This window comes from Lytechinus pictus, chromosome 9 (assembly GCF_037042905.1).
Source record: "Lytechinus pictus isolate F3 Inbred chromosome 9, Lp3.0, whole genome shotgun sequence".
Classification (NCBI taxonomy): Eukaryota; Metazoa; Echinodermata; class Echinoidea; order Temnopleuroida; family Toxopneustidae; genus Lytechinus; species Lytechinus pictus.
Genome location: NC_087253.1, coordinates 15,646,023 through 15,718,111, shown reverse-complemented (window position 1 = coordinate 15,718,111; position 72,089 = coordinate 15,646,023). Strand labels below are relative to the sequence as shown.

The window sequence follows — 72,089 nt, the reverse complement described above, 5'->3', positions numbered from 1 at the left end:
ATTACATTTTTGCAATTTTTTTGTAGATATTTGTTAGAAATGTAATATTTGATACTCCAACAAAAAATTAGCATTCTACTAGCTATATAAATTGAGTTAAAGGCAAAAACATACAAAAAAATAGGGGCAAATTTAATACGCTTATTGCATAATTAATTAATTAAAAATATTTTTTTTTACCATACAGTCTTGTAGTTTACATCCGGCTCTACGCGCGTGCAAATTTTCGCGGCGATCGCGCGATCAGCGGCCGAGATCTGAGGGGGGGGGGGGTCAATTTACCCCCCCCCCCCCAGTATATACTGGTCTGAAATAGCCCAGTTAAGAAAGGGTTAAGAGGAAATTTCATGTATTTGGTCCTGAAAATTGAACATTCTGAGCAATGATTGTGATCGTGAACAAGATGTGTATGTATCTAAATAATTACTGCGAGCGCGAATCGTGAGCAGAATATTCAATACACGTTCTGGCCTGATGAAAAGCAGACCGTAAGGACAGTTTGCACTTACCCATGAAAACAATAAATATTTCAACAATCAAAAAATGCGAGCGCGAAGCGCGAGCTGAAAATTTATGACATTTTTACCTAAAAATTGGACATTCCAAGCACTTTGCGTAATCATATACAGAATAGGTATATAGGTATGTGGAGTGTTGTGGCCCAGTGGATTAGTCTTCTGACTTTCAAACAGAGAGTAGTGGGTTCGCATCCTAGCCATGGCGTAATTTCCTTCAGCAAGAAAATTATCCACACTGTGCTGCACTCAACCCAGGTGAGGTGAATGGGTACCCGGTAGGAAGAAATTTCTTGAATGCTTTGAACGCCTAGGCAGCCCAGCTAAAGCCGGGGTAATAATAATAACAGGGCCTGCTGGGAAAAATGAAGTGGCTTCCCTGGGTAAATATACCTATATTATTATTATTATTGTTATTATTATTATATATATAAACATTTCATGCGAGCGCGATGCGCAAGCGGAAAAAAATGAGATTTAGACCTGAAAACGGGACACACTATTCATGTTTTATAAATCACAAAAGGATGACCAATTGGATATCTTCCTACATTAATAACGCGAGCGCGAAGAGCGAGAAGAAAATTTTTGATATTCTGATATGAGACTGGATAATTCAAGCACGTTTTGAATAAAAAACAAACTGCGTGTTTTGAGATTTAGACCTAGAATTTGTGCATTCTAGATACATTTCTTTTATTATAAAAATCAATACAGCGCAAGCGTGAGCTGAAAAAAATTTATGGCGATCTGAAGAGGGTCAATTTAAGCACTACTTCAAGCATCGTAGGAAAATTGTGAAGTGGATATGGATCGTACTTCACAAATGATGCGAACGCGAAGCGCGAGCCGATTAAAAAATATATATTATTTAGACCAAGCACCCGGGGAAATTGTAAGGACATTTTGTCATCAAATGAGAATGATTTTTTTCCTATTCCTCTTCCTAAGCGCGAGATGAAACTTGTCGATATCGATATTCCATTCTGAAAAAGGGACAATTTCATTATTAGGAATTCATGAAACTGTTACCTTATTTATCTATATAATATGAATAAGAGCTCGAAATCTGTTGATATTAAGGCCTGAAGACCGGACATTTTCCGGCCTACTTATGCACATATGGTAATCCTCCTATGCAGAGCTTATCGGCCGTTGATGGAGTGCAGGAGACCCATGTGCAGGAGAATGTCTTGATGCGCGCGCAGTTGCGGTAGCGTGGTTTACATGTGAACTACGTTGTGACATAATCGGTGCTATTCTAGGACATCTACCCCCTGGACATCTACCCCCGGACATCCACCCCCCGGACATCCACCCCCTTAGGACAAGTACCCCCTAGTACAAGTACCCCGTAATTACAAAACATGAAAAGAGTGTCCTTGAATAGCACAGATTATGTCACAAATGTAGTTCACATGTAAACCATTTTCCCCTGTCACTTTAATTTAATTTTATTTTAACCCAAGTACAAACCATAAACAGAACACAGTGCGCTTAGAAACACCAGTAGTAAGCGCCTTATAAATGTTATGTATTATTATTATCATTATTTTTAGGTCTGAATCTGTTTTTTTTCCTCTCGCGCTTCGCGCTCGCAACAATTGTTTAGTTATATACCTATCCTGTTCGCGATTACAAAAGTGCTTAGAATTTCCATTTTTTAGGTAGAAATGTAAAAAAAAGTTCAGCCTGCACTTCGCGCTCGCATTACGTAATTGTTGAAATATGTAGCGTCTTCATGGCTAATTGCAAGTAGTCCTTAAGCATGTTAACAGGTACCATTTCGATCAGTTACAAAAAAACGTATATTAAGAATTCCTGCTTTCGCTTCGCGCTCGCAGTAAGTATTTAGTTGCATACACATCTTGTTCAGGATCAAAAACATTGCCAAGAATGTTCAAATTCTAGGACAAAAACATGAAGTAAAATTAAAATTAGCTCTTGCTTCGCGCTCGTACTATTTAAATAAGGATTATAAGACTATTGTATATTTATGTTGATTTATAAGTATAAAAAAAAAGTGAAGTGACTTTTAGGACTACCCCGAAGAAACAAACAAAAACTACTCCGATCGGGGAAAATATGACTGCAAAAAAATGTCCGCCCCCCTCCTATTGGCGAAGGCTGGATCCGCCCCTGCACCTTAGGGTCGAACAAAGTAATGCATTTGTATTTAATGAATAAAGTTAATGGAATTAATTGTACTTTATATATAATGTACCTTTATGATAATTCTGGAGTTATTTGCATTGACATAGTAAGTTTATTTTTTATGAATACTTTCTTTTAAAATTGATCAATTCCATTTGATAGATTTCCATTATGATTAACTCCACATAAATATTTCAGGATAGGTGAAAAATACTCTAATAATAAGTTTTGTATAAAAAAGATAGTTATATACAGGGATTCCATTCGTCCTCAGAGTGTTTGTGTCCAATTTTAGAGGTGTTTGGGTTCATCATATGCATATGAAGAGCTTTCTTGCAAAAGGAGTTAGGTCCATTTTTCATCAAATTTGATTTGTATGTTTTGATATATAGATTTTTAGTAGCTCTATAAGATTATTCGAAAGAAAAGATGAAATTCCCATTAAAAAGTGAACTAAATGGCAAAGAGAATTCCCTTTTTTTTTTAAAGGGGTTAGGTCCATTTCAGTTTGGTTGCAAAAGGGGTTAGGTCCACAAAGAATTTTTTTAGAAAAGAATATCTTAAAAAATATGAAGACAGGTAGATTTCTTCTATACCCAATTTTATGTTCTCATGGTAAGGTATCATGAAAATTAAATTTCGCATAAGAATATTGCAATATGGGAGAATTAAAAAAAATGATTGGAGTTGACCTAACCTCTTTTTCAACTCTTCTGAAGAACTCATTTGTCAAAAGGGGTTAGGTCCATTTTTCGTTAATTATATTGTTTTCTGTCTCTAAACCTCTAAATTTTTAGTCGCTCTAATGATTCCAAAGAAAATTTGAAATTCAAATGAAAATGTCAATGAAAGTGGTAAAGAAAAATCATCTTTTTAATCAAAAGAGATTGGCTTAATTTCAGTCTGCTTGCATGCACCATGTTCATGCTCACTAAAAAGTGCTGACAATAAAAAATCTTTATCCAGTGCATGATTTTATTAGCTCAGATGCACATTCGGGGGTAAATTGTCCGGGGGTGGATGTCCGGGGGGTAGATGTACGGGGGTGGATGTCCGGGGGGTGGATGTCCGGGGAGTAGATGTTCCATGGGGTACTTGTCCTAAGGGGTACTTGTCCTAAGGGGGTGGATGTCCGGGGGTGGATGTCCAGGGGGTAGATGTCCTAATACGTATATAAACAACTATAGACTTAGAACTTTAAAACATAATTTGTCATTGTGATCTTTGTATTTTAAAGATCCATTCGAGGGAACTGAATCTTTGGGAGAAAAATTATTTTGCGCTGCCTTTTCACGCCTAATGACTTTTAAAATCATGATGGGCAAGACAATATGTCTTGGTCTCTAGATAAAAAGAGAAAATAACAAGCCCCAAAGAAGGGCGATCACTCCAAAATGGAAATATTGGGGGGGGGGTCTTCTTTCTTCTTCGCTTTTGTTTGTAGCAATTTTAGGGGATGCGCCAGCAACCGCCCCCACATCCGCGCTTGTTATTTTGTTTTATGTTTTGTTATAAAAATTGATACCAAGACGACTGGACCAAAGCTATTGAAAAAAGATACCTTAGACACACACACACACCCACACCCTCCCCCACCCACACACACCACACACGCAATAGGCCTACACAGGCTAAGGAAAACTGTCAGGGTTTGAAAGACATAAGGGGAGAAATTGGCCACTAAATTCCACTCGGACAAAATGTTGATGTCTGATTAAAATTAATATTGATTAATATTGAGATGGTCACGTGATCACCTGATTGTCATTTCGATGGGAGGTGCACAATGGGAACTGCTCACAGCAGAGGAAGCAGAACATAATTAGAATACATCCATTAGGATAGAAGTCAGTTCCATCCAGACTTCAGTAAAGGTCGACAGTTGATCCGCAGAATAGAAACGCGAAGGATTGGTAATTCAAGTTGTCGTAATTGTATATCGTTCCATGACATAAGCCATTTTGAGCGAACAGAATCGTTATGTAAATCATACTAGACTATTTTGATATTGAGTTGATATGTCATTTATATTTAGGTGGTCTGTCAACGACAGATCACCTATTGATTTCGCCAGAATTTTCTTTCTTTATTTATTTATTTATTTATTTATTTTTATTTCTTCCGTACACTTTTTTGTACACACGTTCACTCGAAATCGACATGGTCAATTTCCTTCAAATTTCTGCCAGTCATCAAGCCCTATGATTTCAAGTAAAATCAACTTTTTCAAGGTCATTAGGTCATCGTGACGTCATCCAGGCGCCATTTTGTAAAAATCAGGTCATTATCATATCTCGATAACGAGTCATCAAAAATCAACTATATTTGGTATACATCAATTTCAGGTCAACGGTCAACAAAAAATTTCATCAAATTCCGCGCGCGCACCTCGACGCGCACGTACGCGCGCATTAACATTTTAAAATGCTCAAATTTGTTCCAAATTAATTTTCCATACGTTTCAGGCCATTTTAAGCATTTTGCAAAAAAACGCGCGCACGCACATGCGCGCGCGTTTTCGCGCGGAATTGCATCTTCCAACATAGAATCGCCAAATTTTTTTATATCAATGCACCGATAATAAAATTCTGAACAATTTGATACCTTGATCAACCTTCTACGACAAGTAATAACGAAATTATCACCCGTTAAACTTTGCAGCACGTGTGCGCGCGAGCTCTCACTACAGGCCATATATGGGCAAAAACATGTCTATTGAAAATTCACTGTAGCTCTTTAAATAGTGCGTTGACCCCCATTTTTTTTTCATACATCGATAGAGTATGAGTTGTAGATTTGATTTCATGTCACCATTGTCCCTCAATTTGATCATGACGTCATCAAAATTTGGCCTAAACTGAAAATTTCATTTTTTCAAAAATGACGTCATCAAATTTATGCAAATTTGATCATAATTCCGTGAATATTGATCATTTTTCGCCCAGATTTCGATATGTTTTAGTTTAGAATGTACTCTTTCTCGTACATAAACATGAATTTTCATTTTGAAAAACGCATCATGGTCTAAAATTACGATGAAAAGAGGCATGTCATTTTTCCTCATTTTACGTGTAATCTCTATGGGACATGACTTTTTCTCAAAACTAGATTCTACATTCCTCTATTTCGTGAGCTGTATCTCCATTTTTTCTTGTTAGTTATCCCCGAGCTTTTGGTATGATGTAGCTGAGATTCTAAGCTTTCGGAAGTGTGCCCTCTATTTTTCGATCAGATGCCAGGATCATGCCCGTTTTTCGCTTGCAAAATTGGATTTGTAATTCTCAAAGTTGCTTACGTGTAATCTCTATGGGAACGTGTAATCTCTATGGGGAATATCGTGGCTCAATGGATAACGCACTTGACTTGAGTTCTCGGGGGCGCAGGTTCGAGTCCTGGGGGTGAACAAGATGATTTTTTTTTTCATTTTTATTTTCTTTTTACCACCTCGTACATGATCCATTATGATAAGTAAAAGGTATGAAAGTTAAAATTTAGCAAGATTAAACAGATTATAATTACTTTTTTCATATCACATGTATTTTCATATATCAAAGAGACCCTTTTCACAGTGCTTTATCATCTCCCGTCTTTCACAAGTATTCCATCCATAATGAACATTCCATTGTCATCATGAAGATCATATTGATCTGCTTGAACATGGTAATAGTGATCATGATGGCGAGAATAAGGACAGACCACCTAATTCGTCCGCATGACGAATTAAAATCTAGTTAGGTGATCTGTCAATCGACAGATCACCTCTTAATTTCGTACGAATTTTCTTTTTTATTTATTTTTATTTATTTTTCTTTTTCCACCCTTTTCTTGTTCCACCAAAATCAGAAAAAGTGCTCGATCAATTTTCATCAAAATATTATCAATTATGCACAGTTATCATGCGATGTGTACGAAACAAGTTCAACGTCAAATGGTCATCGTGACGTCATCTACGCGCCATTTTGTAAAATCACATTATCAACAATATCTTCATCATCAATCATCAAAAATGAACAATATTAACATCAAATTAACTTCAGATCAAGGGTCAACTGTCCATGTCATCAAAGGTCATGAACAGGTCACGACGCGCATGTACGCGCGCGTCAAAATTTTAAAATGCTCAAAATCACTTTTTGATCAAAGTAGAGTACGAATCAGGTCATTTGAAGCATTTCAAGAATTTGCGCGCTCACACGTTTTCGCGCGCATTCACGCGCGTAGCGTTGTTACGCAATGTAGAATCTCACTTTCTTTTACGTCAATGCATTTGTTATTAAATTTCTAATAATTTGATACCTTGATCAACCTTCTACGACCAGTAGTAAAGGAATTAGCTTCCATCAAAGTTTGAATCACGCGCGCACGCGCGCGTTCACAATAGGTCAAATATGTGCAAAAACATGCCTTTACAAAATTCAATATAACTCTTCAGATAGTCCGTTGACCCCTAAATTTTCTTTTATATTCGGATAGAGTATGGATTATAGATGTGATTTTATGTCACATTTGACCCTAAATTTTATCATGACGTCATCAAAATGGCGTCGGAACTAAAATTTTCTTTTTTTGTTTAATGACGTTTGAATAATTTTGCAAATATGACTATAACTCCGTTATTCTTGATCATTTTTCGCCCAGATTTCGACATATTGTAGCTGAGTATATACTCTTACTAAATATTGCATAACATTTTCACTTATATTAATTATTCATCCTCAAAACTGAGAATTTATAGAGGCTTATCACAATGCCAATTTTCACTGTCATAAGTCAATTTAAGATAATATTCCTTCTTTGAACTATGAGAGTACGGGACGCTGTGTAGTCTAATGGATAGCACACCTGCCTTGCAATGCAAAGGTCCTTGGTTCGAAACTCACTTGACAATGTTCTTTTTTTGGTCATGTATTTGTGTATAACGTCTATCAAATACTGACTTTTCTCAAAATTTGATTCTACATTCATGGATTTCGGCAACATTATTTTAACTATTTCGTGTAGTCACTTGCGAAAGTGCATTTGGCATTCTCTAATACAACAAGATCGTTTACACAACCTAATATTTTGTCTTTCAGCTGCTGTATTTAATATGTTCTTTTGTTAATAAAAGTCTGTTTTTAATGATGATGATTATATTGATCTGCATTGCCATGGTTATAATGATCAAATATTAGATCGTGATCATGAGAATGACAGACAGATCACCTAATTCGTCCTCAAGACGAATTAAAATTCTAGTTTATTTTTATTTCTTCCGTACACTTTTTTGTACACACGTTCACTCGAAATCGACATGGTCAATTTCCTTCAAATTTCTGTCAGTCATCAAGCCCTATGATTTCAAGTTAAATCAACTTTTTCAAGGTCATTAGGTCATCGTGACGTCATCCAGGCGCCATTTTGTAAAAATCAGGTCATTATCATATCTCGATAACGAGTCATCAAAAATCAACTATATTTGGTATACATCAATTTCAGGTCAACGGTCAACGAAAAATTTCATCAAATTCCGCGCGCGCACCTCGACGCGCACGTACGCGCGCATTAAAATTTTAAAATGCTCAAATTCGTTCCAAATTAATTTTCCATACGTTTCAGGCCATTTTAAGCATTTTGCAAAAAAACGCGCGCACGCACATGCGCGCGCGTTTTCGCGCGTAATTGCATCTTCCAACATAGAATCGCCAAATTTTTTCTGTCATCATATTTGGCACATTTTTTCAAGCATTTTGATACCTTGATCAACCTTCTACGACAAGTAATAACGAAATTATCACCCGTTAAACTTTGCAGCACGTGTGCGCGCGAGCTCTCACTACAGGCCATATATGGGCAAAAACATGTCTATTGAAAATTCACTCTAGCTCTTTAAATAGTCCGTTGATCCCCATTTTTTTTTCATATATCGATAGAGTATGAGTTGTAGATATGATATCATGTCACCATTGTCCCTCAATTTGATCATGACGTCATCAAAATTGCGCCTAAACTGAAAATTTCATTTTTTCAAAAATGACGTCATCAAATTTATGCAAATTTGATCATAACTCCGTGAATATTGATCATTTTTCGCCCAGATTTCGATATGTTGTAGTTTAGAATGTACTCTTTTTCGTCAGTCGCATGAATTTTCATTTTGAAAAACGCATCATGGTGTAAAATTGCGATGAAAAGAGGCATGTCATTTTTCCTCATTTTACGTGTAATCTCTATGGGACATGACTTTTTCTCAAAACTAGATTCTACATTCCTCTATTTCGTGAGCTATATCTCCATTTTTTCTTGTTAGTTATCCCTGAGCTTTTGGTATGATGTAGCTGAGATTCTAAGCTTTCGGAAGTGTGCCCTCCATTTTTCGATCAGATGCCAGGATCATGCCCGTTTTTCGCTTGCAAAATTGGATTTGTAATTCTCAAATTTGCTTACGTGTAATCTCTATGGGAACGTGTAATCTCTATGGGGAATATCGTGGCTCAATGGATAACGCACTTGACTTGAGTTCTCGGGGGCGCAGGTTCGAGTCCTGGGGGTGAACAAGATGATTTTTTTTTTCATTAGGTGGTCTGTCGATGACAGATCACCTATTGATTTCGCCAGAATTTTCTTTCTTTATTTATTCTTTATTAGGTGGTCTGTCAACGACAGATCACCTATTGATTTCGCTAGAATTTTCTTTCTTTATTTATTTATTAGGTGGTCTGTCAACGACAGATCACCTATTGATTTCGCCAGAATTTTCTTTCTTTATTTATTTATTTATTTATTTATTAGGTGGTCTGTCTATGACAGATCACCTATTGATTTTGCCAGAATTTTCTTTCTTTATTTATTTATTTCTTTATTCTTTATTAGGTGGTCTGTCAACGACAGATCACCTATTGATTTCGCCAGAATTTTCTTTCTTTATTATTCTTTATTAGGTGGTCTGTCTATGACAGATCACCTATTGATTTCGCCAGAATTTTCTTTCTTTATTATTCTTTATTCTTTATTAGGTGGTCTGTCAACGACAGATCACCTATTGATTTCGCCAGAATTTTCTTTCTTTATTCTTTATTTCTTTATTAGGTGGTCTGTCTATGACAGATCACCTATTGATTTCGCCAGAATTTTCTTTCTTTATTTATTTATTTATTAGGTGGTCTGTCAACGACAGATCACCTATTGATTTCGCCAGAATTTTCTTTCTTTATTTATTTATTTATTTATTTATTTTTATTTCTTCCGTACACTTTTTTGTACACACGTTCACTCGAAATCGACATGGTCAATTTCCTTCAAATTTCTGTCATTTATCAAGCCGTATGATTTCAAGTAAAATCAACTTTTTCAAGGTCATCAGGTCATGATGACGTCATCCAGGCGCCATTTTGTAAAATCACATTGTCGATCATATCTCCATTATCAATTATCAAAAATCGATCAAATTAACATCACATCAACTTCAGGTCAAGGGTCAACAGGTCATGTCATCAAAGGTCACCTGGAGGTCACGACGCGCGCGTACGCGCTCGTCAAATTTTTAAAATGCTCAAAATCACTTTTTGACCAAAGTAAAGTACGTTTTAGGTCATTTTAAGCATTTCAAAAATTTGCGCACGCACAGGTATGCGCGCGCGTTTCCGCGCGTAACGCCTTCAAAGCAACGCAGAAACGCCGTTTTTTTTATATCGTTGCATTGATAATATAATTCTGAGCAATTTGATACCTTGATCAACCTTCTACGACCATTAATAACGAAATTAACACCCGTTAAACTTTGCAGCACGTGTGCGCGCGAGCTCTTACTATAGGCCATATACGGGCAAAAACATGCCTATTAAAAATTCACTGTAGCTCTTTAAATAGTCCGTTGACCCCCAATTTTTTTTCATATATCGATAGAGTATGAGTTGTAAATTTGATTTCATGTCACCATTGTCCCTCAATTTGATCATGACGTCATCAAAATTGCGCCTAAACTGAAAATTTCATTTTTTCAAAAATGACGTCATCAAATTTATGCAAATTTGATCATAACTCCGTGAATATTGATCATTTGTCGCCCAGATTTCGATATGTTGTAGTTTAGAATGTACTCTTTCTCGTCAGTATACATGAATTTTCATTTTGAAAAACGCATCATGGTGTAAAATTGCGATGAAAAGAGGCATGTCATTTTTCCTCATTTTACGTGTAATCTCTATGGGACATGACTTTTTCTCAAAACTAGATTCTACATTCCTCTATTTCGTGAGCTATATCTCCATTTGTTCTTGTTAGTTATCCCTGAGCTTTTGGTATGATGTAGCTGAGATTCTAAGCTTTCGGAAGTGTGCCCTCCATTTTTCGATCAGATGTCAGGATCATGCCCGTTTTTCGCTTGCAAAATTGGATTTGTAATTCTCAAATTTGCTTACGTGTAATCTCTATGGGAACGTGTAATCTCTATGGGGAATATCGTGGCTCAATGGATAACGCACTTGACTTGAGTTCTCGGGGGCGCAGGTTCGAGTCCTGGGGGTGAACAAGACGATTTTTTTTTTCATTTTTTTTTTCTTTTTACCACCTCGTACATGATCCTTTATGATAATTAAAAGGTATGAAAGTTAAAATTTAGCAAGATTAAACAGATTATAATAACTTTTTTCATATCACATGTATTTTCATATATCAAAGAGACCCTTTTCACAGTGCTTTATCATCTCCCGTCTTTCACAAGTATTCCATCCATAATGAACATTCCGTTGTCATCATGAAGATCATATTGATCTGCTTGAACATGGTAATAGTGATCATGATGGCGAGAATAAGGACAGACCACCTAATTCGTCCGCATGACGAATTAAAATCTAGTTTATTTTTATTTCTTCCGTACACTTTTTTGTACACACGTTCACTCGAAATCGACATGGTCAATTTCCTTCAAATTTCTGTCAGTCATCAAGCCGTATGATTTCAAGTAAAATCAACTTTTTCAAGGTCATCAGGTCATGATGACGTCATCCAGGCGCAATTTTGTAAAATCACATTGTCGATCATATCTCCATTATCAATTATCAAAAATCAATCAAATTAACATCACATCAACTTCAGGTCAAAGGTCAACAGGTCATGTCATCAAAGGTCACCTGGAGGTCACGACGCGCGCGTACGCGCTCGTCAAATTTTTAAAATGCTCAAAATTACTTTTTGACCAAAGTTAAGTACGTTTAAGGTCATTTTATGCATTTTAAAAATTTGCGCGCGCACAGGTGTGCGCGCGCGTTTCCGCGCGTAACGCCTTCAACGCAACGCAGAAACGCCGTTTTTTTTTATATCGTTGCATTGATAATATAATTCTGAGCAATTTGATACCTTGATCAACCTTCTACGACCATTAATAACGAAATGAACACCCGTTAAACTTTGCAGCACGTGTGCGCGCGAGCTCTTACTATAGGCCATATATGGGCAAAAACATGCCTATTAAAAATTCACTGTAGCTCTTTAAATAGTCCGTTGAACCCCAATTTTTTTTCATATATCGATAGAGTATGAGTTGTAGATTTGATTTCATGTCACCATTGTCCCTCAAATTGATCATGACGTCATCATAATTGCGCCTAAACTGAAAATGTCATTTTTTCAAAAATGACGTCATCAAATTTATGCAAATTTGATCATAACTCCGTTAATATTGATCATTTGTCGCCCAGATTTCGATATGTTGTAGTTTAGAATGTACTCTTTCTTGTCAGTAAGCATAAATTTTCATTTTGAAAAACGCATCATGGTGTAAAATTGCGATGAAAAGAGGCATGTCATTTTTCCTCATTTTACGTGTAATCTCTATGGGACATGACTTTTTCTCAAAACTAGATTCTACATTCCTCTATTTCGTGAGCTATATCTCCATTTTTTCTTGTTAGTTATCCCTGAGCTTTTGGTATGATGTAGCTGAGATTCTAAGCTTTCGGGAGTGTGCCCTCCATTTTTCGATCAGATGCCAGGATCATGCCCGTTTTTCGCTTGCAAAATTGGATTTGTAATTCTCAAATTTGCTTACGTGTAATCTCTATGGGAACGTGTAATCTCTATGGGGAATATCGTGGCTCAATGGATAACGCACTTGACTTGCGTTCTCGGGGGCGCAGGTTCGAGTCCTGGGGTAAACAAGATGATTTTTTTCTTCTTTTTTTTTTCTTTTTTACCACCTCGTACATGATCCTTTATGATAATTAAAAGGTATAAAAGTTAAAATTTAGCAAGATAAAACAGACTATAATTACTTTTTTCATATCACATGTATTGTCATATATCAAAGAGACCATTTTCACAGTGCTTTATCATCTCCCGTCTTTCACAAGTATTCCATCCATAATGAACATTCCGTTGTCATCATGAAGATCATATTGATCTGCTGGAACATGGTAATGTTGATCATGATGGCGAGAATAAGGACAGACCACCTAATTCGTCCGCATGACGAATTAAAATCTAGTTTATTTTTATTTCTTCCGTACACTTTTTTGTACACACGTTCACTCGAAATCGACATGGTCAATTTCCTTCAAATTTCTGTCAGTCATCAAGCCGTATGATTTCAAGTAAAATCAACTTTTTCAAGGTCATCAGGTCATGATGACGTCATCCAGGCGCCATTTTGTAAAATCACATTGTCGATCATATCTCCATTATCAATTATCAAAAATCAATCAAATTAACATCACATCAACTTCAGGTCAAGGGTCAACAGGTCATGTCATCAAAGGTCACCTGGAGGTCACGACGCGCGCGTACGCGCTCGTCAAAATTTTAAAATGCTCAAAATCACTTTTTGACCAAAGTAAAGTACGTTTTAGGTCATTTTAAGCATTTCAAAAATTTGCGCACGCAGAGGTATGCGCGCGCGTTTCCGCGCGTAACGCCTTCAAAGCAAAGCAGAAACGCCGTTTTTTTTATATCGTTGCATTGATAATATAATTCTGAGCAATTTGATACCTTGATCAACCTTCTACGACCATTAATAACGAAATTAACACCCGTTAAACTTTGCAGCACGTGTGCGCGCGAGCTCTTACTATAGGCCATATATGGGCAAAAACATGCCTATTAAAAATTCACTGTAGTTCTTTAAATTGTAAGTTGACCCCCATTTTTTTTCATATATCGATAGAGTATGAGTTGTAGATTTGATTTCATGTCACCATTGTCCCTCAATTTGATCATGACGTCATCAAAATTGCGCCTAAACTGAAAATTTCATTTTTTCAAAAATGACGTCATCAAATTTATGCAAATTTGATCATAACTCCGTGAATATTGATTATTTGTCGCCCAGATTTCGATATGTTGTAGTTTAGAATGTACTCTTTCTCGTCAGTTAACATAAATTTTCATTTTGAAAAGCGCATCATGGTGTAAAATTGCGATGAAAAGAGGCATGTCATTTTTCCTCATTTTACGTGTAATCTCTATGGGACATGACTTTTTCTCAAAACTAGATTCTACATTCCTCTATTTCGTGAGCTATATCTCCATTTTTTCTTGTTCGTTATCCCTGAGCTTTTGGTATGATGTAGCTGAGATTCTCAGCTTTCGGAAATGTGCCCTCCATTTTTCGATCAGATGTCAGGATCATGCCCGTTTTTCGCTTGCAAAATTTGATTTGTAATTCTCAAATTTGCTTACGTGTAATCTCTATGGGAACGTGTAATCTCTATGGGGAATATCGTGGCTCAATGGATAACGCACTTGACTTGAGTTCTCGGGGGCGCAGGTTCGAGTCCTGGGGTAGAACAAGACGATTTTTTTTTTCATTTTTTTTTTCTTTTTACCACCTCGTACATGATCCTTTATGATAATTAAAAGGTATGAAAGTTAAAATTTAGCAAGATTAAACAGATTATAATAACTTTTTTCATATCACATGTATTTTCATATATCAAAGAGACCCTTTTCACAGTGCTTTATCATCTCCCGTCTTTCACAAGTATTCCATCCATAATGAACATTCCGTTGTCATCATGAAGATCATATTGATCTGCTTGAACATGGTAATAGTGATCATGATGGCGAGAATAAGGACAGACCACCTAATTCGTCCGCATGACGAATTAAAATCTAGTTAGGTGGTCTGTCAACGACAGATCACCTATTGATTTCGCCAGAATTTTCTTTCTTTATTTATTTATTTATTTATTTATTTTTATTTCTTCCGTACACTTTTTTGTACACACGTTCACTCGAAATCGACATGGTCAATTTCCTTCAAATTTCTGTCAGTCATCAAGCCGTATGATTTCAAGTAAAATCAACTTTTTCAAGGTCATCAGGTCATGATGACGTCATCCAGGCGCCATTTTGTAAAATCACATTGTCGATCATATCTCCATTATCAATTATCAAAAATCGATCAAATTAACATCACATCAACTTCAGGTCAAGGGTCAACAGGTCATGTCATCAAAGGTCACCTGGAGGTCACGACGCGCGCGTACGCGCTCGTCAAATTTTTAAAATGCTCAAAATCACTTTTTGACCAAAGTAAAGTACGTTTCAGGTCATTTCAAGCATTTCAAAAATTTGCGCGCGCACACGTATGCGCGCGCGTTTCCGCGCGTAACGCCTTCAACGCAACGCAGAAACGCAGTTTTTTTTATATCATTGCATTTATAATATAATTCTGAACAATTTGATACCTTGATCAACCTTCTACGACAAGTAATAACGAAATTATCACCCGTTAAACTTTGCAGCACGTGTGCGCGCGAGCTCTCACTACAGGCCATATATGGGCAAAAACATGTCTATTGAAAATTCACTGTAGCTCTTTAAAATGTCCGTTGACCCCAATTTTTTTTTCATATATCGATAGAGTATAAGTTGTAGATTTGATTTCATGTCACCATTGTCCCTCAATTTGATCATGACGTCATCAAAATTGCGCCTAAACTTAAAATTTCATTTTTTCAAAAATGACGTCATCAAATTTATGCAAATTTGATCATAACTCCGTGAATATTGATCATTTTTCGCCCAGATTTCGATATGTTGTAGTTTAGAATGTACATTTTCTCGTCAGTAAACATAAATTTTCATTTTGAAAATCGCATCATGGTGTAAAATTGCGATGAAAAGAGGCATGTCATTTTTCCTCATTTTACGTGTAATCTCTATGGGACATGACTTTTTCTCAAAACTAGATTCTACATTCCTCTATTTCGTGAGCTATATCTCCATTTTTTCTTGTTAGTTATCCCTGAGCTTTTGGTATGATGTAGCTGAGATTCTAAGCTTTCGGAAGTGTGCCCTCCATTTTTCGATCAGATGTCAGGATCATGCCCGTTTTTCGCTTGCAAAATTGGATTTGTAATTCTCAAATTTGCTTACGTGTAATCTCTATGGGAACGTGTAATCTCTATGGGGAATATCGTGGCTCAATGGATAACGCACTTGACTTGAGTTCTCGGGGGCGTAGGTTCGAGTCCTGGGGGTGAACAAGGTGATTTTTTTTTTCATTTTTTTTCTTTGTACCACCTCGTACATGATCCTTTATGGTATTTAAAAGGTATGAAAGTTAAAATTTAGCAAGATTAAACAGATTATAATTACTATTTTCATATCACATGTATTTTCATATATCAAATAGACCCTTGTCACAGTTCTTTATCATCTCCCGACTTTCACAAGTATTCCATCCATAATGAACATTCCGTTGTCATCATGAAGATCATATTGATCTGCTTGAACATGGTAATAGTGATCATGATGGCGAGAATAAGGACAGACCACCTAATTCGTCCGCATGACGAATTAAAATCTAGTTTATTTTTATTTCTTCCGTACACTTTTTTGTACACACGTTCATTCGAAATTGACATGATCAATTTCCTTCAAATTTCTGTCAGTCATCAAGCCGTATGATTTCTAGTAAAATCTACTTTTTCAAGGTCATCAGGTCATGATGACGTCATCAAGGCGCCATTTTGTAAAATCACATTGTCCATCATATCTCCATTATCAATTATCAAAAATTAATCAAATTAACATCACATCAACTTCAGGTCAAGAGTCAACAGTTCATGTCATCAGAGGTCACCTGAAGGTCACGACGCGCGCGTACGCGCTCGTCAAATTTTTAAAATGCTCAAAATCACTTTTTGACCAAAGTAAAGTACGTTTCAGGTCATTTCAAGCATTTCAAAAATTTGCGCGCGCACACGTATGCGCGCGCGTTTCCGCGCGTAAGGCCTTCAACGCAACGCAGAAACGCAGTTTTTTTTATATCGTTGCATTGATAATATAATTCTGAGCAATTTGATACCTTGATCAACCTTCTACGACATATAATAACGAAATTATCACCCGTTAAACTTTGCAGCACGTGTGCGCGCGAGCTCTCACTACAGGCCATATATGGGCAAAAACATGTCTATTGAAAATTCACTGTAGCTCTTTAAAAAGTCCGTTGACCCCAATTTTTTTTTCATATATCGATAGAGTATAAGTTGTAGATTTAATTTCACGTCACCATTGTCCCTCAATTTGATCATGACGTCATCAAAATTGCGCCTAAACTGAAAATTTCATTTTTTCAAAAATGACGTCATCAAATTTATGCAAATTTGATCATAACTCCGTGAATATTGATCATTTTTCGCCCAGATTTCGATATGTTGTAGTTTAGAATGTACTCTTTCTCGTCAGTTAACATGAATTTTCATTTTGAAAAACGCATCATGGTGTAAAATTGCGATGAAAAGAGGCATGTCATTTTTCCTCATTTTACGTGTAATCTCTATGGGACATGACTTTTTCTCAAAACTAGATTCTACATTCCTCTATTTCGTGAGCTATATCTCCATTTTTTCTTGTTAGTTATCCCTGAGCTTTTGGTATGATATAGCAGAGATTCTAAGCTTTCGGAAGTGTGCCCTCCATTTTTCGATCAGATGCCAGGATCATGCCCGTTTTTCGCTTGCAAAATTGCATTTGTAATTCTCAAATTTGCTTCCGTGTAATCTCTATGGGAACGTGTAATCTCTATGGGGAATATCGTGGCTCAATGGATAACGCACTTGACTTGAGTTCTCGGGGGCGCAGGTTCGAGTCCTGGGGGTGAACAAGATGTTTTTTTTTTTCTTTTTTTTTCTTTTTACCACCTCGTACATGATCCTTTATGATAATTAAAAGGTATGAAAGTTAAAATTTAGCAAGATTAAACAGATTATAATTACTATTTTCATATCACATGTATTTTCATCAAAGAGACACTTTTCACAGTGCTTTATCATCTCCGTCTTTCACAAGTATTCCATCCATAATGAACATTCCGTTGTCATCATGAAGATCATATTGATCTGCATGAACATGGTATTAGTGATCATGATGGCGAGAATAAGGACAGACCACCTAATTCGTCCGCATGACGAATTAAAATCTAGTTTATTTTTATTTCTTCCGTACACTTTTTTGTACACACGTTCACTCGAAATCAACATAGTCAATTTCTTTCAAATTTCTGTCAGTCATCAAGCTTTATGATTTCTAGTAAAATTAACTTTTTCAAGGTCATCAGGTCATGATGACGTCATCCAGGCGCCATTTTGTAAAATCACATTGTCGATCATATCTCCATTATCAATTATCAAAAATCAATCAAATTAACATCACATCAATTTCAGGTCAAGTGTCAACAGGTCATGTCATCAAAGGTCACCTGGAGGTCACGACGCGCGCGTACGCGCTCGTCAAATTTTTAAAATGCTCAAAATCACTTTTTGACCAAAGTAAAGTACGTTTCAGGTCATTTTAAGCATTTCAAAAATTTGCGCGCGCACACGTATGCGCGCGCGTTTCCGCGCGTAACGCCTTCAACGCAACGCAGAAACGCCGTTTTTTCTATATCATTGCATTGATAATATAATTCTGAGCAATTTGATACCTTGATCAACCTTCTACGACCATTAATAACGAAATTAACACCCGTTAAAGTTTGCAGCATGTGTGCGCGCGAGCTCTTACTATAGGCCATATATGGGAAAAAACATGCCTATTAAAAATTCACTGTAGCTCTTTAAATAGTCCGTTGACCCCCAATTTTTTTTTCATATATCGATAGAGTATGAGTTGTAGATTTGATTTCATGTCACCATTGTCCCTCAATTTGATCATGACGTCATCAAAATTGCGCGTAAACTGAAAATTTCATTTTTTCAAAAATGACGTCATCAAATTTATGCAAATTTGATCATAACTCTGTGAATATTGATCATTTTTCGCCCAGATTTCGATATGTTGTAGTTTAGAATGTATTTTTTCTCGTCAGTTAACATAAATTTTCATTTTGAAAAACGCATCATGGTCTAAAATTGCGATGAAAAGAGGCATGTCATTTTTCCTCATTTTACGTGTAATCTCTATGGGACATGACTTTTTCTCAAAACTAGATTCTACATTCCTCTATTTCGTGAGCTATATCTCCATTTTTTCTTGTTAGTTATCCCTGAGCTTTTGGTATGATGTAGCTGAGATTCTAAGCTTTCAGAAGTGTGCCCTCCTTTTTTCAAGGTCATTAGGTCATCGTGACTTCATCCAGGCGCCATTTTGTAAAAATCAGGTCATTATCATATCTCGATAACGAGTCATCAAAAATCAACTATATTTGGTATACATCAACTTCAGGTCAACGGTCAACTAAAAATTTCATCAAATTCCGCGCGCGCACCTCGACGCGCACGTACGCGCGCATTAAAATTTTAAAATGCTCAAATTCGTTCCAAATTAATTTTCCATACGTTTCAGGCCATTTTAAGCATTTTGCAAAAAAACGCGCGCACGCACATGCGCGCGCGTTTTCGCGCGTAATTGCATCTTCCAACATAGAATCGCCAATTTTTTTATATCAATGCACCGATAATATAATTCTGAACAATTTGATACATTGATCAACCTTCTACGACAAGTAATAACGAAATTATCACCTGTTAAACTTTGCAGCACGTGTGCGCGCGAGCTCTCACTACAGGCCATATATGGCCAAAAAAAAGGGGCAATTGAAAATTCACTATACCTCTTTAAATAGTCCGTTGACCCCAATTTTTTTTCATATATCGATAGAGTAGGACTTGTAGATTTGATTTCATGTCACCATTGTCCCTCAATTTGATCATGACGTCATCAAAATTGCGCCTAAACTGAAAATTTCATTTTTTCAAAAATGACGTCATCTTAATTTATGCAAATTTGATCATAACTCCGTGAATATTGATCATTTTTCGCCCAGATTTCGATATGTTGTAGTTTAGAATGTACTCTTTCTCGACAGTTAACATAAATTTTCATTTTGAAAAACGCATCATGTTGTAAAATTGCGATGAAAAGAGGCATGTCATTTTTCCTCATTTTACGTGTAATCTCTATGGGACATGACTTTTTCTCAAAACTAGATTCTACATTCCTCTATTTCGTGAGCTATATCTCCATTTTTTCTTGTTAGTTATCCCTGAGCTTTTGGTATGATGTAGCTGAGATTCTAAGCTTTCGGAAGTGTGCCCTCCATTTTTCGATCAGATGTCAGGATCATGCCCGTTTTTCGCTTGCAAAATTGGATTTGTAATTCTCAAATTTGCTTACGTGTAATCTCTATGGGAACGTGTAATCTCTATGGGGAATATCGTGGCTCAATGGATAACGCACTTGACTTGAGTTCTCGGGGGCGCAGGTTCGAGTCCTGGGGGTGAATAATGATTTTTTTTTTTTTTTTTTTTTAATACCTCGTACATGATCCTTTATGATAATTAAAAGGTATGAAAGTTAAAATTTAGCCAGATTAAACAGATTATAATTACTTTTTTCATATCACATGTATTTTCATATATCAAAGAGACCCTTTTCACAGTGCTTTATCATCTCCCGTCTTTCATAAGTATTCCATCCATAATGAACATTCCGTTGTCATCATGAAGATCATATTGATCTGCTTGAACATGGTAATAGTGATCATGATGGCGAGAATAAGGACAGACCACCTAATTCGTCCGCATGACGAATTAAAATCTAGTTTATTTTTATTTCTTCCGTACACTTTTTGGTACACACGTTCATTCGAAATTGACATGATCAATTTCCTTCAAATTTCTGTCAGTCATCAAGCCATATGATTTCTAGTAAAATTAACTTTTTCAAGGTCATTAGGTCATCGTGACGTCATCCAGGCGCCATTTTGTAAAAATCAGGTCATTATCATATCTCGATAACGAGTCATCAAAAATCAACTATATTTGGTATACATCAACTTCAGGTCAACGGTCAACTAAAAATTTCATCAAATTCCGCGCGCGCACCTCGACGCGCACGTACGCGCGCATTAAAATTTTAAAATGCTCAAATTCGTTCCAAATTAATTTTCCATACGTTTCAGACCATTTTAAGCATTTTGCAAAAAAACGCGCGCACGCACATGCGCGCGCGTTTTTGCGCGTAATTGCATCTTTCAACATAGAATCGCCAATTTTTTTTATATCAATGCACCGATAATATAATTCTGAACAATTTGATACCTTGATCAACCTTCTACGACAAGTAATAACGAAATTATCACCCGTTATACTTTGCAGCACGTGTGCGCGCGAGCTCTCACTACAGGCCATATATGGGCAAAAACATGTCTATTGAAAATTCACTGTAGCTCTTTAAATAGTCCGTTGACCCGCAATTTTTTTTCATATATCAATAGAGTATGAGTTGTAGATTTAATTTCATGTCACCATTGTCCCTCAATTTGATCATGACGTCATCAAAATTGCGACTAAATTGAAAATTTCATTTTTTCAAAAATGACGTCATCAAATTTATGCAAATTTGATCATAACTCCGTGAATATTTATCGTTTTCCGCCCAGATTTCGATATGTTGTAGTTTAGAATGTACCCTTTCTCGTCAGTTAACATGAATTTTCATTTTGAAAAATGCATCATGGTGTAAAATTGCAATGAAAAGAGGCATGTCATTTTTCCTCATTTTACGTGTAATCTCTATGGGACATGACTTTTTCTCAAAACTAGATTCTACATTCCTCTATTTCGTGAGCTGTATCTCCATTTTTTCTTGTTAGTTATCCCTGAGCTTTTGGTATGATGTAGCTGAGATTCTAAGCTTTCGGAAGTGTGCCCTCCTTTTTTCAAGGTCATTAGGTCATTGTGACGTCATCCAGGCGCCATTATGTAAAAATCAGGTCATTATCATATCTCGATAACGAGTCATCAAAAATCAACTATATTTGGTATACATCAACGAACGTAGAGGGCAGCAACACACAAGCGTGTTGCTCTAAGGAAGGTCAACTCCGCTCGAATTTTGTGACCACTTTAAAAAATAAGGTGGGGTTTTGGGAAATTTGTCGAGTTGATTTTTTTTCATTTGTTAATTTCAAATATTTTTTAATGAACAATTATTAGATCGGTTATTCTGAGTATAAATATTACAAATATTACTTTTATTTTTAAAAAAAATATTTAGCTTAAATAATCATGATTTTGACATTTTTCCTTATTTTGGAATATTAAGCCTGTGACGAGGATACCTCATATCTCTTATTTTATTCTGCTGAATTTCGCTGCACCACTAATAAATGCATAGACAACCACCGTAATAATCGAGGTCATTTTTCTGGCCTGGGTGCGCCGAGTCTGGGCCGGTCGCGCAGCTAGCTAGTGACGTTGATGATGCGCTGGGGCTTCAGACGACTCGTCATAGATCTAGCAACTTAGACAATGACGTCTAATTTGCCTGGCCTGATTTGAAGTGTAATGGCTTCAGGGCTGATGTTTATCAACGATGATTGTTCAAGGTTAGATTTCAAATTTTAAATGTCATTTGACTTTTAAGTCTATAAATCTGAAATAAAGGCGCTGTATCCCCGAAATCCGGGTCTAAATTTCAACTCTGAGTCCGAGACCATGGCATGGACGGCGAAAAAACAACCCATGCATCGGATGCATTGCATTGGCTGCGCGCTGCGCTGCAGCTGCACTGTGATGATGGGTTCAGCGAAGAGCTCAGAGAAAATAAGGTGGTTATATTCAATCCCGAAATGCTTTGCGAGTGGTCACAAAATCGTCTCGACGCAAATCACCTAATACAGCCGTCTGGTGAAATCGCTGATAACAACAATCACCGATTTGGTAATGATTTTAGTTTCCTGAAACTTATATTTGTAAAGTTTTAAATATCAAAGTATGTTTTTATATGTATGTATATTCCTCAACATATTTTTTAATTTATCTTTGATATTGTTGTAGTCATATTCTTTCATATTCGTTTTTTGATCGCTACTAATTTGTTGTTGTATTAGATCGGCATTTGATTTCGTTGGCATGAACAATAAAATACGCGCGCAGCTCAGTTGCATGCGCGTATCGAGTTGACCTTCCTTATAGCAACACGTTTGTGTGTTGCTGCCCTCTACGTTCGTTGGTATACATCAACTTCAGGTCAACGGTCAACTAAAAAATTCATCAAATTCCGCGCGCGCACCTCGACGCGCACGTACGCGCGCATTAAAATTTTAAAATGCTCAAATTCGTTCCAAATTAATTTTCCATACGTTTCAGGCCATTTCAAGCATTTTGCAAAAAAACGCGCGCACGCACATGCGCGCGCGTTTTCGCGCGTAATTGCATCTTCCAACATAGAATCGCCAATTTTTTTATATCAATGCACCGATAATATAATTCTGAACAATTTGATACCTTGATCAACCTTCTACGACAAGTAATAACGAAATTAACACCCGTTAAAGTTTGCAGCACGTGTGCGCGCGAGCTCTCACTACAGGCCATATATGGGCAAAAACATGTCTATTGAAAATTCACTGTAGCTCTTTAAATAGTCCGTTGACCCCAATTTTTTTTTTCATATATCGATAGAGTATGAGTTGTAGATTTGATTTCATGTCACCATTGTCCCTCAATTTGATCATGACGTCATCAAAATTGCGCCTAAACTGAAAATTTCATTTTTTCAAAAATGACGTCATCAAATTTATGCAAATTTGATCATAACTCCGTGAATATTGATCATTTTTTGCCCAAATTTCGATATGTTGTGGTTTAGAATGTACTCTTTCTCGTAAATAGGCATGAATTTTCATTTTGAAAACGCATCATGGTGTAAAATTGCGATGAAAAGAGGCATGTCATTTTTCCTCATTTTACGTGTAATCTCTATGGGACATGACTTTTTCTCAAAACTAGATTCTACATTCCTCTATTTCGTTAGCTATATCTCCATTTTTTCTTGCTAGTTTTCCCCGAGCTTTTGGTATGATGTAGCTGAGATTCTAAGCTTTCGGAAGTATGCCCTCCATTTTTCGATCAGATGCCAGGATCATGCCCGTTTTTCGCTTGCAAAATTGGATTTGTAATTCTCAAAGTTGCTTACGTGTAATCTCTATGGGAACGTGTAATCTCTATGGGGAATATCGTGGCTCAATGGATAACGCACTTGACTTGAGTTCTCGGGGGCGCAGGTTCGAGTCCTGGGGGTGAACAAGATAATTTTTTTTTTTCATTTTTATTTTCTTTTTACCACCTCGTACATGATCCATTATGATAAGTAAAAGGTATGAAAGTTAAAATTTAGCAAGATTAAACAGATTATAATTACTTTTTTCATATCACATGTATTTTCATATATCAAAGAGACCCTTTTCACAGTGCTTTATCATCTCCCGTCTTTCACAAGTATTCCATCCATAATGAACATTCCGTTGTCATCATGAAGATCATATTGATCTGCTTGAACATGGTAATAGTGATCATGATGGCGAGAATAAGGACAGACCACCTAATTCGTCCGCATGACGAATTAAAATCTAGTTTTAAATTATTTTTGAAAGTTATTTCGAAAAAAAAATCGAAACGTGGGACTATACAGTGGAGCAAATCGTGAATCGCCTTGTCACCCGTAAGACCTTGTACCTATAACGAGCAACGTCATCCGACAGCCTAACATATACTTTTTTTAATGAATTTTGTCAAAATTTTATTTTGAATACATATAAACATTGCCTCCTGAGAGCCGATTACATTTCTGAAGTAAAGGCAACATAACACCAACAGTACCACCAATTATATTTTGCTTTTTTTGTCGAATATTGCTGTGGAGTTCTTTCCAGCACTGATAAAAATGGTGAGTCTTTTTTATTTTCTTCTTTTCTTCATTTCAAACTATTATTTTGGTTCGTACATCTTGATATAGACAATGAACATTTAGCAAATTAATATATAATCAAGATTGTCATACAAACGGGTTGGAATGGGGGGGGGGGGGGGGGGGCTGCTAAGAACGGAGCTTTTAGAGTGCAGCATTCTATTACAAAACATTCTTATAATAAATTGAAACCAAGGAGACAAAAGAGGAAGAAAGTTCTTTCCAATAATTTGCCTAAAGTGTTGTTAGATTGAATACATGAATACGAATATGTATTTTAGTTTCTTTACACAAGAAATTTATAATCAAATTAATCATAATGTCTTAGCATCGTTTTCTTCAATATTATCGTTCTCTGCATATTGACAGGTTGTATGATCATGTTGTTATATAATGATTAATTTGAAAAAAAAGAAATGAAGAAATAAAGTAATTGACCTGGCAGGCTTCTTATTAAAACCAAAACCCAGCTAGCAGTTTGCACGCCGAAACTATTAAATTTGTAGACAAAATATCAAGGAACATACGTGAAAACCGACCATACAAATTTAAATTGTTATTCAAAATGTTACAGAAGTTAAAAGTCGATATTGTTTTTAAATATGCTTTATATTGATATTGATAAGAACAGTAGTCTTGTGGTTTAATGAACCATTTGGTCAAATAAATTTATCTTTTATTTGTATATGACTGTCAAGATTTTCCTGGAACATCTCTAAACTCGGCACTTGGTTTGCGCAGTATTCCGATAATAAATGTATACTCAATTAATATTAAATGATAATTCCAAGCCAATAAAAAGTTTATTTGAATAAAACAAAACATATTTTTTGCAAGATCGAAAGTATACTTTATTTTTCTCATTATATTTGTATGGATAAACATTAATAATCATTATCGACGACAATTATATATCTTTTTAATAAGTATGTGACATTGCGAATACACAAACATAGTATTTCCATCTCATATTCAAGGACTCAAATGGGGGGGGGTCTATGAGAGTGGGAAATAGAAGAGATGAGAACAGAGAGAGAAACAGACAGAGAGGGGAAAGAGAAAAAAGAGGGAGAGGGGGAGAGGCGGGAAGGAATAGAAGAGAAAAGGAGAGAGGAAGATGGGGAAAGGAAGAGAAGAAAAAAGAGAGAGGAAGAGAAGAAAAAAGAGAGAGGAAGAGGGGAAAGAAAAAAGAACAAAAAAGAGAGGAGGAGAAGGAGAGAGAGATGGGGGAGGGAGGGGGAGAGGAGAATAACATTTCCAGATGATTCTTTTTTTTCGGGGCTAAGGAGGGGAGAGATAAACACGGTTCATTACCATACTATCTTAAACTATTTGATTTTAATTATTTTCATTTTTTGGTACAGATCAGAAAGGCCAACTTTCTTCAACGATGTTTCATCCATATTTTGCTGACATGTACATGCATGGGTAAATTGAAATCTGATAGAGTATACTATGCCTTGATGCATATAATGTTTTCCAATCAATTTAAAAGCTGAGGTCTTCTTTTGCATGCACTCTTGCCACTGGAAAGCAGTATGGAGAGTTTATATTTGTTATATTTGTGGTTTGATTTGAGTGTATTTGCAGCAGTACCAACTCTCTTATCTATCTCGTTTATATTCGTATATTTAGACGTTATTTGACGCTAAGCAATGACAATGATATGTTTTATAAAATGTTTAATTTGTTCATTCTCATTGGTCAATGCTGTTGATGTACATGGATTATATTTCTTTATTGCTTATCGACTAAAGAGTACCACGCGAAAGGGCTATAAAAAGATGGACTCCCAACTTTATATATTATGAAAAAAAAGTTGAATAATTGACAGTTTACATTTATCACTAAAAAATTAACAGCTTTTGTGTGATGTCCTTCGTACAAGGCCACATAAACCTTTCAAATTCTTCGTTATTATTATCTGTAAAAAAATACTTATTGAATACATAGTTGGATGATTCAAATGACGGTGATAGTTTTTTCACTGATATATAACTTTTCTATTGGAACGTGCAAAATAAAGCTATTCGAAATCAGTGAATCAACAGATAATTACAAATTGAAAATTGAAATATTGTTAGCAAAGTTAATTAAATCATTTGCCTTCACAAGAGCTGATATATTGATAATGTACTGTGATCAGCACTGACTCGATTTCGTGTTCACCTTTTCATTCTGACAGTTGAACTTACTTACTGAGCTATTAATATGGAAAAATATACTACTGTTTTTTATTAATTCATAAACAATGTACGACAACAATATAGTAAGACAATCCTAGAAACCCATAATGGACATAGCCATGATTTGCCACTTATAAATCATTTCTTTTTATCCTTTTCACCTCTGAAAGTTCATTTTGAGAATAATCTTTTTTTATGAAGAAAATATCCCATGTTTTGTCTCACCGATAATAGAAGAACCACTCTGAACCATACTGAAATTGTATACAATGTAATTGTTCAAACAGTGTTGTAAACTCAATACCATTTATGACATGTTGTAACGTATCATCTTTTTATTATTTGTTTAACTTCTTTTATAATGAAATCAGTGCCCAATGTTCTTCAATCAATATCATTTTTATTTTCATTTCTTAGTCTGTACTTAATTATATTGTTTCATACAAGTGTAGAGGGATATGATTGGCTATTTGTTATGTGTTATGTATGTGTATTATGTGTATTATCTACTATTATTATTATTGTTATTATTATCATATATTATCATCATTATTAGTGAATTTATTGAAATTACTATTATCATTATTTATTGTAACATCATCATTATTATTATTATTATTAGTAGTAGTAGTAGTAGTAGTAACAGTAGTAGTAGTAGTAGTAGTAGTAGTAGTAGTAGTATCGTCACCATTATTATCATTATCATTACAATAGGCATTATCAATATCTTTGCATAATACAACTTCATCCCAGGAAATATTAGATAAGTCATTTTTCGGAGAATTTATAGAAGCTGTATCTGTCTTATGTAATGTGGGGGGTAGAATTTTATTGTTATTTTGTTCGCAGTACAGATTACTTATTTGGAATATGGGGAGATGATCAGTAATGTCGCTGTAGAATATCCCTGTCTGAATTTGAGAAGTATGTACATTAGTAATTATGTTGTCGATTAAAGTTGAGGATTGGGTGGTAATCCGGGTGGGCTTATCTATTAAAGTACGAAATGAATTGTTATTGTTGTTGTTATTATTGTTATTATCATTATCACTTTTTATTAGTATTATTGTTATTATTATCCGCAACTTATCTGCCTTGTTAGGTGGGCGTCATTTCACTCACATTAATGCAATTTTTCCTTTTGCTGATAGCGCATAAAGTGGAAATGAAAAGATAAAAATAAACACATTTTAAAGGGTTGTCAATACATCAATGTGTAACAACCTATGTGTTTAAATAAAATCCCACAAAATCAAATGCAATGCAAATAACGTATTTAGGAAAAATCATTAAGAGTAAAAAAAAAAAACGCGCTCTCAATAATTAACTTAATAAGATGTTCATCTATTTGATTCCTTCCAGTTCTTGCGGATTATATAGATAATGACGTCTCTTGCCCTAATATGACGATCTCTTGTCCTACAATTAAAGCACCAGGTTCTGATGATGTCATCCAACTGGTGCAGAAGAGGGTACCACGTGATCATATGGCAATCCGTCGACAGATGAAAGGAATTGATCTGTATATTGTATGCTCCATACCAGGTACCACTAGCTCATGATTATATAGTTGTATATGCAGTCGTATATACATGTTAAACACGCACGCACACACACACACACACACACATATATATATATATATATATATATATATATATATATATATATATATATACAGATGTATATATACATATATATACATGTATATACATATATATAAAGATGTAAATAGGCATTTATATAGCGCCATCTATCTAGAAATATTCTATTCCGAGGCGCGTTATTACCCTGGCTTTAGCTCGAGCTGCCTTTCAGCGCTCATGCATTCAAGGAATTAATCCTGCCGGGTACCCATTCACCTCACCTGGGTTGAGTGCAGCACAATATGGATTAATTTCTAGCTGATTAAAATTACGCCATGGCTGAGATTCGAACCCACGGCCCTCTGTTTCAAAGTCAGAAGACTAATCCACTGGGCCACAACGCTCCACATTATATATATATATATATATATATATATATATATATATATATATATATATATATATATATATATATTAGGGTATGTGTGTGTGTGTGTGTGTGTGTGTGTGAGTTCGGTATGTGTATGTGATTTTTTATTAAAACATTTACATTTTGTATTAATTTCATCTATATCATTCCTTATAGTTAAAATTCAAGTGAAGTTAAGCTGTTCTTTATTAGACGAAAACAAAATATGAGTGGTAACCCATAAAGTAATATTTTTTTCTTACTTTTATTCCTTCTTTCTCCATTTTATCTTGGTGGTGGAAGGGTGGGGGGCGGTGGTTCCGTCTCTCTTACTCCCATACTTATACCACCAGGGTTGTGTGTTATGCTAGAAATAGCAGAGCAGTTATAATGATAATAATAACAATAACATTCAGTTCTTTTATAGCGCATAACACATAGCTACGCATGTCCGTATCCACTTGAAAAGTAAGTAAAGAGTGTTGGGCACTGAATTCAATACATGTTAAACATTTACTCTTTTAGGGAAGTCTTAAACTTATCTAAATCATGAATATTTCTCATATAATTAGGAAGTGCATTCCATAAGACGTTATTGCATTCAATCCACAAAAAACGTTAGATTTTAACAGAACCTCCCATATATTATTGGTATATATTAGAGCAGTAACCTTTGACTATTCCTCCCACAGCTTGCTTGTCTAACCCTTGTCTACACGGAGGTACCTGTAATGAGACCATTGATGGATATGAGTGTCACTGCCTCTTCAGCTTTACTGGCAAACGATGTCAAGGTAATAATGTCAATTAGTAGCATACAAATAATTTCATCCTAAAAATAATTTCACCCTACATTGGGTTTCCCTTAAATGTCAATATGTAAAGAAAAAAATGTAATGTTGATAGATACTCTAAGATTTATTCTATAACACAAAGACACCCCCACCCCCACATACCCTACTGCTGGTGGGGCTTGGGAGTGATGTCCCCCTCCTCCAAATTTCCTTTTTTTTTCTTTTTCGGTGAAAAATCTTGGTTTATTTGTCAAGTTACAAAATGCATGGTGAAGAATACATTGTACGTATTAAAAATCATATTGTACTTAAATAAGAAGATTTAAAACCGAGTAGGTCTGCATGTCCCTGTGTCAGAATTAGATAGCCTACATACCCCCCCCCCCACACACACACACACACACACATACTGTTACTATGCAGATTCAGCCAAGAAATGAGGCGCGCGATCAAAATTCGTCATACAATCCACTGCAAGTCATGACATGGTCTTGTATGAAGACTTGAGGTTATTATTGTTTTTATTTCCTTTACTTGAAGTTGACATGGCACACATATATTTTCAAGATTAAATAACATATTGCCTTATCTTTTATTTTGTTTTTAGACGAGGGTAGTCAGTCATATAACCTACTAAAAGTAATTACATGGTATCGAAAGATCACTTGCAGTCTTTGTTGCTAATAATATATGTTATGGCTAACATTTGGGGTTTCCATGAGGCATTTGATTATATTCTTTCATGAAATCCACCTCAAATCAATACATGATCTCGTAGAATTACTTGAGGTTACTGTTGTTGTTAATTTCTTTACTCTTCGTTGACATGGCTCACTTATTGATTTCCGTAATTAGATGACATATTGCCTTATCTCATTTGTTTCTAATTTTCTTTTGTTTTGTGTTTAGAGGGGGTCAATTGGTACCTTATTTAATTTTGAAAATGAACACAAAACGTTCCCCAGCCGTGTGATGAGAATCCTTGATATAATCAACTACAAATCAGAACACGGCCGGAAGATGACTTGATGTTATTGTTGCTGCTTTAGTATATACTTGAAGTTGTAATATACTTTTGGGTTTTCAATACATAAAAACCTACTTGTAACCTATTCCAACGATCTCCACGATTTATAATTGTGGTTTCATGTTTGGGGGTAGGGTGCAAAAAAAGAAGAAGTTTGCACTTAGAAATAATGCTGTAGAATTATTGTTTGAGATGACCGTCCGCGAAGTATGGACACACGCGAAGTTTGGACTCACTGCCATACTTCGTTAGAATCACAGCAAATTACAAGTTTGAATTTATAGCCTAACGTTAGGTCTACTCAGCTCAGCTCAGGTAGTCAGAGACTGGGATTCTATTCCAACATGGCAAGTTTATCGTGATTAACTCAACTTTTGTTTCAAAATTATTATTAATAATTCAATTTAAAAAGAAATAAGGGAAGTTTGCTGGTATGGATCAACAAACTTAACAAATGAAGTAGAAATAGGGCTTGCAGCCCTGATCGCGAAATGCGAATTTGATAGACCCAATTTCATTTACACATAACATAAATAACATGAAATTCTGTATATGGGACGACAATTAATTAGGGCGCGCTCAACGTTTCCGATGGAAAATTCACCTTTTTGCGAAAGTGAAGTGACGCGATGAGCAATAGCGAAAAATCGAAAAATACTAATTTGCGGAATAATCGTTAAATTTGGAGCAGTTTTTCACAATTTTTGTTATTTTTGAGCCGGAAAGAGATGGGTATCAACATTTTCGCCAGTATCTTAAGTTTCACATGAACTGCTTTTAGCCTGCAGACACATGGCTGTTCTAATACGCGACCACCCTCCCCTACCGTAATCGCTTTAGACGGGAAAATTTCAAACTTGACTTCAGGTCAGGTGACTTGAGGTGTCCTGATTTGAGGTCAACTCTCAGGTGTGCATTTCCATTGCTGCATATATATATATATATATATATAAATATATATACACCTGTTTATAAGTAGATTGGTAACCTTTGCGTCGGAGTGACATGAAACAACTATGGTGTGTTTTTGAGGCTGTGTGTGTGTGTGTGTGGGTGCTTTTTTGTTGTTTGAGCGTGGTCTGGTGAGGTTGATAGGAAGTGGGATGTAGCGGTAGTGGGAAGAGGGAATGGGTTTTTAAGGAAGATTTTACGTATTCCTCTTTTAATTTACTTATTACGAACTGTTGATTTGCAATGGCGTGAATCGAAAGAAGAAGAAGGAAAAAATGTAAATTCGAGTTCATTATTTTCAGTGAATTTCATGAGATGAATTCATTAATGTTGCAATAAATGGTTTCTTATTCTGAGTCGTTGAATACTACAATCATCCGAAAGTGTGCATGTGCGCGCACGCACGTGTGTGTGTGTGTGTGTGTGGGCGGGGGCATTAATGGCGGTGTGTGTGTGAGGTGAATTCTGGAGCCACACATGACTGAATGGCTCAATTTAGTTAACGAAAGTACTTTACTTGTGCATGTTGTGCAAAAAGGTAAATTGTGTCATTAGTTTATTTCAAAACTTTCTTTTAAATTTCACTCTTTGCTTTCCACAATATTCATAAACAAGTTCTGAGTCCATACAATGTATTACATTGGCCAGAAAGAACTGTTTTTATTCTTTAAAAAAATATATATAAAGATGAGAAGTTTTGCCGAGTGAGCTTTTTTTTTATTCATTTTTAGAACTGACATAAACAATGAAGAGCACCACCTTGAGACTAAATGACATCAATACCTGCTCATGAATATTCATATCTCTCGCCTCTGCGCGAGTCTCAAGCATGGGCCCGGAAACGCGTTTCCGTTTAACACCCTGGCGAAGGCAATCTCCGCAAAAATAGCTACAAAGCGACTAGTGAAGAGTCTACACACGTCACTGGGTGTTGTGGCGTGCGCCTGTAATCCAAGCTGTGGGGAAGTTACAAATTGATGCAGAGGTTCGAGGTTCGAGCCCTGGTCACGTCTTTCGGATGGTGACGTTAAAGGTCGGTCCCAGACGTAAATAATCACATCTGATTGATACACGTCTGACAAAACTCAAATACACACACACACACATTCTCCCCCACACCACAACTCTGTGGCAACACGGCCACGGCATTTTCATGCTTTTGCAGTGGCGTTTGTATACACAAGGAGGTGAGAAACCTACAATTCGGGCAATAGCCAAAATTAATTTAGTGTTATTATTCTTGTCTTATCATTATTATTACTGCTTACTAAACTAATTTTTGCTATTGCCCGAATTCTAGGTTTTTCACCTCCTTGTATATACAAACGCCACTGCAAAAGCATGTTCGGATTTAATTCATGACTGCTCTCTGTACATGAAGTGCTGTGGCCGTGTAGCCACTGAACTCTGGAGTTCATTGGATGTGTTGCATGCGATGGTGATGTGTATAGACTCTTCACTAGTCGAAGATTGCCTTCGCCAGGGTGTAAAACGGAAACGCGCTTCCGCGCACCAATATAGCATGCATGACCAGCGGAGCACATTGATGCTTGAGAGTATACCTGTTTTCCTATAGACTTTATATTGTAATAATTTAAGGGAAATCCTTCCTGAAGGAAATGTATTTGCATACTATAAGCAATGCTTAAGCTTACGAATAGAGGTTCTCTAAAGATACATGTACGTCAAGAAATAAACGTACATGTAATTTTCACATGATTTGCGTCTCTGCATTAATCAAAACAGCTCTTCCTTTAGGCCTGTGCCTATTAAGCCCTGAACATTGGCATTGTAAATGAAAATAGATAAATTATTGAATAAATAAGTTAATTAATTATTTAATAATAATAAAAAAATACTTTTTATTATTTATGTTTTTTTCTTGAAAACAAAGCTTGCAGAATATTTTCAATGATAACGGATGCGCGGGCAGTACCATGATATTAGGTGGAATCGTGTTTATGGTGTTTAAGAGCCTTGGGCGGTTGGGTCCCTTTTCCTCGAAGTTTGGTGGGGGAGCTTAACTTAAAACTTTATCATTTCAGTGGCGCACAGATGGCTCCCCCCCCCTCCTCCCCCCCCCCCAAAAAAAAAGAAAGAAATGAAAATCACGAATAAGGAAAAAAAGAGAGAAGTGTGAAATTTATAATTTGAATATTATGTCAACATTTATCACAATATTGTATATTTGTTTTAAAATGTCAAAATCTTTTTCATAAATATACCCAAAAAGTTATAGAGCTCCCTCATTTTTTTTTTCTCATTTCGCCACTGATTTAATTCAATTTATGCGAGGTTTATCGAAAAAAAAATATTTGAGAATTGAAAATAATTAATATTCACAATAAATAATGAAAAAGGGAGATAACATATATGCAGTTTACAGATATAAAATTATTTTTTAAAGTGTATTTGCTTAATAGTACCATGGACCTATTACAACCACCATAGTGCCAGAATTATTTTGACGTTGCCGGAAATTGATTTGAACGTTTTAGTTGGTAAGCTTAATATTTCCTTCATGCGAGAGATACACAAGAAATCGAAATGATTTATGAAACGAGGAGACAGCTCAGAAGGCAGCAGAAATACATAGTCTTATTATGGTGCTGCCACAAAAAGACCAAAGTCTTGACATGAGGCTATGTTCCATGTGCAGAAAGTCGACTTCTCGTGCATCAATTTTCTTCGTTCAAAGTTTGCTTTAATAAATTTCATACTTTAATAATTTTTCTACATGTTTAGTCGAAACATTTTCTGCTTTAGTTGATTTTGTTTGTTAAGTTTGTAATTCACTAGATAACAAGAAAATACTTATTGGATTATTTCTTGATTTAAGCAAAGCTTTTGATACTTTAGATCATTAAATTCTTTTATATAAATTAAATAATTATGGTATACGAGGTGTTCTTTTAGATCTTTTTAAAAGTTATTTGTCAAATCGTATGCAATATGTCTTAGTTAACAATCACAAGTCTGATTTACAGGTCATTGGATGTGGAGTACCCAAGGGATCCATACTTGGCCCGCTTTTGTTTTTAATTCATATGAATGACATTTGTAATTCATCTCGCATTCTTCAATATATACTATTTGCAGATGACACCAGTGTGTTCTTGAGTGATTATAATATCGCAAATCTGACTCTCAATTTTAATAACGAAATCAATAAAATAAATTCATGGCTCATGTCCAATAGATTGGTTTTAAACACTAATAAAACTCATTACATGATTTTTTTCTAACAAGATAATTGATTATAATAATATAGTTGTTTTTATGAATGATAACATTATTAATAGATGTACTTCTTTAAAATTTATGGGTGTGACTATTGATAGTAGGTTATCATTCAATGAGCACATTGATGTCATCTGCATGAAAATTTCGAACAGTATAGGTATCCTGAACAAGTTAAAGTTTTTTCCAAAAAAGATTCTCAAAATGATTTATAATTCCATTATTTCACCGTATTTTCGATATTGTAACATTGCCTGGAGTTCTTGTACTTCATACTCAATGCAACGTTTATACCGACTACAAAAACGAGCAGTGATAATCATTACACGTGCCAATTTTCTTGCCCATACCAAGCCGCTGTTTAGTCAGTTAAATTTGTTAAATGTTTATGATTTCTCTGATTATGAAATTGCAATTTTTATGTATTTATGTTACAAAAGCTATATTCCAAACAATATCTCAGAATTATTTTGTTCATTCTTATCATACGCGAGGATCTGCAGACTTCCACATACCCAAAATACGCACCTCTTTAGCAAAGAATTGTATTTTTTACAAAGGACCCGTTATCTGGAACAAGTTACCATTTTCCGTTAAATCTAGTCCATCATTAAATGTTTTTAAAAGGAGATATAAAACCCAACTTCTCAGTAAATATTCATTTTTTTTAATAGTAATTATCGCTGATATATATATTTATGAATAATGTCATTGTGTTATAATTTGTATTTTCCCCTTTTATGTTCAATGTTTATATCTGGTATTCAGTATTTATTACATCATCATGTATTTTACAATATCATATATATATTCAGTTTCCAGATGTTGTAAAGGTGGCAGCGCTAATAAGGCTTTCCCTTTCTAGTTGCCTCCTCATTCATTTATAAATCATGTACTTTATTCAACTGTTTCCCAGATTTTATCATTGTAATATCTGCAATTTTCCCATGTAATCTATGTAAACTTTGTATGCGCCTTGTATTTGTTTTTATGATGAATGGAATAAATGCTATCGGCTAATCAAAAATAAAAAAAATAAAAAATTACGTAAATGATAAATGGAAGTGGCTAATTTCTGTACTTCACCCAGCCCAATGACCTTCTATTTGTATCAGGCCAGACTTCGAAGTCTACATACAGTTGTTTGTCTAGACCAGCCTGGTGGGAATGTCAGATGAAAAACAATAAACAATGGTGTTGGTGGAAAAATGAACTAAAGTATATGATACATTGATTCATTACATTGTTAATTCATTAACTATGTACTTGCAGAATAGAAAATGCTGGTCATATTGGTCGATGCCAATATCATATCCAATATAATGTATGAATATACAGACTATCTGATTACCTATCTGGGGAATGAGCACCCTTCGTCCGCTCCTAAAATGGGACAAATAAATCGAAATGGTTTCTAGTGATTCAGCAATGGTTTACGACCGTTTTAAAAAAAATGAGAGGAATTGAAGTTCTCTGACCTTCGCCATTGGCTCAACGATGTATGAAAAATCTCGAATTTATCTTATTTTCAAGTAAATTTTATTTTACAACTTCCCCCTTTTACCCCAACGATATAAAAACGAGTGATTTTGGCCAATGAGAAAAGGAATTGAATTGGAGACCTTTCGTGACATTTATGAGTTAAAAACGAGAGAGTCTGGAGAGAAATTGGCCGGTGATCTCATAGTGACAGCCTTGCCACCAAACGACGATTTCCCGCCAGTTATGACGAGCTGAAGAAGCGTCCTGGATCAGATGTGAAACTGTTTTCCATTTCAAACCAGTCAGTCCAGATGATCATATTTATTCCTATTCGTAATCCTCTGAAACCCCGGAGGGGGGGGGGGGGCACTTCCATTGCCGAGTGGATACCATGCGCGACCATGTGGTCTCGAAAAGCACCCTAAAATGTATTTTCCATATTCTGAAAATGCACCCCTTAACAAGTATTGGCGTCTGAAACCCTACCCTTAACAAGTATTGGAAACAAAATGATACTCTTGGCAAGTATTCCCTGAAATGAACCCCTAAACAAGTACAGCGATATTTTATTGTTATGTCACGGGTCCGTCGGTCGTCGGCAGTGGCGTAACTACGGGGGGGGGGGGGAATGTGGGGGCATGTCCCCCCCCCCCCCCCCCCATCGGCTGGCAAAAAAAACGGGGAAAAGGAGAAAAAGAGGGAGTCAGAAAGAGAAACGTAGTGGGAAAGAAGAAATTATTGTTCATTATAATGTTATATTATAATTATGTAATGTTTTATTACATAAGAAACATCTTTTTCAGAACTTTATGAAACATAATTTGCTCAGGGCCTACGTCTTCATTGTTCCTGGTGCTCGCATAGTCTGTTTAACGAGATATATGATCCTGTTGTACTATAAAAACCTCCCGTTTTCAAGTCAATATACACCAAATGTATTTCCTCGCACTTCGAGTTATTGTTTTAATAATGACATGTGGTTATTTGGTTAGTGATATACGTATGGTCTCCTACAAATGCCTCTCTTCAGGTCTGAATGTCCAAAGTTTTCAGCTCGCGCTTCGCAATATTTGATTAGTGAATATGATAATCATGATTACAATGACTACAAAAAGTGCTTCATGTGTTTAGATGTAATTCTTACAAAATCAGCAAGCGCTTGGCACTCGTATTAGATGACTATGGTGAGATATATATACTCTTAATTGATTCCTTAAGAATAGTCCTTGAAATATCCATGTTTGGGGCCAATATATACAAAAATTTTAGCTCGCGCTTCGCGCTCACATCATTTGGTTAGTGAAATACGTATGGTCTTCGCGAGTTCCTACAAACAAGCCTAAAAATGACCCTTTTCAGGTCTGAATTTCCAAACTTTTCAGCTCGCGCTTCGCACTCGCATTATTTAATCAGTGAGATACATAGCACTGTCCTTAAGATGTCTCTATTAGGTCATTAGGTCAGTAGGCCTATACCTGGCAGCTGAGCACGCGAAAAGCGCGCTCACTATAAAGTGACACACAATATTTGCTGGTGCCCCCCCCCCCCCCAAAGCCGTGACCCACGGTACGCCACTGGTCGTCGGTTTTACCTTTACACACCATTTGGTTTAGTACGGCCCCACCTTCCACACCTCTTGCAAATCGGACTCTAAACATGATAAAGTGTTGCGCAAAAAGGACATCCTTTATCAAACATTTTAATTTTGTTTTATCATCCCCGCAAATTTGACCCTAAACACGTAGCTTTCCTAGCGAAATAGATACCCTTTTTTAAATATTTTTGTGTTTTTGACACCCTTATCACGTTACGTACGTAACGTGCCCTATCTTGAAAAAGACATCCTTTTTACGTGTTTTTTGGTCGCGCATGGTATCCACTCGTCAATGTACAGTTAGTGGCCCCCGGGTCTGAAACATCTCATTCCATAACCTCCATATCGTAACTTCTTTACAGCATACACATTAATATAATCTATTAATTATTTTTTTAGTAATAACCACATTTGGGGAAAATTACAAAAAGAATAAAGACAGGCTTTATTATTATTATTTTTATAAAGATATTCTCCCATGTAAGCTTGATCTTCATGGGCACAACTACAAGGGGAACTTGTCCCGGACGCTGTCTGGTCGCATCTGCCAAAATTGGGCATCTGACACTCCGCATCAGCAAAAACATCATCATGTTGGGGATCACAACTATTGCCGGAACCCCGATGAAATGGGAACTGCGTGGTGCTATACCACTGACCCGGAGAAGAAATGGGAGTACTGTGCCGTCGGTTTATTTGACCCAGAATGCGACCCATCACCGAAAGGGGGGAGTAAGTTTTTTTGTAATCTCCCTTTTTTTGGTTGATAATCGCAAAAATTGACATCAGCAACAATATACATCTTTTTAACAACCGAATGAAATTACAAATACATAAACGTGTGTAACAGGGGGGGTAAGTTGATCGAATTCAAAAGAGGCAATCCCAGAACAAGATCGTCTTGGATTCATTTTTGTTCTCATTTTATTTCATTTTGTTTCATTTCCAAATTCCATTAAAGTATACATCCAAATAAAATTCACGAAAGTGATGATTATAGACAAATTATATATGAATGGAAAGGTCTTGTCTTTTAATACACAAATATGTCACTAAAAAGTCTTATTGATGTCGTGGAAATGCAAGAAATGAAATTATTAGAGACCCTTCTCAGCCCCCCAGCCGCCCCTAGACCGACAGTTCACGCAGTGAAAACAGTCGAGAATAATGACGTCACACAATCATCGAGCTCATCATCCCTCTGTGCATAATACACTGAATCACCTTACTGACCTCTTCAATATCTTCCGAATTTACCGTTTTCTTCATGTAATGTGACATCCGAATTCTGTTTTCGACAACTTCAGACTATAAGGGAACCAGAACTGTGTTATTTTGCCCGTTTTTTATTGAATTGTGAACTGGAAAGATCGATTTTGTCCACTCGACAGTCTTCGTTGTGTTGCTCTACTAACTATTGAAAAACTCCAAGCTTCACGGTCCCATTCACTTGCTCCCGATGCATGTTGCAGGCTACGCTGTTTGATCCAGTCAAAAGTCAAGGTAAGCATGTTTGGAAACTGTACTTGTTCTGACGATGCATTCAGGTCAGATGACAGATACAGATCTTATATAAGTTTAGAATCATGCATTTTGGCATAACTACTATTAAAATTAAAAAGTTTTTATTTTAGAAATAATGTTTTTGCACAATTCCACCCAAGGGTTCATTACATGCCGCCACGCACAGAAAAATCAAGCCATAGAAGTCGTGTGTTGTGGACCCAAGAAGTGAGATCCCAGACGCCTCCAGGCTAAGCACGCGCGACCCACTAGTTAGAAATCCACTGCCAAACGCGGTTCGTGGTGCGAGGTTAGTATACTTAATACGTGTGAGTGGCACAATTCCAGCATATTTTTTTCTTCAGATTTCTAAAACTGGTCAGGACTCAGGCAGGCGATTAAATTATTTAGGAGCACTGAGTCTGAGTGGTATGGACCATGGCTGAAAATCTGCTGTTTCAGAGGAATGTTTAAGTTTTTATTATACACAGAATTATATCACCATGATGCCGATGTCATGAAGCCAGACAAATTTTCAGCAGTGATTACCCTGATTCCTGGCCAAAATCACTCACACGTATTGCGAGGTTAGTATTAGTATACTACTAGTACGTATTGCGAGGTTAGTATTAGTATACTAACCACGAACCGCGTTTGGCAGTGGATTTCTAACTAGTGGGTCGCGCGTGCTGGGATCTCACTTCTTGGGTCCACGACTTCTATGGCTTGAATTTTCTGTGCGCGGCGGCATGTAATGAACCCTTGGGTGGGCCAAAATTAGAGTCTGGTGTTTCTTTCTGATTAGAGTGTTGCTGCATATATGTATGCGTAATGCCTTCAACAATGAAGATAAATGCAATCTTTGTAATGACACAGAGACTCAGAGAGCACCGTACCTCAAGTGATGTTCGTGTAGTCTCCACTTCACTACTGGAGTACTGCTACAGCCTACACTACGCTACACACCTACCCGGGTAGGTGTGGCGTACATGTACGGTAGTGTAGCGGTAGTGAAGTGGAGTGGGGCCTACACAAACATCACTTGAGGTAGAGCACCAGTGTTCTGAGTGGAACTTTTCAGGTGTCTAAACCTACTATCATTTGTTGTTGACCGGGAATTACATGCCACCGCACGTCATCAATCATCACGATAATTAAATTCATACTTTGATTTGATTATTTAAACTATTTCTTTTTTTCTCTCTTCTACACACAGATCTGCACACTTGCTGACTCTGGTGACTTCTGGTCTCTGCTTGCTACCTCAATCTGGGAGATTCCATCATGTCCTTTTACTATGATTTGGGTATAGCCATTTTTTTTTTCTTCACTCTTTCCAGGACCTACGGTTTGCAAGTTGTGGACTGATAATGATACAAAAGAAAAATTTTCTTTATCAATCTTGGAAACAATTTTGAGCACAGTTTTGGAGAGAACTAAGAAATTTGACTTGGACAGGAATACAGCTTGTCAAAAATAATAACACACAATTTAAACGAAAGAACAATTTTAATGTTACTAGGGCATTTTGCGAGAAATGTTATACTCAATCACACGTCCCAAATCAAGAGTAAGTCCTTTGATTAAACATGTAGTTGAATTGCGATTGCAACTCGACCTTATTACGCTTGAATTTGAATTTAAGACTTACGCTTGATTTGCAATTGAACATAAGTTTCTTGCAGTGCCCCATAATTATGTTTTGTTATCAGATATTTAACGTGCTGATTTTTCTCGAAAGGTATAATATATTTGTCCTTTTAAACGGTATTTGAATATGGGTACGCCTTTTATTTGTTTTCCACAATATTTATTGCATGTATGAACAGAAGTGAAATATTTATTGTGAAGCACTGTGAATGTTGTGTGATGGTTCATCATTTTTGTTATAAGTCTGAAAGCCTGGTGGATGTGAGGAAGTGGCCTGGATGAAAGAAAAGTGAACATGTGTCCAATTACTGATTTGCATATTCTAAGATAATTTTTTTTCTGGATAAATTTTGCTATGCATTCCCTACATTAAGAGTAAAAGAGAAGTCCACGCAATCAAAAATTCATTTGAATTTAAAGAAAAATAACAAGATATTGCAGGAAATTTCATAAAAACTTTGATTCATATTTATATGATTACTATTTTAACAGTTCCGTAAATATAACCTATTGTGATCAGATGAAGAGTTTCCTATCGTCAAATCTGCAAAGAATAAAAAACAAAATGCCACAAAAAATAGAAACGAATGTGATGTGAGTGACAACTCTAATTTGCATATCATTGTTTTGTGTATATGACTGTTTTGAGTAAAAACAACAAGGGAAATTACTCTATTCAAATAATTTTTAGTTGATGTGGACTTGACTTTTAACTCTACCCCTCCCATCCCAAATAAGAGTAGAAATAATCTAATCAAGAACTTGAAAATCAAAAGCAGCAATTAAGAAGCAAGATTTGATAAATACAGGTCTGAATAGAATTTCACAAGAAAATAAAAAGAGAAAAAAAAGATGGGTAGGGACGGGGAAGGAATAAAAAAAAAATACCCAGAAAAAAAAATCCGAGTTTCGAACCAGGGTCCTCGCACATGACAAAACAATGGCCAACGCATTTGGCCACAGACCATCGCCCTAACGGGAAGGCATTTTTAAGATATATGAAAGAAAGTCCGCTCGCCGCTGTTTCCTAATAATGCTTCGGCAATTCAACTGCAATTTCAGTCATTTCGCGATGGATATTGCCGTGTTTTTTTTGTGTTTTGTGGTTCCTGACTTTGCTACTTAATGAAATTTCATAATTTTTGTTCAGTCATAAAGAAGAATGTCTATGCTTTATATTGACTATAACATTAATGTGACGCAAGTGTGATTTCTACGTGAAAATATGCTTTGTTTATTCACATATATTTCTTGAAAAAAAAAAAAATTCTAAGCTAAATATCGGTTACCAAAATACGTTAAATGTGCACTTTTTTTCACTGTTCAGTAAATTCAAACTTTTATCTATATAACAAGACCAATCTTAAGAGGAATAAACAATTTTAAGAGCAAAAAACGCTGATTGGAAAGATCTTCTCCAATGGGCTGCTGTCAGCTCAGCTGCTCACTGCTCATTGTGTGACGTCACTCAGCTGGAGCTCGCAAGAGGACCGGTGGAAGGCAGAAATATGGCATGAAAATAAATCATTTTTGAGAGCTGATTTCTGCAATCTCTGATCACTATTTTGAAAAGTGAAGTTATATATCTGATTAGTAATACTTCCCCTTTACAATGATGACCACATAAAGTCATTATAAAATACTTTTGATTCTTTGGATGTATACTTTAACAAAAGTATATAATGTATTTTAAAGACGACTCGGCGATTTAAAATGATTTATTAGTCGGTGAACAATGCCAGGTCATGAAGGTATTTGTAATTTTAAAAATGGCGCGGTTGACGAGGTGATACGTCACAATGGCGCGCCAGCCTGTTTGGTTTATGCGCACAATGACAATAATTTGTACTGGGCGCAAGGAGCGCGCATGTTTTGGCGCGCGCGCCTAGGTGTGAAGGCGCGAAAAATCCTTCATTTTAGTCTTGGCTTTCAACGGAGATGAACGTCCAAAATATTCGCTTGTAATTTTCCCACCTCCTCCCCAACAACCACCCATGTAAACGGTACGTTTGGGTCAAACGATGTTGGAATATTGTTTAAACATGCGTTGGAGAAGGTCGAGAATGAAGATACGCTATACGTATCATTCAGAGTTGATTTGTGTTTTATTGGAATGTACAGCTCGTTCAGGATGGAATAACGGGATGTAGAACTGTCGATAATGGACATTTGAATTAGTTTACTTACATGAATATAATATTGATTTATATAACGAAACACGAATTCAAATCCGGAGGCAGTTTGCCTGGTCGCACACCAAAACAATACAAAGATTGTCGTGCATTTAGAAATGTGGGCCGTAAGGGAATTTTATCCTTCTGATCTATTTTGGACTGTACGTGGTCAGGTGGGTTTTCGCCCTTACCCGTTTTTGTGGCTGGGTGTTCGTTATATATTGGTAATTCACATGAATTGTATTGTCATATTATTGACATGGCATATGTTCTTTAATCCACAATGGTCACTTTTGCAAGGTGTTTAAAGCAGTGAATTATATTTTCGCCTCTAGTTATTAGATTTTCCACTTTGATGCCATGTACGTTGATTAATATTTCATATTGAATCGGGTCCTCATTCGGTACCTAGACGAAGGGGATTTATTTATAACTTTACATAGTACTTTAAGAACGCAATTGTAGATTTGAATGTAAGGGTGTCACGCTCGAACTTTCAGTTTAGGCCTCACCTGATCTCATAGGCGGGGAGGCTGGTATTCTGTATACATTTATATTTTATGTAAGGGTGTCACGCTCGAACTTTCAGTTTAGGCCTCACCTGATCTCATAGGCGGGGAGGCTGGTATTCTGTATACATTTATATTTTTCGTGAAATTTAGGCCTCACCCAAGTTCTCATGCGGGAAGGCTGATATATATATATATGTATATTATATGATATAAGTATGACATCTGTAATCCACCGATTTGCCGGTAGCTCATAAATGTAGTTCATAGCTGTGCTGGTATTCCTGTCCGGCTAGCAGAGAACCAGTGGGAAAGCAGCCGCGAAATTTAACGTTGAATTTTCTGGGAGGGGGGCCTTCTAGCCGGGGGTTTAACCCCCCTTCGGGGAGCTAATTCGAGGCTATCGGTTGGTTTCAGATATACATGAATGTAAGTCTCTAATCAGAGGTATTCATATCTATGTTTTATACTTATGTGATTGTGACACCAATTTCGGGAAGCGTTCATCTCTATTGAATAAAGCCACGACATAATCGCATATTATTTTGTTTTGTCATTTTGTTTGCCGAGAATAATGTATAATAATTTATTTTTTTCAGCATAACATAGCAATAAGCAAAAAAAATTAATATCATATTGATACATTAACATTATTCAAAGTAAAATATAACTATACTTGAAAATTTATTGTTTTTAATGTTATTTTTTAAACAAGTAGAAAATACATATATATAAATATATATATATTAATATATATAAATGTACATATATATATATATATATATATATATATAACTTTGCATGTAAGCTACAAAGGATACTGCAACGCCAGTTTTATGCCACTTGCCAGCACAGTATATGATTAAAGTAAAAAAATACCGGGCTTTGAATATATATCCATACTTATATATATATATATTTATTGATATATATCGGCATAATGCATTTTGGAATGTGGAAGACCGCCATATATATACAGCTTGGAGCTTGAAATAGATGGAAAGAAAACCAGAAACAGAGTGTTTTCATATGCTTTTGTCGCACAGTCTTTATCCTGAAACACAGATATTCCGATTTCTAGACCCTATGTCAGGCGAAAGTTCTTCGATCCAGATTAAACAGAGAAAATCTGCCTGTTAAGCTCTTGCCAATTTTGCATGTAGACCTATACTGGGAATTGAATCCAACTCCTTGCCATTGTAAGGGCGAGATTTATCCCATTGCGCGTTGTGCAGTGGCATGGCAAGATAAATGATCTCACCATCTCGATTGTACGTTCTTGTTACGATGTCTGTAGTCAAAATTGTACCCCAACCAACTTTACCCCAACTTTCGTGGGTATTTTTTCAGAGTTAAGATATATCGCGGCATACCTATAGGTTATAACACTGCTACAAGAAACATAACATATTACTCACCAAAATATTTCAGTAATTATTCCAGCTACGTTTGTCTTGAGATCTTGACTTTTCCTTTCCACTTTCTTGCAGACATCTCTTCATGTTGGTATGACTACAAAGGACTGGATTACACGGGGACCTTGTCTCAGACGCTTTATGGTCGTACCTGCCAAAATTGGTCACTCGACTTTCCTCATGACCACATCTACAACTATGTAGGCGATCACAACTATTGTCGCAACCCAGATCATACTGCCACAGCGTGGTGCTATACCACTGATGTAAATGTGACTTGGGAGTACTGTGCCGTCGGTTTATTTGACCCAGAGTGCGACCCATCACCGAAAGGGGGGAGTAAGTTTTTTTAATCTCCCTTTTTGAAAAGTGTTTGGTTGATAATCGCAAAAAATTGACATCAGCATCAATATACATCTTTAACAAGCGAATGAAATTACAAATACATAAACGTGTGTAACGTTTCTATCTCATATGAAACAGGGGGGGGGGGGGAGTAAGTTGATCGAATTCAAAAGAGGCAATCCCAGAACACGATCGTCCTGCATTCATTTTTGTTCTCATTTTATTTCATTTTGTTTCATTTTCACATTCCATTAACAAAAGTATATAATGTATAATAATTTATTTTTTTTCAGCATAACATAGCAATAAGCAAAATAAAATTTTATATCATATGGATACATTAACATTATTCAAAGTAAAATATAACTATACTTGAAAATTTATTGTTTTTAATGTTATTTTTTAAACAAGTAGAAAATACATATATATAAATATATATATATTAATATATATAAATGTACATATACATATATATATATATATATATATATATATATATATATATATATATATATATAAAACTTTGTAAGCTACAAAGGATACTGCAACGCCAGTTTCATGCCACTTGCCAGCACAGTATATGATTACCGTAAAAAAATACCAGGTTTTGAATATATATCCATACTTATATATATATATATATATATATATCGGCATAATGCATTTTGAAATGTGGAAGACCGCCATATATATACAACTTGGAGCTTGAAATTGAAAGAAAACCAGAAACAGAGTGTTTTCATATGCTTTTGTCGCACAGTTTTTATCCTGAAACACAGATATTCCGATTTCTAGACCCTATGTCAGGCGAAAGTTCTTCGATCCAGATTAAACAGAGAAAATCTGCCTGTTAAGCTCTTGCCAATTTTGCATGTAGACCTATACTGGGAATTGAATCCACCTCCTTGCCATTGTAAGGGCGAGATTTATCCCATTGCGCGTTGTGCAGTGGCATGGCAAGATAAATGATCTCACCATCTCGATTGTACGTTCTTGTTACGATGTCTGTAATCAAAATTGTACCCCAACCAACTTTACCCCAACTTTCGTGGGTATTTTTTCAGAGTTAAGATATATCGCGGCATACCTATAGGTTATAACACTGCTACAAGAAACATAACATATTACTCACCAAAATATTTCAGTAATTATTCCAGCTACGTTTGTCTTGAGATCTTGACTTTTCCTTTCCACTTTCTTGCAGACATCTCTTCATGTTGGTATGACTACAAAGGACTGAATTACACGGGGACCTTGTCTCAGACGCTTTATGGTCGTACCTGCCAAAATTGGTCACTCGACTCTCCTCATGACCACATCTACAACCATGTAGGCGATCACAACTATTGTCGCAACCCAGATCATGCTGCCACAGCGTGGTGCTATACTACTGATGTAAATGTGATTTGGGAGTACTGTGCCGTCGGTTTATTTGACCCAGAGTGCGACCCATTACCGAAAGGGGGGAGTAAGTTTTTTTAATCTCCCTTTTTGAAAAGTGTTTGGTTGATAATGGCAAAAAATTGACATCAGCAACAATATAAATCTTTTTAACAAGCGAATGAAATTACAAATACATAAACGTGTGTAACGTTTCTATCTCATATGAAACCGGGGGGGGGGGGGGGTAAATAAGTTGATCGAATTCAAAAGAGGCAATCCCAGAACAAGATCGTCCTGGATTCATTTTTGTTCTCATTTTATTTCATTTTGTTTCATTTTCACATTCCATTAACAAAAGTATATAATGTATAATAATTTTTTTTTTTCAGCATAACATAGCAATAAGCAAACAAAAATTAATATCATATGGATACATTAACATTATTCAAAGTAAAATATAACTATACTTGAAAATTTATTGTTTTTAATTATATTTATTAAACAAGTAGAAATACATATATATAAATATACATATATCAATATATATAAATGTGCATATATATATATATATATATATATATAACGATATTATATATATATATATAACTTTGTAAGCTACAAAGGATACTGCAACGCCAGTATGACCATGCCACTTGCCAGCACAGTATATGATTACCGTAAAAAAAATATCGGGTTTTGAATATATATACATACATATATTCGTTCATGCCGACAAAACCCGGAACATATACATGATGGCCCCCAGGAAATACGAAAAACTATTGAATGAGAACATTACAAGCAAATACAAGTCTGCCAACGAAGAAATAATTGAAGAAATCGACCGTGAATCAGAAATGATTGCAAGAAAATTAGACATCGGTGATAGAATAAACAATACACCGGAAAAAGCAGCGTTCATCACTTTAAAAGACCATAAGGAAAATTTCAAAAACAACCTCCAGGCCAGGTTAATCAACCCTACGAAACCCGAATTAGGCCGGGTTAGCAAGATAATGCTTGATCGCATTAACAAGCAAATAAAAGCAGAAACCAACCCAAACCAGTGGACCAACACAGCCGATGTAATACAATGGTTCAGGAATCATTATCATTTATTGTATTTGACATAATCGACTTCTACCCCTCCATCACAACCGAGCTATTGTCAACCTGCCTAAGCTGGGCCCAGAAATTCACTGCCATCGAAGATGAAGAAATGGAAACGATCATGCATGCAAGGAGAACATTGCTCTTCGACAACAACAACAAAGCGTGGGAAAAAAGAGAAGGCCGAAAGCAATTTGATGTTTCCATGGGTGCCTACGACGGAGCCGAGATTTGCGAGCTCGTAGGATTATATGCTCTGTCACAATTAAACAAAAAAATCAACACCTATAGTGTAGGCCTATACCGCGACGACGGACTAGCGGTACTCCGACGAGCATCAGGGAGCAGGGCGGATAGGGCGCGAAAAGACCTCATAAAGGTCTTCAATGATCTCGGCCTACGCATCACCGTCCAAACTAACCAAAAAATCGTAGATTACTTGGACGTCACCCTCAACCTAGACACAGGCGATTTTCAACCATATAGAAAACCTAATGACACGGTGACCTACGTACATAGGGCATCTAACCATCCACCCCCTATCCTCAACCAAATACCTGCGGCCGTTGAGAAGCGCCTCTCGACACTGTCTTCTAACGAAGACCTATTCAAGAAAGCAGCGCCAGCATACGACGACGCCCTGAAAAGAAGCGGGTATGACAAAACCATCAAATACATCAGACCAGTAGAAGAAGGAAGAAAAAGAAGAAATAGAAGTAGAAAAGTCACCTGGTTTAACCCACCTTACAATTCTGAAGTGAAAACCAACGTAGGAGGGAGATTCATAAAGCTAATAATGAAACACTTCCCCAAGGGACATAAATTGAACCAAATATTCAACAAGAACACAATAAAGGTTAGCTACAGTTGCATGAAAAACATGGATACCATAATAAAAACCCACAACCAAAAAGTTGTTAAGCAATCAAATCCACGAGCGGAAAATAAGCCAAAATGTAACTGTCGGCAAAAAAACCGATGTCCATTACAAGGAAACTGTATGCAGACGGCTCTGGTATACAAGGCGACGATCCGACATGGCAACGAAGAGAAACACTACTTCGGGCTTGCAGGGGGGACATTCAAAGATAGATACAGAAACCACATCAAATCATTTAAGCATGAAAGATACCGGAACGAAACTCAACTCTCAAAATGCACATGGAATCTGAAGGAAAAGAATATCGAATCTACGCTAACATGGGAAATCGAAAAAAAGTCAAACTTAAACCAAAGAAAAAGTGGCTTGTGCAATCTTTGCCTGGAGGAAAAAGTGTCCATAATAACAAACAGAAACTCACTAAACAAAAGGTCGGAACTGATTTCAAAGTGCAGACACCGAACGAGACCAAACCGGAAACCACCGAAGCGTCAAATTGACCCGCCGCACCACACAAATAGCCAATAACGTCAGTCTGCCTGAAGATCGCCTCAAGTCCGGGCGTGAAACCGCCGGTAGCAGACGTTTAACAGGTACGTATATATATATATATATATATATATATATATATAGTAAAGAAATGGATGAAGAGAACAATGGTAGGCGTAGCTTAAATCAAGGTTCCCCAAAGCTATCTACCCTTTGGAAAAATTGGTGATGCCGAAAAAATTTCTCTGCCGGGAATCGAACCCGGGCCCCCAGCTTTGAACGCCGGTGCCTTAACCACTAGACCACAGAGACGGGTTAGTGGCTAGGGCGACCCCGATCCGATTGACCGTCAGATAGACAAATTTTCGACACTATACCAATTATAATTTCCTTTGTCGGGTGAAGGTGGGTTTCGAACAATGACAAGCCGCCATGCTTCAGCTGGATCAAAGCTATTGCTTTGATACAGTACACGTAGGGGGAACGTATACAAATGTGTAAAGTTATACATGTACAACAGCTTTGGCAACTCTTTTTATTTAAATATTGTAAAGAAATGGATGAAGAGAACAATGGTAGGCGTAGCTTAAATCAAAGCAATAGCTTTGATCCAGCTGAAGCATGGCGGCTTGTCATTGTTCGAAACCCACCTTCACCCGACAAAGGAAATTATAATTGGTGTAGTGTCGAAAATTTGTCTATCTGACGGTCAATCGGATCGGGGTCGCCCTAGCCACTAACCCGTCTCTGTGGTCTAGTGGTTAAGGCACCGGCGTTCAAAGCTGGGGGCCCGGGTTCGATTCCCGGCAGAGAAATTTTTTCGGCATCACCAATTTTTCCAAAGGGTAGATAGCTCTGGGGAACCTTGATTTAAGCTACGCCTACCATTGTTCTCTTCATCCATTTCTTTACAATATTTAAATAAAAAGAGTTGCCAAAGCTGTTGTACATGTATAACTTTACACACACATATATATATATATATATATATACACAACAAACAAAGTAAGTCCCCCCTAAATCAAATTGCTGTAACTTTTGAACGGAATTATTTTGAGATATGATATTCCGTAGGTGGTTTTCTACACTCATTAAGCAACTCCTGGGGAAAAATAAGATTGATCAGTTGAGTCATGCATGAGTAATAAAGATTGAATTAAAAATGACAATTTTTGAAAGTCACAAGAGTCGTTTTTCAGATTGTGCAAATACAAAGTTGGGCAAATGTTGTCTTTAGGTGAATTTTATGGTGTTATGCTGTTTTACTATCCATCATTTAGCCACTCCACACACAATTTTGATATCATTATGTTCATGGTTGAGGGAGCACAATGTATTGCAGGGGCCGCGGAAGCGGGGGGGGGGGGGGGGGTTGGGCGGGGAGCTTCAGTCCCCCCCCCCCACTTTTTCCAAAAGCATGTAAAAAATGTAACAAGTGGAACGCCTCTGGCAGTCTCGCCTGCATTACGCAATTTAACATAGCAGCAGTGCTAACTTTGAAAACTACTATAAAATAATCATTCACAAAAACACCATTCATATAATGATATAATACCACGTTCATTGACCATAGATGACATTTGAACGGTGACTTAAGACTTGTCAACTACACCCATGTCCACATTTCATTCATTCTCTATCCATAAACTTTCAAAGTTATGATGGCACTTCAACAATTACAATTTCAGGTCATGTGACCTGAAACTCACACAGGATATTCAGTGGTACTTGATTAACCTAATGTCCAAGTTTCATGAACTAAATCCATAAATTTTCAAAGTTATGATGGTAATTCAACAAATACCCCCAACTTGGCCAAAGTTCATTGACCCTAAATGACCTTTGACCTTGGTCATGTGACCTGAAACTCAGGCAGGATGTTCACTAATACTTGATTAATCTTATGTCCAAGTTTCATGGACTAGATCCATAAATCTTCAAAGTTATGATAGTAATTCAACAAATGCCCCCAACTTGACCAAAGTTCATTGACCCTTAATGACCTTTGACCTTGGTCACGTGACCTGAAACTCGAGCAGGATGTTCACTAATAATTGATTAACTTTATGCCCAAGTTTCATGAACTAGGTCCATATACTTTTTAAGTTATGATGTCATTTCAAAAACTTAACCTTCGGTTAAGATTTTGAAAATAATTTTCCCAACATGGTCTAAGTTCATTGACCCTAAATGACCTTTGACCTTGGTCATGTGACCTGAAACTCAGGCAGGATGTTCAATTATACTTGATTAACCTTATGTCCAAGTTTCATGAACTAGGTCCATATACTTTCTAAGTTATAATGTCATTTAAAAAACTTAACCTTAGGTTAAGATTTGATGTTGACGCCGCCGCCGCCGCCGCCGCCATGGACGGTTTTTGTTACTTCTGCCAATATTTATTTCATGAAACTTCGTACATGGATTCAGAGTAACACTATCCAAAAGGCGCGCACATCAAAATAACCATTCGATACGACACAGAGTGGGGCCAAGGCCTTGAACTTTCTTCTCATTTGCATAATATTCGAATATTGTATGCTCACTGATGCATTAAACATCGGGATTTTCATAAAAATCAAATCAAATGAACTATGCAAGGAGGTTTGTGACAGATATCCATAGTAACAAATTGCATTTTTTCCAATAACGTAAAAAAGAGCTAATCGCATTCCACATGTTCATTCAAGCGTGGATATTTAATTAAACGCCTTTGAATCACTGAAGCATGTTAATTGGTAATGAACATAACGAAAAAGTTTAGAAAAGATCATTTTCAGTTCCCAAAATAAACCAATACTTGCCTATGATATTTGAAAATCGTATTTTTTGTTTTCAATAAATGTTCATTGAACCGTGAAACGATGAATATTGTTGAAGAAACTCTTCCAAAAATAACTGTCTTCGTATTCTATCATTTTTATTGATATAAATGTGTAAAAAATCCAATTATAGCAAATTTGGACTAGTGTTTATTCAACCGTGAAATTTAGCCAAAAAGTTGTATCGTCTTTTAGAGAGTACCTTTTACAAGCCTTCTGAATATTTTTTATGATGAGAATGTGGAATTAGTTCCAATAAAATGGCATGAAAGTCATGATATTTGGCTTGTGACTTTTGAAAAGTGACATTTTTGCCTTCTGACCGTGCTTACTGAAGCATGAAGTTTAATACGTCCATAACGTTTACTCAGAGGGTAGCTTATAAAATTACCTACACGCTCATTTAAAAATATATTAAAAACTCGCATTGGTTCGGAAATTATTGATGTTTGTTTAAGGGGGGACTTACTTTTTTTGTTGTGTATATATATATCTCGGCATAATGCATTTTGAAATATGGAAGACCGCCATATATATACAGCTTGGAGCTTGAAATAGAAAACCAGAAACAGAGTGTTTTCATATGCTTTTGTCGCACAGTTTTTATCCTGAAACACAGATAGTCCGATTTCTAGACCCTATGTCAGGCGAAAGTTCTTCGATCCAGATTAAACAGAGAAAATCTGCCTGTTAAGCTCTTGCCAATTTTGCATGTAGACCTATACTGGGAATTGAATCCACCTCCTTGCCATTGTAAGGGCGAGATTTATCCCATTGCGCGTTGTGCAGTGGCATGGCAAGATAAATGATCTCACCATCTCGATGGAACGTTCTTGTTACGATGTCTGTAATCAAAATTGTACCCCAACCAACTTTACCCCAACTTTCGTGGGTATTTTTTCAGAGTTAAGATATATCGCGGTATACCTATAGGTTATAACACTGCTACAAGAAACATAACATATTACTCACCAAAATATTTCAGTAATTATTCCAGCTACGTTTGTCTTGAGATCTTGACTTTTCCTTTCCACTTTCTTGCAGACATCTCTTCATGTTGGTATGACTACAAAGGACTGAATTACACGGGGACCTTGTCTCAGACGCTTTATGGTCGTACCTGCCAAAATTGGTCACTCGACTCTCCTCATGACCACAGCTACAACCATGTAGGCGATCACAACTATTGTCGCAACCCAGACCATATTGCCACAGCGTGGTGCTATACCACTGATGTAAATGTGAGGTGGGAGTACTGCGCAGTGGGCATTTATCACCACGACTGCGCTCATTTCGCCCTGAAAGGAAATTAGTAAACCGTGCTGCACTCGACCCCGGTGAACGGGTCCAGGTGAGGTGAAGGAGTATACCCGTTCACTTCACCTGGGTCGAGTGCAGCACAGCTTAATAAACGTGAATGGGTATACCCGGCACGTTTAATCCACTGCGTGCTGGACCGGCAGCTCGAGCTAAAATGGTTTTAATGAAAACACTAGTAACGCTTATCAGAGTTGATTATAATTTATATTCGTAGATGGCGCTATAAAAATACCGTAATATCGTTTTTATAATTATTATCATTATTATTATTATTATTGTTGTTGTTGTTATTAGGATTATGATTATTATCACTATTATTGTTTTTTTTGCTATAATTATTATCAGCATTATTATTATTACTATTTTTATTACAATTATCATCATTATCATAAATATCTGTCTAAAAGCAACCATAGAAAAATGCAACGTTAGGGAGATTCCCAGTAGAACATTGGTTGTATTAAATGCGCTTCAACAATAGAGTACAAGAAAAACTATTAGGGGGATTCTTGGCATTGGAGACATGGTGAAAGGGAAAACGTACAAGTCCACGTTTCTGCAGCAGACTTTGGAATCATGGGTCACCAGAAGGTATATACATGTGTGTGTTATGGTCAAAACCTGGCCGAGCATTACACACATATGGGAATTACTATCACTTTTTCAAAAAGTAGGCAGAACTGACTCGTCTCCTAAATATCGCATTACTACCGAAATATTATTAGGATTGTTCAGTATTTTTGCGCTACTTCGGTAACACAACTTTCGCTGATTGTACATGGAGCCATGCATGTCGTTAGCGTACACACCAGCCAAGGCATCATGGGTGCATGTTGTTGGTAAACTATTTATCTGAAATGGGAGTGGCCAGAGAATGGAACCTTGTGGGACTCTAATAACTTTTGTTGTGTGGAAATTTACAGTGGCCAAGTGCCTGGGTTTCATGGTTTACAAAGAATGCAGAACACCTGGAAAGGTTATTAGCACTATTCAAAGAAACAAAAAACATTACCCGGCGTGATAATGTGATGAGTATGGAAATTTACATTAAAAAAAAATAATAATAAGACTCATAACACTATCTTATGTGACAAATGATGCACATAATAACATATCATTTTGTTCGGACAATAGTATCATTTACAATCCCTTGGAAATCGTTCAAATGCCCTCGTCTGGGCCTCGGTGATGTTAGATTTTATACAAATGTACAATGGGCGTGCAATTGTCACTATTTTATTTAGTTTTTACGCCACCACTTCCAAGCTTTTCTGATAGTAAACATTCATACTGTCTTGATAGTGATAATTGCTCTAAAACCTTTCAAGAAGTTTTTTTTTACTATATGTGTGTTATTGGATATTAATAATTCACAACAAACATGACAAAATAGGAATCACAGTTACCTCTACTTTTTTATTCCATAAATAAGTGTTTATTATTGCTTTTTGGAAGTATGGTAATTTTAACCAAAGGTGTGTCTATACATGTATAACTTAACCTGTCTTATGCTGTATTCACACTAACGAAATCGTTTCAAACTGATCGATGATATGTGATTGGATATATTATTGAAAGCTTTTGATGGTCTGAAGTCGACTTAACCTGTGCGACTGTTGGATTTAAGACCTTGACCGGACCCAAAAGTGAAATGAAAAATCATTTACCAATGGAAAGCTTATTAACTACAAATACAATTATAATGAATAAGTTTTTTTTACTATATGTGTGTTATTGGATATCAATAATTCACAACAAACATGACAAAATAGGAAACACAGTTACCTCTACTTTTTTATTCCATAAATAAGTGTTTATTATTGCTTTTTGGAAGTATGGTAATTTTAACCAAAGGTGTGTCTATACATGTATAACTTAACCTGTCTTATGCTGTATTCACACTAACGAAATCGTTTCAAACTGATCTATGATATGTGATTGGATATATTATTGAAAGCTTTTGATGGTCTGAAGTCGACTTAACCTGTGCGACTGTTGGATTTAAGACCTTGACCGGACCCAAAAGTGAAATGAAAAATCATTTACCAATGGAAAGCTTATTAACTACAAAAACAATTATAATGAATTTTCATAGCCTGCCAGCTATTTTTTAAAATAAATTTACTTTAAAAAATAAAAGGATGGGCCGCCCCTGCCTTCTGTACCGCCGTCCCTGCAAACTTAATTGAATTCGAATTGGTAACCTTGCTTCAAGGTATTTGTTTAATTGCTTTTTGAAGGGGCTAGATCTGGAGAGTAGCATTAGAACGTGTTCCACAGGGTTCACTTGTTGGGCCCGTTCTATTCAGCTTACATTTTCCTTGTCTGTTCTGCATACACTGATGGCACAATAGCAATAAAATATCGATGGGAAACTGATACCACCCATTGTGTATATACATGTATATGTATTGTAATATTCTATTTGACTACTTGTTCGCTGTGTGGAACACAGTTGATGTTCCTTGGTTTATAAAATGTATAGTTTGCTTTTCATTATTGAAATATAAACACTGATATAAAGTTATGCACTTATGTAAAACAGAGAACCACTACCATATTATGTTATAAAGAATCTGTATTTGTGTCAACTTATTACTACTGCATACTACCGGCTGTTTTTGTTCTATTTTGCAATAAACTGCTTTTGTTGCCATTTTCCGTATGATATTCCATAAATGCTAAATAGACAATACGTTAATAAATTCTTCAGGTATCCAATAAATGCATGTCTTATTAATTCTTTCAAAAATATTACGTCTTCACTGCGCTAAGTGGTTTAGTTTCCATTATATTGACAAGTTTATACATGAATGGTTAGCTATTCTAATTTTACTAATTCCCTTCATAAATGTAATTTATGTTGAATATATTTGTATTACGGATTTTTTTAATGTAGTCATTATAATTGTAGAACCTTATTTACTATGTCGTTTATATATCCATTGTCAATGTTATGCTAAAAGGACCATGCTGGAAAAAACCCATGCAGTTAGTCTGAACATTCTATCCTGTATACAGATATTTTAATAAATGAGAAATAAATGAAAATAAAAAATCATAATTTCCTTCAAAAATTGTATATATTATGTTGAATGAATGACAGAATTTTCTGATTTATTGTTTCCATTATATTTGGAAAATATTGTTATTTTTATGTGAACAGGGGCCCATTTCATAATGCTGTTCGTAAGTTAAGAATGACTTTACGCACGACTGGTGACCATTTCTTGTGCTAAATGATATCCCCATGTAACTGATTTAGCGCCTAAGAACAGGTTCCAGTCGTGCATAAAGTTGTGCATAACTTTACGAACAGCTTTATGAAACACCACCCTAGACCATGCTGGAAACCAGTTTATCTGAACATGATCTCCTATATAAAGATAATTTAATCAATAACAAATAAGTAAAAAAAATAAATTAAAAAAAAAGGAGGGACAAGAAAAGTTTGTATACTACCTATTAGGTCAATTCGCCATATAAGACATGCACGAACAAGCACATACACATCTACACACCCACCACACACGCTCACAATCACAAAATATACCCGTGTGTGCGCGCACACAATTCTTTTGTCTGCTTAAACCGTAAATTAAAGGGTCCGGGGAAACTGTCACGGAATTTGTTCACCGGGAAGTTTTCATATTTTTTACAGTCGAACAAAAATATTGCTGTAGCCTCTCTTGAATGGGTGGGGAAGGGGGTAATGGCGTTTACCATTTGAAACGGGTACGAGAAAATATAATACAGATATCGCCTGTCTAGTGGTTGAATATAACATTTCATTCCCTGATGGAGTGATATATTTCTTTTTTCCTACCCGAAGATCGAAGTGCAGATTGATTATATAGCTTCGAAGGGACGATGAAATTTAATTTATAGTCCAGTCATTTCAACTTTTTACTTGGAACAAATTGCAACATAATTTATTCCAATGCAGTACATTTCTTTGAGGTCCATAGAAGACCATACTAAAAGTCCCCAAAAATCCGAATAGGGGGAAAATGTTCTAATTTGCATAAACATAATGGTTAGTTTTGGTCATATTCGATCATTTAGTTTACGTAGCAGACGACGCTAGTGTATACTACGTACTCAGTCCCGATTGCAAATCAAATCAATTCCGGACTCGATACTACTATAAATATTGGCTTTCTCAAACTATAGCTATATCATAAATACCAGTAAGCAAATATTTATACTACAATAACATTGTTACTATTAATATTTAATGCATAAATTCGATTCTGTTTGGACTCTATCAATAGTTTAAAATGAAAGGGTCTTGTCACGGAAACTATCATAAGCTAGTCACGTGACGTTGCACACCAAACTAATTTTATGCCTGCTCAGTCTCAGAGTTCAAGAGAAAAGTGGAATGTAGCCATTGGACCTGCCACATGCTATTATTATACTACCGAAGTCAACCACCCCTTTTCCTTATTTTGCCAATTTATGGGAAAATCTGTCAATGTGGAGTCCCTGAAGAGAGAAGGCGGGGATGTGCAAACAATTTGTTATATATAGCTGATAGAAAAAAAGCCTTCTCTTCCATTTCCAAGTGGTTTAAAAAAATAAAATAGACCTTACTATATAGCTGAAACGCCTTTTGCCTTAATGGTGGCCTAAAATTGACTAATTTTACAACAATTAGGCAAAGTCGGCAAAAACGTGGGGTGACTAAAACGGCCCTTGAATAAGTAGCGTAGATGTGCCAGCAGTTTTTTTTACATGTTGCTGATAGACGAAACCTTTTGTTATATCTTTAAGTGGTTTTAAATAATAAAGGTGACTTTATGCCTGAATGGGGGGGGGGGTCAAACCTGCATTTTTTATAAAGTGGGAAAATAGGAATAAGGGTGGGGAGACTTCGGCAACCCCTGAGTGGGTAGGCTTTTCTGGGCCAGCACTTCTTTATATGTAGCTGTTAGAGGTAAATCTACTTTTCTATCTCCAAGTGGTTACGAAACAATGAGAGTTTCATTGAGGAAAGTGGTTTGCTATATAGCAGAAACACAGTTTTGCCTAAATGGGGGTTCCAAATTGGTAGATTTTCCAATAAATTGGCATAATAAAGAAAAGGGGTGAATTCAGCAGCCCCCTGAGGGGGCAGGATTCGATTTGCCAGCACTCCTGTATTTGAAACAGATAGAGAAAATGCCACACTTTCGTCTCAAAGTGGTTTTAAGACATTGGCTTAATTACTATATATCAGAAACACCTTTTTGCCTCAATGGAGGCTCCGAATTGGTAGATTATTACATAAATTGGCAAAATATTGGAAAGGGGTGGGTGACTTCGGCAAACCCCTGAGAGGTAGGCTCTGCTGTGCCAGCACTTCTTTGTATGTAGTTAATAAGAGGAAAATTTTGTTATCACCAAGTGGTAAAAAAACAATAAAAGTGGTCTACTGCAAAGGGGTAACGCCTTTTGCCTCAATGGGGCTAAAAATAGCGAATTTTCCCAGATAGAGGCAAAATACAAAAAGGGGTTGTTGATTTCGGCAGACCCCTGTGGTGGTAAGATTTGCTGTGCCATCACTTCTTTGTATGTAACTGATAGCGAAAAGCCTACTCTTTTTCCTTCAAGTGGTTTCAAGACAATACAAGTTGTTTTTCTCTGTAGCAAAAACACCACTTTGTCACATTGGGGGCTGCAAAACGCACGATATTTTAATAGTTAAGCTACGGATAAGGGGGTACCTTCGACAGGCTATTGCTATTGCTATGCTTTAATGTTCTTGAACGTAATTGCATGCAGCATGGAGTGCAATGCTTCCTCTAACTTTTCCTAGAGATTTCATTAACATCAAAGTTGCTTTATTCATTAACATAAAAGTTGCTTTAATATGTAGAAAACGCCCTTTGCCCACATACCCATTTAAGTTTATACATCTTTCTATCGCTTAACGCACATTACATGTATATATGCGTGTAATAGCACACCAATTACAAACATGACAAAGGCGAGCAAGACCGAAATAATCTACACTCTCTTTAAAGGAATGCCAGCGATCGATCGTGTTGTAGTCAATGGTATTATGAATAATTGACTTTGTTAACAGTGTTTTTGTTGATGTACTATTACTTGTATGATTTTGAACTGAATGATTTTAATAAATAGGCCTACTATTACACAAAAAGCAATAAATTCGCAGGTATTTGCCCATTAGCTAAGCATGTAGCATATCAGTTTTCTCGTTAATATATCCCCTTTCGTGTAGAATGCTGATATTTTGCATCAGTTGTTGATGTTAATGATAAACAGAAAGATATCGATGCATATGCAAATTTTTGACCGAAAACATTTAAACATTTGGCCTAAATTCTCAAATTATATTTAATTGGTGATTTTGATATCAATCTTATGAATATAGGCAAATCTCAGAATGTAAATATGTATCTAGATCTTTTGCTGGCACATTCTATGTTTCCGTTAATTCAATCTCCTACACGTGTATCATCTACTTCAGTTACTTTGATCGATAACATTTTAACAAATGATTCTTGCCAATTCTCATCTGGTGTTTTTTTTAATGATCTGAGTGATCACTTTCCCATTTTTTGTATTAGTAATTTCAATTGCAATTTCAATCGTACTAATGACTTTAACTTTAAAAGAGATTTCAATGATATTAATTTAAATCTTTTCATGCAATCAATACAAGAAACTCAATGGCCATTGTCAACGGAAGATCCTAATAAGTCTTACAATGAATTTTTAAATACATTTTTAACTTTATATAATAAACATTTTCAAATTAAACGTACCAAATTACATAAAAAACAAAAAGACAAACCTTGGATTAATCAAGATATTCGGATATTGATCAAGAAAAAAAGTCGTTTATATAAACTTTTTGTAAAAAACCCTTCTGAATACAGGAAAAATGTTTACAAAAAAGTACGTAATCTTTTAACTAATAAAATAAAGTCTCGTAAAAAAGAATATTATAAAAACGAATATGACAATGCTCGTGGTAATATGAATAGTACATGGAAAGTAATAAATAATGCATTAGGAAAGGGTCACAAAAATACTATCATAAAACAAATTGTAGTTGATGACACTGAAATAACAGCAAATGAAATGATTACCGATAATTTCGATAATTACTTTGTTCATGTCGGTCTAGATTTAAATCGTAATTTTGATAATGTAAATAATAGTGATGCGGCTTCTTTTGTTGACAACAATATTCATTCTATATTTTTAAATCCCATAACATCATCTGAACTAATAAATATTACAAAGCAATTCAAAAACTCTTCTAGCACAGGGCATGATGACATCAGTATGAAGGTGATAAAAAAATGTATCTATTCTATTTGTCAACCATTATGTGCAATATTCAATTCTTGCCTTGACTCGGGCGTATTCCAAGATTCAATGAAGATTGCTAGAGTTATTCCTATTTTTAAAGGAGGAAATTCCGAAACGTTGTCCAATTACCGTCCCATTTCTATTTTACCCGTTTTTTCTAAATTATTTGAAAAATGTTTATATAATCGTATTTTAAATTTTATCAATATGTGCAATATTTTTACCCACAGTCAATATGGGTTTAGAGCGGGGCACTCCACATCGTCAGCATTACTTGATTTTATTCAGAAAGTTACAAATGAAATTGATAACAAGAGTATATTGATAGGTTTATTTCTAGATTTGCGAAAAGCATTTGATACGTTAGATCATAATATTTAGTTGAAAAAACTATATGCATATGGAATAAGAGGAATTACTTTAGACTTATTAAAAGATTATCTATCTAATCGCAAACAATATGTATTATGTAATGGAATTAAATCAGAATTGAAATCTATAAGATGTGGAGTGCCCCAAGGTTCGATACTTGGACCTCTTTTATTCCTTTTATATATTAATGACATGTGCAATGTATCCAGTAAACTCAAATTTATCTTATTCGCAGATGACACCAGTATATTCATGTCCCACAAAGATTTACAGACGTTGCAAACAGAATTTAATGAGGAATTACAGAAGGTTACCGATTGGTTATACTTGAACAAGTTATCCCTCAATGTTTCTAAAACTAACTTTATGATATTTACAAATAAGAAAATAAACTCCAATGAAATTGATATAAAATTGTGTGGTTCAATGATAAAAGAAGTTTCATCTTTAAAATTTCTTGGTGTCATAATCGATAATAAATTAACGTGGTTAAATCATATTGATGCCATCTGCAATAAGATATCTAAGAACATAGGCATAATGTACAAATTGCATAATTTTCCACCAAATATTTTAAAGATGCTGTATTATGCTATTATTTCACCATTTTTAAATTATGGCATTCTTGCCTGGGGAAGTGCTGCGAATATTTATTTAGACAGATTACATAAACTTCAAAAACGTGCAGTCAGAATTATAAACAACTCCCCTTTTTACGCCCATTCTTATCCTATTTTTCATTCACTTAAAATTTTAAATATTTATGATATGTACAAGTATGAAATTGGACTTTTCATGTATCTATGTTCTAAAGGACTTTTACCTTCTTTTTTTATTGAACTGTTTTAAATTAAATTATAATATTCATGAATACCCTACTAGAAATGCTGCAAACTTCCACCTTCCTAAAATAAGAACTTGCCTTTCTCATAAATCTATTTTCTTTCGTGGCCCACTACTTTGGAATTCTTTGCCGGTTAATTTGAAAACATCTTGTTCATTTAATATTTTCAAACGTAACTTCAGAAACTTTATATTTGATAATTAAACCTGTTTGTAAATATTTATATATATATATAATCTAAATCTTACCATTTGTGTATCTATGCCTTTGTATTGTCTTCTAATTGTTTTTTTTTTTTTACTTTTGATATTGTCAATAATTATTATTCTTTTTAAAGTAAGTTGGGTCGGCCTTTTTATAAGGATATTCTTTTCCTTTTTGGCTGCTTCCCTCTCAATGCTTTTTTATGTCTTTGATGTTATGTAAACTTTGTTCCTATGTATTTTACCACACTTGTGTTCATTTTTATGCAGAGAGCAAAATAAACTTGAATTGAATTGAATTGAAAAAAAAAAAAATCGAAAATATTAACCGGACAGTCCCGAAAACGATTGTAATCGAATGACACTTAAATTTCTTTATCATTCAAAATGAAGCACATCAGGATAATTATACATCATCCTGTTTTATATAATTTCAATAAATCACAGAAGTTTCAACTTTTTGCGCACTATTTTCCTTGTAATGAAGTTCAATAATCTTAGAGGAAAAACAATTGAATTAGAGCCGATGGGGGTATTAGAGATATCTGCATTTGACGAAACGTCCGCCCTTTAAAATTTCAGAGTTGCATTGCTTTGCGCGGGGAGGAATATCTTCCTCCCGGCATATATCCTTCTTCTCCTCTGTTTTGCGAGTTAAAGATATGCACTGTCGCTAAATTGTTTGTAATGAAATCTGATCTTTCCAAGGGAAGTATTCAATATAACTTAGAGAAGACCCTTTTCTCGCCCGGGACCCTTTTCTTTGCACAAAAAAAATTATAAAGCGATTTAGCTTCCGCGCTTTGCGCGGGGTTGATTTTATTTTAATTTCCTCCATTTTATCCCTTTTTTGTGCGTTCACAATCACTTTTAAAAACAAGGTTCAAAATCACAATATAGTCAACTGAATTGGGGCTGATATAGGATATAGGTACTAGAGACAAGAGAGACGGCTCCTTTCCATTTTAATTTATGAAACAGCGAAAGCTTCGCAAGGGAGGGGGGGGGGTTCCCCCTCCCTTGCACCCACCCCCTAGGGAGCGCGCTTCGCGCGCTCTGTAAGTGTTGGCACACTTCGCGTGCATTTACCGCCCCCTCCAAAGTGAAATCCTGGCTACGCGGTTGAGATAAGCTCGCTCTGCTTGTAGCATCTCTGATCCGTCTCTGGACTTAATGAGCCAAACATTTTGTTCCGGGCAAAATTTCTAAAAAGCTGCGAATGAGGGGAACGGGCAAAATTTCGACCTTTTTAATTCAAAAATCTAATTTTGTTACAGATTTTACATTATATTCAGAGAACGATGTCATATTTCACCCCTATTCCTTTCCTTTTCTCCTTCTGTTTCTCTTGTTCTTGTTTGTAGAAATCTTGGGGGTCCATGCCCCCCACCCCCACTCTATTTCATCTAAGATAGTGTTAGGGTAGCAATAGAGTTGTATGTCAGGTTTAGGGTTAGGTTTAGGATAGGGCAGTGTCAAATCAAGGTTTGAAGTTGGTCATTCCATTAGTGTGAGGAATTTATAGCGGATGTCATGGAAATAGACCCCCCACCCCCGCTCTGTCCGCCAGTGTTCTCTGTCATAATAAAAAAAAAATCATACCCGTATAGTAAAGGTACTTCCAGATATCTGAAAAGCAGTGAGTGGAGTCACCTCAGTGAATATAAAGCCGCTATACTCACTGAGGTGACATCAAAACCATGACAATTTCGAACCTTGCAACTCTGGTCAAGTGATCTATCACTGATGCGAACCTTTATGATCACTGCAATAACTTGTTGTACTAAAAGGTCCCATGGTCATAAAAATTTGGATTCTACCTGCGTCTATACGCTTTAAGTTTCAAATTTCTCGAGAAAGCTCACACAAAACAACCTTTAAAGTTTAAACCCAGACAACATGAAATTTGAAAGAAGCATGAAAGTTTGCCTAACAATATCAAAATTATGTTTAAATTAAGAATCATAACATTTGGACAAACCCTTTATGCTGATGGTAGTTTATTTACCAAATGGCCTATGACCTTTAAATTGTAACCTGAAATTATATAAATAATTGTTATTTATCACGCAACTTATATAATATAATTATAATATAATTATTGTATACATAATTGCAGAACGTGTGCTATTTGTTTTGGACATGCATTTCAGAAGAGGGATACGTTTCTGACGTCAACATCAAATCTTAACCAAAATAATGTTTTAAATATAATCGTAACTTTAAAAGGTAAAGACATATTTCATGAAACCAAAACTTTAATATTAATCAAGTGCCACTCATCAGTTGTCATGAAATTCAGGTGACCTAATCAATACCAATAATGAAATATAACCTAACCTAACATTTTCACATGATAATTGAGTAATGTATGCTGCGTGGCAAATTACAATATATATCTCCCAACTTCGGAATAAAAAATAAACAAACCCACACGATATTGAAATTTCTACATTATGAACATGAGTTTATTTCTGATTTTTGTTAATAAAATATAATTCCTTGTATAAATAATGGAAGACTAGATATAATATTATAAATTCGTAAAGATTTCTTTAATATAATAACAGAAAAAAAGGATGGCATCCTTCATGACGGCATATAATACTTTTTCACAAAAAAATTGCCGAACTTAAAAATTCAATTACTTTATAATTTTTAACAGATTTTAACGTTCGATATTTTGTTCGTTGGATTTTACTCTATTATTTCAGATATTATTTTTAGCTTGTGGTACCCCCATTTGATAGCCCTCAGCAAAGCAATACACAAATCAATGAGCATGATTAGGATGTTATTATCGATACATGATTCTTACAATATCACAACACATATATACGAACAATTCATTCCGCTGGCAGTAGGATTTGTTTCTTCTTACAATTAAAGGGGTAGTCTAGGCTGAAAATAATCATATCTGAATAAATTTTAGTAGCATTCACCGAGCAAAATGCTATTTAAAAAATCACTAAAACCTGATAAAAGATAACGAAGTTTACAAATAATTTATGAAAACAGTTATGCACGCCGTCATGAATATTCATTAGATGGACCGATTTTATAACACCCCATTGTCCTTTTGTCTTATGTTATTACATGAAATCATAATTATTTCATATTTTCATACATGTGTGCATGGTATTTGTCAATCAAATTTTTCTAAGTTCTTGTAGGACAAAGGTTTAATAAACATAATTTCATGTAATAAAATTCAAATGTCTGATTTTTTTTCTACTCAAATCAAATTATTTTCAGCCTGGAGTACCCCGTAAAAACAGTAAATGTTGCTCAGCCTCAAGCATGAATAATAGTCTTTGTGTCACTCGGCATCAGACACTTGAAGGCATTTGTAATCATCGCAAAGTCTTCTCCATACCATCGAATAATTGATTTGTTTTACAAATTTGCAAAAGATTTAGCATTTTTGCTGTTGAATGATTAATATATCAATATGGATAAGTAAAAACTTTACCATGGTAAAAAAATATATATAACTAAAAAACTCTATGTATTGCACTTTCAAGGGAATTTACCAAGTACTTGTGAAATAAATAGGAATCGATTATTCAAATAGTCCCCATTCTCAGTTATTTCACAATATATTTAAATAAAGAGCTGCCAAAGCACAATGTACGAACTTTCTTACACTTGTGGCTTAGAAAAGAGGCAAAATAATATGCAATGATGAATGATATTCATTTCTTAGAAACATACCATTTAACACAGATTTGAATCTGTCAAAGTCTGTAATTGACATGACATCTCGGGGAAGCTTGCTCCAAAATTTTCAGACCATTTTCTTCAAGAGCAATATCACCATTATCACAAGATATCTTGGATTTTACACATCTTTCAGGAATATATTCTTCGACTGTGAACTGTGATTTTGAGTGGGCTGGCATTGGCAAAATCAAAGCAAAAGTTTACATTTTCCCCAAACCTTATATACGATACATGTATATCAAATCCGGTTCAAAATTTCAGGGGGAAAATGAGATGGAAGTTAATGAAACAGTAAAATGACAAGGGTTTCACAATCAACCAAATTATAGATGCCGAATCAAACGAAAAAGAAATTTGGGACAAACTTTATTGAGGGTTTTCTCCCATTTTTTTAGTAAAACACAAAACTCATGTTTCGTTTGTAAAATATTCAGTTCTTTGTTTTTACCCTCATTTCTTTTTTATTTTAATCTCTCACTAAATCTTGGGGGCGGTCTCCACCTGCATGGGCACCCCTTCCCATTGTCAACTCCTGTGTTGGTCCATGGAGGTAGAAACTCCCTCCATGGTTGGTTTACCACCATCCCGGAATCTATATATGTCCACACCAGAGAGATGTTGAAACAACACCATTTAAGAATCAACCCGATATTGTTTTAACACTAATTATTGGTATTGAGTTAATGCCAAATTGGAGTTAACCCTAACGCCAATCCGGTGTTGTTTCAACACCTCTCTGATGTGGACCGATATAGATACCAGGCTGTTGTTAACACTGAAAGGTATTAGCGGAATACTCTTAATCACAATATTTCATTTCATGATTGATCACTTAAAGGACAAGTCCACCCCAACAAAAAGTTGTTTTTTATAAAGAGAAAAAAAAATCATACAAGCATAATACTGAAAATATAATCAAAATGTAATGAAAATAAGAAAGTTATGACGTTTTAATTTTCGCTTAATTTCACAAAATCACATCCTGGTCGGTCTGAAAATGAGGGAAACGATGACGTCACCCACTCACTATTTCTTTTGTATTTTATTATATGAAGTATGAAATATTATATGAAGTATGAAATATTATATTTTTCTCCCCATTGTCCTGTGAAACACGGTTTTATTCCTCACTGAACATGTGGAATTACCATTCTAACATTTTATGATTCAGTCGTGTTGGTCATAATTGTAAAATCTGTAAAAATTGCAATATTATATAATTCAAACAATTAAAAAAACATAAGAAATAGTGATTGAAGGACGTCACTGAATCTCTCATGCATGTCACTGAGTTATGCATATAACTTTTTTGTGAAAACTAAGCGGAGCTTTAAAATATCATAACTTTAATATTTTACATCCGATTTGATCAAAATTTCAGCGTATAAACGCTTGTTTGATTTTTCTCTGTTGATTAAAGTTGATTAAAATCAACATTTTTTCTGGTGTGGACTTGACCTTTAAAAATCATGAGGAAATCCAGTTGATTTGAAGCACGAAGTTGACCAATAATCATGCATTGACGGATTCCGATCACTAGCTTCGTCGTAACCAGCATCCAACTTCTTTTCCTGCTCCAATAATTTCGCCACAACTTCACACAAAAAATGAGGTCCTAGAATAACTGCTTCACCAACAATCTCTATCGAACCTTGCGTCTTCCATTCAAAATATGAATTATACAAGGTATCATTTGAATCCAGAAGTTTAATATAATCCACAAGTTCATTGAAATCTTTGAAATCTTGTAAATGTATGAAAGAATTTGGTGGCGCTACGCGCTCATAATCTTCCCGCGGTGGACCATAAACGATGGGTAAGATGTTGCGGAGGAGAGCATTCTTCCAGAATTTTTCTGTGATGTAGTCGCGACACTCGGTGTTCTCCAGCGCCAGGTAAAACTTATGAGCTTTGAGCTTCTGGATACAGGCAGCAGAATGTATGTTACAGACCTTGTTACCACAGGCCCCGTACATGTCGACACTGATGTGCTTTGAAAGTGTTTGTACGAACTTCGTACGGCGCCACGTCGTGTCCCAGTGGTTGGACGCGGCCCATGCAATTAATTCACTTTTCCCTTCGGCCCAATTTCGATTTTTGTCTGTCACCTGAGGAATGGCGGTGTCATAATATCCATATGGACTATGAATCGTTGATGATGGCCTGTATGACATTGTGAAATTATATAAGCGATCAAAACCGCGAGGTGGCATCGAAGATCTGCCTGTGAGCTTGGGGCTCTCTATGGAGTAGAAAACCCATGCTTGATTCATCGGTCGTCGCCTTTGCAGTTCCGCCCAATTCCACCTCCAGAAGTGATAGAAAATAACTGCATCACTGCTCTTCATTGTCTCAAAACTGGTGTCTTGGACGAATTTTATTCCACACTTGAGCCCCGGGCACTGAAATTTTCCCGGCGTTTGAGGGGTTTTGGCGCCTCTCCATATCTGAACCTGGCGGTAACACGGTCCGTTTTCTTGCCTCGTTTTGTTTCGGCGCACAAAAGTATTCTCCCTTGTATTTCCTCCTTTAAACGAACTGCTAAATGTCTGAGCTGCCTGTCTTTTAGCGAGCAGTGAACCTTCATTGATATGGTTGCGGTTCCGAATGAAGAGAATATAAATCCCACCAAGTGAAATACATGTAACAGCTGAAATGATCACTAGCTTCCTTTTCACCGTCCGCATTGTAGGAGAACCAACTCACACAGTATTACATAGTCATAGGCCTAGTGTAAGCAAAGGTTCTAGCCGGCTCGATGATCCAAAATTTCACCATAATTCTACACAAAATTATACTTGTAAATATGGTTTACAAGCGATAAATCAGAACAACTCGTTTTCACGGTATACTATACGATAGTTATACGGTAATAAAACGGCACGGTTTGCTATTCCTTAGTGCTCTCAATTGTAAATTAGTCGACCCAAACACTAGTGAAAATAAATCCCGCCAAGTGAAAGACATGTAAGAGCTGAAATAATCAGTAGCTTCCTTTTCATCGTCCGCATTGTAGGAGAACCAACTCACACAGTATTACATAGTCATAGGCCTAGTGTAAGCAAAGGTTCTAGCCGGCTCGATGATCCAAAATTTCACCATAATTCTACACAAAATTATACTTGTGAATATGGTTTACAAGCTATAAAGCAGAACAACTCGTTTTCACGGTATACTATACGATAGTTATACGGTAATATAACGGCACGGTTTACTATGCCTTTGTGCTCTCAATTGAAAGCTAATCGACCCAAACACAGTCGCATCATAGGTCGCACGCATTGTTGGCTTCTCCTTGCTCACTCTCCTATGGCGTTGGAATGGGAACGAGATCACTGCCTTGATGAACTTGAACTATGCAGTGACACATGCGTACGTGCGCGCGCGCTGACAGGAAGGTCATCATACCACAATCATTTTGAGTACAACACTTTCCAGTATGTCCCAGCGTTCGTCGAGTACTTCCTCTACGTTTATAGTTTCATCCTAACTGGTTGAACTTTGTTAATAATTCGTACTTAATTTGTGTATAATCCTGCACCCAATATTTGTCGATTGCTTGAGTCGTGATTATATTTTTTGTACTAATTTGATGGCCCAATTATGAACACAACAGTGAATTGCACAACCCGCTATTTCCGCTGTACTGTACTATTCGACATCATTTCAAGCAAGGTACATGTTTCAAGTAAGCAGTTATATGTAGGCCTAATGATACAAACGGAATTCTTGAAACCATGATCCTTCACAAATTCACATTATTGAATAGTATGGTAGTGTGATTTTGGTCCATTCAAAAGGGCTGCTACACTTCAAGGCTTTAGCCAGCGACTGCATGATGCAGACGTATAAACGGCCAGTTGCCCTCATGGGCAATTTGGTAAAATAACTTAGGGGCGGAAATATTTCCTCAACGGTGGGGGAACACAATATAACATTATATCTAATAAAATCAAATGATCTGCTCGGAGATTTCAGTATATATGTAGAATCAAACAAAGAAAAGTATTAAAACTCCGTGGACAAATTTTTTTTTACGAATTCGTTAACAAATTGTCCACGGAGTTTTAATACTTTTAAACTTGGGTCAATGGCGTTTATTCCACATTTTTTTTAAATCTTCATTTTGTTCTAATTGCTGGCGGGGGCGTCAATTCATTTTGGTGACACGACATTTGTTCCTGTGACATTAGCTCCACAGTGTAAATATCTCAGAGGGCATATGGTTAGAGTTGGCAAGGGTTGTAATAGAGTGTTTCGCTCAGATTATTGTGAATAAGCCGGATTAGGGTTCATTTAGTGTTGGAGGTTAGATTTTATGTTTTGCTTAACGTGCGGATTTTCCATCGGAGCAATTGTCACCGGAGCAATATCATGGAACCCTCCATTTTAATGCTTCGAGCGCTAGATACAGGGGCGGCGATCCTGGGGGCCGGGGGCCCAGTGCCCCCTCCCCACTCAAGCACAGAACAAGTACCCTTTTTACGCAAAAAATGCCCCCTCACGAACGTGTACTGTGCCCCTTTCACCCGAGGAGAACCCGTTTAGGTGTTACCAAGTGCCCTTTCTCATATGAGGAGGACCCGTTTTAGGTGTTACCAAGTGCCCTTTCTCGTATAAGTGCAAATGCTCACCCAATTTGTCCCCTCTTGACGGTATTCTACGCCCTTTACACTCCTGAGAAGGGCCTCTTTTATCTATTAGCAAGTGCAATTTTTCGTATCGGTGCCAAATTTTACCCCCCCCAAACAAAAATGCCCCTTTTTACCCAAGAAAAGTGCCCCTCACGAGCGTGTTCTATGCCCCTTGAGAGGGACCCGTTAAGGCTATTAGCAAGTGCCCCTTTGCCTTCTTATAGGTGCCCTTTCTCGTATCAGTGCCCCTTTTTACTTAAGAAAAGTGCCCCTCATGAACGTGATCTGTGCCCCTTTCACAGACATGAGAAGGACCTGTTTTGTGTTGTGCCCCTTTAAAACAAGAAACAATATTCTTAATTTCATATGATACTATACTTGTAAGAATAATCCTACGTGCCTTAAGTTTCATGAGTCATGTGAGTGGGGAAGATAAGCAGTGGCGTACAGATGGGGGGGGGGGGGCAAGAGCCCCCCCCCCCATTTTTCACGACCAAGAAAACAGAGAAAATGAAAGAGAGAAGAGTGAAATATGACAATATTCTCTTAATATTATGTCAAAATCTATCACAAATAAGGATTTCCGTTATAAAAAAATATCTACATTTTTGCTCGCTCACTTCGCTCGGTCACAACTTCTTATATATTTTATGTGATATGATATATCTTGTTTAAGTGCCCTGTTTTCCCTGTGGCCCCCGACACTTTCGAAATAGATAGGAGGGCATATGAGGTCCCATATTTTTTTGCAATAAAATCCACGACCTACTGTTCATTAGCCACCATTTCTGGCTAATAATAATCAAGAGAAGAACAAACAGTACCAGAAATTTAAGTTTGGGATCGCTTTAAGCTTTGAGGTGATGGCGCTATTAAGATTTTGGTGACAAGTAAGATTGAGGATCTCTCACGCCTACTAACAACAATTGCAATTTTTAAGTATTGGGTGATTCCATACGTGTCGTACGGGACATTTAGAGAACATGTGACATTTTTTCGAAAAAAAAAAAAAAAAATATTCCAGTAACTAAAGGTGATCATCAAGCACTACCAGAGTGTTAGGAAAACCAAGACTTAACATGACTTGAATTCACATCCTGTATAATACAGATGTAAAATAGTAATGTGTCGTACGGGACGCAGAAAAGGTGGCTTTTTTGGAAACCTCAAGTTTGTACTCTAAAGTCTGTGAGTTGGACAGATAATTTTCATAAAAACCGAACTTAAATTGAGATTCAATTACCCAAGAACACACATATTATATGAAAGA

At 36.0% G+C, this 72,089-nt stretch overlaps 2 protein-coding genes and 1 long non-coding RNA gene across 3 annotated transcripts; 2 read left to right on the top strand and 1 right to left on the bottom strand.

The window, feature by feature from the left end:
• Nucleotides 1-26,208: 26,208 nt before the first annotated feature.
• Nucleotides 26,209-29,804, top strand: LOC135155547 (uncharacterized). The gene is made up of 3 exons (XR_010294700.1): nucleotides 26,209-26,273; nucleotides 28,394-28,576; nucleotides 29,719-29,804. It is a non-coding gene; the product is annotated as an uncharacterized LOC135155547 (long non-coding RNA).
• A 13,198-nt stretch (nucleotides 29,805-43,002) lies between these two features.
• Nucleotides 43,003-56,786, top strand: LOC129267659 (plasminogen-like). The gene is made up of 4 exons (XM_064104359.1): nucleotides 43,003-43,018; nucleotides 45,441-45,704; nucleotides 46,915-47,178; nucleotides 53,439-56,786. Exons 1-4 carry the CDS (start codon nucleotides 43,003-43,005, stop codon nucleotides 53,705-53,707), a joined length of 813 nt encoding a protein of 270 aa, XP_063960429.1. The 3' UTR covers nucleotides 53,708-56,786.
• A 10,768-nt stretch (nucleotides 56,787-67,554) lies between these two features.
• On the bottom strand, nucleotides 67,555-68,967 carry LOC129268747 (glycoprotein 3-alpha-L-fucosyltransferase A-like). Its single transcript, XM_054906255.2, has one exon. The coding sequence runs from the start codon at nucleotides 68,870-68,872 to the stop codon at nucleotides 67,646-67,648; it is 1,227 nt and encodes a 408-aa protein (XP_054762230.2). The 5' UTR covers nucleotides 68,873-68,967; the 3' UTR covers nucleotides 67,555-67,645.
• Between the last annotated feature and the right edge of the window lie 3,122 nt (nucleotides 68,968-72,089).

Excerpts from the sequence above, each read along its gene's own strand:
- LOC129268747 (XM_054906255.2), bottom strand. The coding sequence starts at position 68,872 with ATGCGGACGGTGAAAAGGAAGCTAGTGATCATTTCAGCTGTTACATGT.
- LOC129267659 (XM_064104359.1), top strand. Across the intron at positions 45,705-46,914 it reads CCCATCACCGAAAGGGGGGA|ACATCTCTTCATGTTGGTAT; the intron begins GTAAGTTTTTTT and ends ACTTTCTTGCAG. Across the intron at positions 47,179-53,438 it reads CCCATTACCGAAAGGGGGGA|ACATCTCTTCATGTTGGTAT; the intron begins GTAAGTTTTTTT and ends ACTTTCTTGCAG.